The 60,948-nt window shown below is 36.2% G+C and overlaps 2 protein-coding genes across 4 annotated transcripts in view; both read left to right on the top strand.

Moving 5' to 3' along the window:
• KLHL31 (kelch like family member 31) overlaps nucleotides 1-3,111 on the top strand; it is a 19,664-nt gene extending 16,553 nt beyond the window's left edge. For both annotated transcript variants that reach the window (XM_058177079.1, XM_058177071.1), the window contains one exon: nucleotides 1-3,111. This exon is cut by the window's left edge and continues 3,694 nt beyond it. The gene's annotated coding sequence lies outside the window, so the exon portion shown is untranslated.
• Nucleotides 3,112-27,371: 24,260 nt separating this feature from the next.
• On the top strand, nucleotides 27,372-59,321 carry GCLC (glutamate-cysteine ligase catalytic subunit). Of its 2 annotated transcripts, none has more exons than XM_058177088.1 (16): nucleotides 27,372-27,982; nucleotides 35,091-35,203; nucleotides 36,188-36,370; nucleotides 39,368-39,481; nucleotides 41,536-41,594; nucleotides 41,702-41,838; nucleotides 43,418-43,492; nucleotides 45,944-46,060; nucleotides 47,575-47,713; nucleotides 48,102-48,214; nucleotides 50,197-50,289; nucleotides 51,563-51,667; nucleotides 54,181-54,262; nucleotides 54,378-54,481; nucleotides 56,451-56,571; nucleotides 57,723-59,321. In XM_058177088.1, exons 1-16 carry the CDS (start codon nucleotides 27,833-27,835, stop codon nucleotides 57,926-57,928), a joined length of 1,911 nt encoding a protein of 636 aa, XP_058033071.1. In that variant the 5' UTR covers nucleotides 27,372-27,832; the 3' UTR covers nucleotides 57,929-59,321. The 2 variants fall into 2 exon arrangements, with proteins under 2 accessions (XP_058033071.1, XP_058033076.1); XM_058177093.1 differs by lacking the exon at nucleotides 27,372-27,982 and adding an exon at nucleotides 28,011-28,122.
• The last annotated feature ends 1,627 nt before the right edge of the window (nucleotides 59,322-60,948 follow it).

Consider the following 60,948-nt stretch of genomic DNA (forward strand, 5'->3'; position numbering starts at 1 on the left):
TAATTAGAGCTGGGGCATGCCATATCTTGTGAATAATTGCAATGGCACCTGCCTAGAACTCCCAAGTGATGTACCACTGATATTCATTGATAGTAAGATTCATTATCAATCGCCACATTTAAGAAAGAAACAATTACATGAAAGAGTAATTCTCTACCCCCGGACAGGAAAGCATACTGAGCATACTAGCATTATGCAAAAGGGTAACAGGCTAGAGGCTTGCTTCATATCATATCTCTGACAAGAATATATATTTATGATCCATATCTATTGTATCTTATGTATGTGCCCTTTTTATTGTGATTTGATCAGGGGATTGTAAAACAAAAACCTTACCAACTGCTCCTGATTAATGTAGTGTATGTGTATAGGTCCCACAATCGTAGTCCCCCTTACCCACCCTGTTTTGAAGGGTAATGGTAATCTATTTTTTAAATGCATAATATGAGCATAACATTCTCTTTTTCAATATTATATGGAACACCAACGGAAAGGGTCGAGTTTCAAGATTTTGCATTACTCAGCTCTCTTGAATACATGTGCAAGATTCTCAGTATGAAAACTAGGAGTAGTAAAAGAAGAGAATAGTTTTTATACTTTAGTCTTATATTTTAATGTGGTCATTTTTACTACTTTGTTACTGTAACATTTCTCAATCCAGTTCTGTATAAGCCTGATCTGTATAGGTGTGTCTTCAAGTCAGTGTTGACTCTGGGCAACTGCCTGGACAGATACTGGCAGTTTTCTTACAAAGTTTTCTGGAGCAGAGGTCTCCAACCTTGGCAACTTTAAGACTTGTGGGACTTCAAATCCCAGGGAGCTGAAGTCCACAAGTCTTAAAGTTGCCAAGATTGGAGAGCCCTGTTCTGGAGCGTTCTGCCACTTCCTACTTCCCAGGGCTGAGAGGGAGTGACTGACCCAGGGTCACCCAGCTGGCCGTGTGCCAAAGCTGAACTAGAATTCACAGGTTTCCAATTTTTAGCCTGATGCCACTTGGTGCCTTAACCACTACCCCAAACTGGCTCTCAGATATACTGATACAGTATATTCACCAGATATCTCTTGCATAACACCAGGTTTGTGTTTGCTGGAAAGCCAGTACAAAGAAAATGAAACACTTGGAAGATGTAATATTGACAGTAACAATTTCTATATATGACAAGATGTCCGCTTCAATTCAATTAATTGCTTCACATAGGTTTCAGTTGCAGTTACAAAACATGAGGGTAACATGAGATTAATTGGAACACCATAATCTAGCCAGTTCTGACATAATGAAAACATTTTTAATATGAAGCATTAACTGACATGTAGAATTCATTGTAACAAAATGTGGCAATGAGTATTGGCTTGGAGATTTTCAAAAGGGGATTAGCCAGATTCAGGGAGCAGAGAGATTTGTTAACCACAACAGCAGTGGAAAACTTCAATATTTAGTGACACTAATTATCAGTTGTTAAAATATGGAAAACGTTTACCTTCAAGTCCTTATGTGGGCTCCAAAGGGCCTTTTGCCACTATGGATGGTATCTGATTGGCTGAACTCTTATTTTCTTAGACTGCATTGTTTTTATGAGTCCTAGATACCAAGAGTTCCTTTAAAAGTCATCGAAGCATCCTTAAGTAACTCTTGGAAAATGTTTTGATGAAGTTTCCAAATGCACCAAGAAAAGAGCAATCTAGTGCTCTCTAGTTTTACAAAGGTGCATTCAATCCCTCTCCTTATTCTCTCAAATAAGTCAAACATTCAACTTTGGGGTCTTATGAAAGGTTGAACTTGCATTTGCTTTGAAGACAAGCATAGTTTCCCGGTTGTATAGAGAACTGTACTTCAGTTCAGTTCAGCTAATTGAAAATGGAACCTTTTCTCAGATTTTCCAGCTGAACATATGGAAGTTGCATGCCCAGGTGCATAATCCCATTTTCTAGCTACTTTCAAGCTCTTATGCATTCAGGCAAACACGTGAAGAGCTTTTCTAAATCACCGGCTTTAGGAATTTTGTACTACTTCTATAGCAATCCATGTGTGATTGCAGCTTTGAGTAATCCCGTTGATTTCAACAGGAATTATACATATTGCACAATTTCTTACTTGAGAACTAGAAATCTCCAAATTTATGGTTTCCTAGCAAAATATTTCCAGGTGAAGGCACTGGAACTAATGTTAATGAAACCATTTAAAATATTGCAGATATGCAGAAACATCACACTTTTTGCTAAGGGTTATTATAATTAGAGCTGTGCAGACTTTTGCATTTAATTCCAAAGAGCTGTTACAAGTGAGTTTGCAATTGGAGCAGTTACCAGCAATTCTAAAGCAGTTGTGTTTTTCTCCCAAATCCACTGCAGAGAACAGAAGCATGACCCTGGGAAAAGATATCTGTTTCTGCAGATAGACACTACATTATTCAAAACACCTCTTCTAATATATATTACTTCTGGCACAAGTTCTCAACACTTATTACTAACTCATCTGTGCTACTACCGGAAGCCCGACTTATAGAAACTGGGCAAGTTAAGCTTTTCCAGATATGAAGAATGAGGTTGTCGCTTTAAAGCAGGGGTGTCAAACCCCTGGGCTGGATGTGTCACGCGCTAGTCATGCCCACCCCTGGTTTAGCAAAGGAGAAAAAAAGTTGTGATACGTCACGTGACAATGACATGGCGACCCAAGTTTGACACCCCTGGTTTAAAGGCAGGGAATGAAATGGGTTTCCGTCTGTTAATTTGTATATAATAGGAAGCAGCTAATCAGCATACAGAAGATAGTAGGCTTTACACCAGGAATAGATCATAGGCTGACTTTAGCTTGCATTTTTGCTTCCAGTGATATAAAAGTGTTCAGTACTGTAACTGCAATTATGTAAGTTGCTCATCCCTGCCTTAATAACTTAGAAGCTTCATACTATTGAAAGAAGGTAATAAATACTGAAAATAAACAGGAATTACAAGACAATGTAATAATATTCACATGATTATATCCCTCAAGTCTTGAATGAACACAGAAAAATGAATATCAGGTAAAGGTACATGTTATGTGATAACAGAAAGAGAAAAAAGTAATTGTTACTGGAAATTGAAAATTATGCTAATAAACTTACTGAGGATTCCCTGACTTGTACTGTATTGGATTGCAGGAAAAGGCTTATATATTTGTTAATGAGAATGTGAATGAGAAAAATACAATATTGTGTGTAATATTTTCTGGTAATCATCTATTCCACCACAGTTATGCAACCAAGTAGTTATAACTACCTGTATTAAATACTTTTCTAGTTTGTGAGGCACAAAACCTAGCTTAAAGAAGTGTGCTTATTAAAAATAAACAGAAAAAAAAACTAGAATGCAGAATGCAAAAGCTTAAAGGAACTCATTATTTTTTAAAGAATGGAGTATAAATTCAGTATAAGATTCCTGCTTTCTGCTGTATAAAGTAGAGCTGTGGGAATATTTGATACAATGATTTGATTCAGAGATTCAGATGAATCTATGAGCTGAATTGGTTTTTTTTGAATCAACCATTTAGTTCAGTGCAAACAGTCCAAACAAATCAGGAATCTTTTAATCAATTAATACTAATTTGGATGGTTTTCTATTTTTATTATATATTTTGAAAGAATATAAGAAAAAATATATAGCAGCAATATATAAAGATACTGACAGCAATTTTTGTTCAATAGCATCCTTTCATATGCAAGTAATGATAAATCACTCCTACACAGGTAGTTCTTTATTTATTTATTTATTTATTTTTCAAATTTTTATACCGCCCATCTCCGAAGACTCAGGGCAGTATACAGCAAATAAAACACAAATAATCAAAAAAATTTAAAATACAATATTAGTTAAAAATCTAATTCAGTGGCTGAATGTTAAAAGTATTAAATAAAAAAATTACGAAATAAATTAAAACCCCTTTAAAAAACCCACTAAAATCCCTCAATATTAAAATTTATCAATTAGGCCAGCCCCGCTTGATGAAAAAAGAAGGTTTTGAGCTTGCGCTTAAAGGTCTGAAGATCAGGGAGAAGCTGTAGTCCCACAGGCAGATCGTTCCACAGGGCCGGGGCCCCCACAGAGAACGCTCTTCCCCTGGGGGTTGCCAGCCGACATTGGTTGGCCGACAGCACCCTAAGGAGGCCCTCCCTGTGAGAGTGCACTGGACGCACTGGACGATGGGAGGTAGCTGGCAGCAGCAGGCGGTCCCGTAAGTATCCCGGTCCCATGCCACATTGACTTACGACCACATTGTCCCATTGACTTACGACCACAATTGAGCCCAATATTTTTGTTGCTAAGACAGTTGTTAAGTGAGTTTTGCCCCATTTTACGATTTTTCTTGCTGCAATTGTTAAATGAATCACTGCAGTTCTTAAATTAGTATCACGGTTGTTCAATGAATCTGGTTTCCCCATTGACTCAGTAGGTTGCAAATTGTGATTTCATAACAATGACCAGGCACTGCAACAGTCATAAGAGTCAGTTGCCAAACATCTGAATTTTTATCACATGATCATGGGGATGCCATAATGGTTTGTGAAAAATGGTCATAAGTCACTTTTTTCATTCCCATTGTAACTTTGAACGGTCACTAAATGAACTGTTGTAAGTTAGGAACTACCTGTATTTTACCAAGAAAAATACATGAATAGGCAAGATATTGTAAAGTGATTGATGATATAGTGTTAGATGATGAACCCTTCATATGGAATGGCACTTAACAAGCTATAGAGCAAGAATAGAGGATATTTTAGAGTGTTTACATTTATGATCTACGAGATTACCTGGCAAATTTTCGGAGAGTCTGGTTGCTGATGTTGTCATGCAGGGAAAGAAAACCAGAAGTTGTAAAAACAGAATCACAAAAGAACAAAGAATGTCAACTCAACACAGTGAGAAATAAATTGTTAGATGGCATATCTTTACTTGATGATAATAATGAATCAACACTTGATCTGAAAAAAAATGGGCCCTGCACTTATAAGTGCTAAGAAGTAGAAAGAAATTAATAAACGATGCATACGCATTTTAAGCATCAGCAAACTGAAATGTCAAGGGATTATAGTGTTTCCTATTCATGACATCAAAACAAATATTTCATAATCAGGAAGGATATAGCAAAGATATGGCTTGGGTATATTTCAATCAATGACCAAACAATATCAATTAGTCTTCCCAGACAATCCTTTAATAATAATTGTTATTTAACTTCATGCTCCAACTATTGATATAGAAAAAGAAGGAATTGATGGGCTTTTTGGTCAAATTCAACCCAAAATTGTCAGAACATGCAAATAAGATGTGCTGTTTATGGTTAGAAACTAGAATATCAAAACTGGAAATAGCAAGCAGGAAAATGTAATTGGATTGTGTGGCCTAGTTTTTCCACACAGCATGACTTACTACTTTTTGCTAATCCAATGATTTCTTCATTGCTAACAATGAATATCTTTTTAACTTAGACCACAAGGTAATGGCTTACCTGGATACTTCTTAGGAAAGAAGTCTTTCTCCATGACAAATATTAACTGAGATTATATAACCTTTTACTGTATTGTCAATACAAATTTTCCTATTCCAGAAATTAGAATGCACTAACTTGTCATTATGTAAAGGAACACTAGAGGCCAGTAATGACATTAGAGCAATCTATCATTGCACTTGTAGATTTTATTCCAGTGGTGTGGCATGGAATGTTCAGTTGCTATTAAATCAAACGAAAAAAAGTTAATCTTCTTCTGATATTAGTCTGTCACTGTGGTTATAATTAGAGCCTTTCAGAGACATACAGCGGTGAAAATTTCTGGAGAAAGCAGGAAAGCTAGACAAAAAATTTAGGAACGACACATAAAAAGTATTTTAAAAACGAATGTTAGGACTAGGTTTGTGCCAGCAGGATGAAAAGGAAAAAAAACCCCCATAGGATTTAATTGCTTTCATCAAAATGACAAAATCAGCATCAAAGCATTGTACTGTATATTCAGACTCCAGTGGGCGGGCATGCAAACCAGTAAATGTGTGTGTGTGACTTTTGTAAGACTGACCCTCCTTCCTCTTTAGATACAGATGCCACTGAAATGGTTCTGCAGGTTGCAATAGTACAGGTAGTCCTTGACTTACGGACCACAATTGAGCCCAAAATTTCTGTTGTTAAGTGAGTTTTGTCCCATTTTACGATCTTTCTTGCCACGTTAAGTGAAACACTGCTGTGGTTTAGTAACATGGTTGTTGAGTGAATTCGGTTTTCCCCATTGACTTGCTTGTCGGAAGGTCACACAAGGTTTTCTCATGACAATGACCAAGACACAACAACAGTCATAAACTTGAACCAGTTGCCCAGCATCTGAATTTTGATCACGTGACCATGGGGATGCTGTAAAGGTTGTAACTGTGAACAACTGTCATAAGTCACATTATTCAGTGCCGTTGTAACTTTGAAGGGTCACTAAATGAACTGTTGTAAGTTGAGGACTACCTGTAGTATAATGTCACTCCTTGTAATTTTTATTATATTTTGTACCTCTGTTTAGAGCTTTTTTTTAATGATGAACTATTGTTAATGGACTTTTTAAAATCTTATATTAAAATGGGGAGGAAAGTGAATAAAATGGTAGGGGGACAGCTATGCATCTGTAACAATGTTGTTCATCACAAGCAATACAATAGTACTCAGTCCTTCTCTGTACCAAAATACCTATGAAAAACAGTAAACTTCTCTTTCATAATTTCTCTGTAGCAGTTCATTTCTCTTCCACTCAAATCTTTCTCAGCTGCTTTTTTACAAATGCTAGAATTTTAAACCAATTGCATAAATTGATGTCTCCAAAGATTACTGGCTTCCAGACAAGACTATGTTAAATTACTGGAAATGAGGAAAGTTGCAATAGGCACATCTGCACAGAGATATGCTACTAATTTGTTAGTAAAGGATTAATTTGCAAACTATTACAGGGACCTTTATGCATTAAAACAAGTATTTCCATCAAAAGCTAAATACTTAAAAACTGATACAAAAATATTTATTCATAAATTAGATTCAACCAGTTTTTAATGTGTAAAATTAAAAAATGGTAACAAATAGTGTTTTACACTATATGTTACATATACACCCAGAACTATGTGTTTTGTTGAGAATGTTCCATATAGCTAGCATATTCCCTAATAGTTCTTAGGAAGATCTATTGTCGGTTGATAATGATATTGCCAGTGTCAAGCCTTCTACATCCCGATTTGTCAAAAATGTTTTGCAACCCAACAAGACACATACAGACTTCAGAGTATAATTAGAATTGCAGAAAAAACAATTGCTACCAACCTGCCTTCCACTGGGGACCTGTATATTGCACAAGTCAAAAAGGACTGTGCAAATATTTACAGACCCTCGCATCCTGGACATAAACTGTTTCAACTCCTAACCTCAAAATGACGCTATAGAGCACTGCACACCAGAACAACTAGACACAAGACAAGACACAAAACACAGTTAGAACAATTAATAAGTGGAACGACTTGCCTGCAGAAGTTGTGAATGCTCCAACACTGGAAATTTTTAAGAAAATGTTGGATAACCATCTGACTGAGATGGTGTAGGGTTCCTGCCTAGGCAGGGGGTTGGACTAGAAGGCCTCCAAGGTCCCTTCCAACTCTGTTGTTGTTATGTTATGTTAAGAACAGTTTTTTCCCGAATGTCATCACTCTGCTAAACAAATAATTCCCTCAACACTGTCAAACTGTTTACTAAATCTGCACTACTATTAATCTTCTCATCATTCCCATCACCCATCTCCTTCCACTTATGACTGTATGACTCTAACTTTGTTGCTTGTATCCTTATGATTTATATTGAATAGAATAGAATAGAATATAATTTTATTGGCCAAGTGTGATTGGACACACAAGGAATTTGTCTTGGTGCATATGCTCTCAGTGTACATAAAAGAAGGAAAAGATACGTTCATCAAGGTACAACATTTACAACACAATTGATGATCAATATATCAATATAAATCATAAGGATTGCCAGCAACAAGTTATAGTCATACAGTCATAAGTGGAAAGAGATTGGTGATGGGAACTATGAAACGATTAATAGTAGTGCAGATTCAGTAAATAGTCTGACAGTGTTGAGGGAATTATTTGTTTAGCAGAGTGATGGCCTTCGGGGAAAAACTGTTCTCGTGTCTAGTTGTTCTGGTGTGCAGTGCTCTATAGCGTCGTTTTGAGGGTAGGAGTTGAAACAGTTTATGTCCAGGATGCGAGGGATCTGCAAATATTTTCACGGCCCTCTTCTTGATTCGTGCAGTATACAGGTCCTCAATGGAAGGCAAGTTGGTAGCAATTACTTTTTCTGCAGTTCTAATTATCCTCTGAAGTCTGTGTTTTTCTTGTTGGGTTGCAGAACCGAACCAGACAGTTATAGAGGTGCAAATGACAGACTCAATAATTCCTCTGTAGAATTGGATCAGCAGCTCCTTGGGCAGTTTGAGCTTACTGAGTTGGCGCAGAAAGAACATTCTTTGTTGTCCTTTTTTAATGATGTTTTTGATGTTAGCTGTCCATTTGAGATCTTGCGATATGATAGAACCCAGAAATTTGAAGGTTTCTACTGTTGATACTGTGTTGTCAAGTATTGTGAGAGGTGGAAGTATGGAAGGGTTTTTCCTAAAGTCTACCACCATTTCTACGGTTTTGAGTGTGTTCAGTTCCAGATTGTTTTGGTTGCACCACAAGGCTAGTCGTTCGACCTCTCGTCTATATGCGGATTCGTCATTGTCTCGAATGAGACCCATCACTGTTGTGTCATCTGCGAACTTCAGTAGCTTAACAGATGGATCATTGGAGATGCAGTCATTGGTATACAGAGAGAAGAGAAGTGGGGAGAGCACACAGCCTTGGGGGGCCCCTGTGCTAATTGTACAGGTATTTGATGTGATCTTGCTTAGCTTCACCTGCTGCTTCCTGTTTGTTAGGAAGCTTGTGATCCACTATTGCTATTGATTGTTTCCTGATTGCTTATTTGTATCCTATGACTATCATTAAGTGTTGTACCTTATGATTCTTGATGAACTTATCTTTTCTTTTATGTACACTGAGAGCATATGCACCAAGACAAATTCCTTGTGCGTCCAATCACACTTGGCCAATAAAAAAATCTATTATATTCTATTCTAAAATAAAACAATTTGCTATTAAGAGTATGGCTGTACCCATCTCTTAGCAGTCTTAATGACCTTTGTATTTCTTTCAGTTGTGTATTTTAATTTTTATAGTGCAACTGTTTTTATTTGTACAATGATATAATTCACCATCCAGAGTTATTTGTTGGTTAAATTGATTGATTGATTAAATGAAATGAAATAAATAAATGAAAGGGTGAAGCTACCTTCTCAACAAAAAGTTTATTGTGCAAAAATACTGAAACATGGCAATAATTACATATTTTGAAAAGTTGAATTAAGGGGCTTTATTCCCGGTTAAACAAAACTATTAAATTGTATTAAACTATGTTTTAAGCAAGGGGATTTGAATATTTTCCTCAAATTTAATAAGGGGGTTGATCAAGTACTTTCCATATCCCCTCCAATACTCTCTTGGGGATCAGCTTGGGGAAACCTGATTTAGACCTCTGTATGTGCCCTGCCATCATGATCTTGAAATTAGCAGGAGAGAAACGTATAGGGAAAAATATTCCCTCTAAATAACCCTCGTATTATTTCTCCATAGCATCCTACAAGGTGAGGACTCACTTGCATGTACATATTTTATCTGAGTCCTTCAGTTGCCACCAATTTTTGGTAAGTAAATTAAAATGAAAATTAATAGCTTCAAAAAAGGCAGATAGAAGGATAGGAAAAGAAGAATCAGTCTCTAAGATTTAAGAAAAAAGTGCCTTTTATTCTGAGCCCAAGTGCTGTTTGCATTGATTCCCTCTAACCCGCCTGACATAGAGCCTCCAGTATACTCCACAAGACTCAAGAGCAGCCTTGGTTCAGAGAAAAAAGTACACTATGGTTCTCCTGTGTACAGCTATAACATAGCCTGTAATTTGATTCTAAATGGCATGTTCAAAAATATGCTAGGTACATTTTTAGCGAGTGAACAAATGCAAACAATTTCAAATAATAGGGCAATTATTTATGTTTTCAAAACTTTCCTAAAGGCATTTGCAATCTGAAGTACAGCACAAGCAAAAGATTAATCCTTAATTACTGTGAACAAAATTTGCTGCATACCATCTTAGGAAAATTACATATACATGTACATTTTCCATGGGGAAATATCTGAAGTGGTTCCTCTCTCAACATTGTTATCTGTCAAGATTCCTGTAGGAAGGGATCCCCATTATCACCTCCAAGCTCTAAGAAAATTTTAAAATCTCAACAATCCTGTTTGAGTTGCACAGAAATGTCAGAATTGCCAATCACAAGACAATATCTATTATTTCCGTTTTGCAATTTTTTGCTTTGTCATACTCACTTGGCACAAGATCATAATTTAATGACTCTGTATTGCACAATCAAGAGAAAAGATGCTGATCTTTCTCGTCTCAATGTCATATGAGGCAAGAAATATCATGTATCGTTCTGCACAGCATATTTTGTCTGTTCTATTTGCGTATCTTTTTTTCCTAAAGCCATCCAGTAGAGCCCAGTTTTAAAGCTCATGATCATTTTATGTGGACCTTTATATAATAGTTCTGTAAAAGAGAAGCCACTACAAAGAAGTCTCTTAATTTTGTAAATGAAATATTGAAACACCAACACCGCCCTGCCGTCAGAGGGGATGTCAGATTTTCAATGACTGTGATAGAGAACAAGGGTTATTTCCTTATTCACATGCACTATTTTCTCCTTATAAAATGTCTAATTAGCATCATTACTGGAACTATTCATTTGCACCTTTAGCTGCTTCAGAATTATATAGCCTTTTGTTTACTGATTAGATTGCCAATATTAAGGCAAAAATGCCAATAGATACTAGATGTAGAATTTGGAAAATTAAAAAACAGGTTGAAAGAAGTCACGGTGAGTAGACATTGTACAGTATTATCATTAGTGATCATGAATGAACTTTCAGGAATTGAGAAGCAGTTACTGACAGTCCTGGCGAAATGATGTACAAAGGTCACAAAAAGTAAGAAATGACAAACAAGCAAAAAGGTCACCATGAGTTAGAAATCATAAGCAATTGCTATTTTATTGCATAACTCCTAGTAAATGGCATTTGTTCTTCTATTCTTGTTGAATAATATACTAGTGTATTAGTTAACATATTCACATTTAAATATAATTATTTTGACAGATTTATCCATAACATTAATTTGTTGTGACCGTGCAACATAATGAACCACACATTTGCCATTCATATTATAATCCTGTGTGTTGAGTGAATCCAGGCTGCATAGTTCATAGTGTTGTAATAACCTCAAAAATGGGATGAGTAAACTATGTTCAGTTATGTTTCTCATGCAAATCTAGCCAGTATAGTTATGACCCATATCATAAATCCAAGTATTCTATCCATGAATTTATATACATTGATTTTAAAGAAAATGTTTAGCTATTCCGGGTATTCATTAGCCACATGAAAGTAATCAAAGTTACCTTCTACCTACATTCTTAATATCTCACCTTTGGCCTTACATTTAAATCAGTTGTTCTGTCAACTACACAAAGTCAAACTGCCCTGAAATGATTCTCATGTGGCATTGCCTAGAAAGTAATACCATTGAGAATATAAACTATTTAACCCAGTCCTATGATTTTACTCGTGGGACATGAAATATAAGATAACACTGAATTTAAAAAGAAACTTTTTTTTTATATTCATCAATAGTGAAGTTTATTGTTGTGTAAGCCAGTCATATTCATTTTAAATCAAAATATCTGCCAATTCAAATATATGTACATGTAAGCATAGGAATTATCCTAAAAGAAAAATTTAAAAAATTTAAAAAATGTCAGAAACAGACACTAATACATATTGGACATAAATTAGATTTTCTTGTGGATAAATTCTGTTCACTCTTATATACTTTTGTAAAAAATAAAGATTTTTTAAACACATAAAACATTGTAGCATAGAAATAAACTATAACTGCCAAAATGGATAGATACGAACATTAGCTATGAACAATACAAATATTTAGCATTCTATACTTCTTCAGTCTGAAACAGCTGTTTGTATTTAAGTTATATCTACAGAAAATAAACATTTAATTATTATGCTTTCCATTGGGTGTTACCACCATTTTGGACAATGACCAGATATCTTTCAGTATTTGGTATTGAATGGTGATTTTTTTTCATGATTTTCAATGGGCAGTACAGATTTCTCCCTGGCATTACATATGGTAATGCAGTTGCTTTGACCACTGAGCATGTTTGTAATTTTGACAAGGTGTGAAGGGGACTAACATAACTTCAGAGTATAGGTTTCATACAAAATGACCACCACACAGAGGGTTGCTATTTGCAAAGTAAACATGCTGTCTCCCCATAGAACAAATCTAATATTTATCTTCCGCTTCAACAATTTACTTATATTAAAAATCCATATGCCTTTCATATCATAACTAGAACTATTTATGAAAGGAGTTATAATGAAAAACAATACAAATTGAGTGAAGGATGGATGGATAGATAGGTAGGTAGGTAGGTAGAATAATGAAAACAATGTTAAGCATACTACAGGATTTATATTACTAACTTCAACTTATTTCCTGCTTCAAGAAGAAACACAACAGCTCCATCAATTTTCAGCAATAGCAGTCAGATGTTCTGGAAGCTGAGAAACTAGGTTCAGAGATTACTTTCCTCAAAATTTTATCTTCATGCATGAAAACAATTGCACCAGTTAAAGAACTCTAGCATAATATTGCTAGCTACCAATACTATGAACAGATGCAAGATCTGCCATGCTCAATTAAAGCAGATTATCAGCACTAGTCAGTAGCAGTGAGAAAGGGTACTCTTTTTGTTGGCATGTCTCATCTTCTTACTCACTGTGTCAGTGCTAACAAAAACCACTTAGTTACTGTGGAAACAATATATTATTATTGAGACTCCTGTTTTGTTTGCTGAAATACACAATGATATCTTTTAAGGCTGGGATTAAAAGCATGATGCTAAAGGCAAGGATTAATCACTGCATGATTTAGCAAGGTGGAAGATTCTTCTACTCATTAAGTCATGCATGCGATAGTAAAGAAAAACTTTTTTTTTTGAAAAAAAATTTATATTATACACAAACAAACATTTAATACATCATTCCTTCCTTCCATGTAACATCTTGGTGTTTTCTCCATGACTTCGTCTTTTTGTTGTTTCTTCTGTCTTCATTCTCACTTAATCTATTACAACATTTCTCCAAAAATACAATATTCTAATTATACCATTCTCTTACATAACTATTAATTTGTTTATCTATATCTCTTTTCTAGCCAATGGTAAAATTGATCTCATATCTTAAAATATTCTGAATCTTCTCTTTCTTTAATTATCAAAGTTAATCTATTCATTTCCGCACAGTCTAAAAAATTTTTAATTACTTCTCCTTCCAAAGGTATTTTCTCTGCTTTCCAATTTTGTGCAAAAACAATCCTTGCAGCTGTTATCACATGTATAATCAAATAGATATTTTCTTTACTATTTTTCTCTGGGAGGATACCCAATAGGAACAGCTCCGGTTTTAAATCAATATGTTGTGTCATTTCTTCTATCCATGTCTTAATTTTATTCCAATAGTTTTCAGCTTCTGGGCATGTCCACCAGATATGATAATAAGATCCTGGTAACTGGTGACATTTCCAACATTTAGCTGATTTATCTTTAAACATTTTTGCCAGTTTCTCAAGGGGCGTATGCAATCTATAAAACATTTTATATTGATTTTCTTTATATGCTGTGGACATTGTTAATTTGTAATTGTAATTTACAATTTGTAATTGTAATTTACAATTTGTAATTAATTACAAGTTAATTAATTGTAATTTGTAATTCCTGTTGCCATTTATCTAGGTCAATTGAATTTCCAAAGTTTTTTGCCCAAGCTATCATTGTTTCCTTTGACAGTAAAGAAAAACCTGACTTGAGTCATCACACTTTCCTTCTCTGTTGTTTTATACAGGATGCCAGGTGTGGTAACAGCAAGAAGCATATCACAGCATTAGAAAGCCTTGATTTTAGGCAATTACAATTGTTTCTATAAAGTGCTTTTGAGGTTTATCAGCATAAGTCTTCAAGTTATAGATCTCAAGTGAGAATCAGGAGCATCAAGACTAAGTTCATAGTTTATTTCTTTGGTAATGTTTCTTTATAAATTAAAGGTGAGATATCATGGATAGAAGTAGACTGAGATAAATTCTCACATTGCACTAACATATGATTCATCTTGCTTTAATGTTTCACAAGCCTTTGTGATTTAGACTTTAGTGTTATGGTCTACAGAGTGAAACAAGGACTACCTATAGTCCAAAACATTTAGAAAATGAAGGTTGTTCTATGGCCAAAATATTGCTCCCATTTTAAAGGTTACTGGAGTTTTGAAAATGTCAGCTATTGCTAATGATTGACTTATTTTCTACCAGGTTAATATCAGTTTATCTTTTTGTGTTGTATAATCTGTGTTCTTGAAAAAATTTTTAAAATGTTACAGGAAATTAAAAAACTGTAATTAAAAGGCAGTCCTGAGCACTGTAATCTGCTTTACAATTGAAGCCAAATGCCCATAGTTGGTGGGCTCCAAATCTACTTTCTTCTATACTCCCATTTTCCAATACATTGGCCTCTAGTTATTACTATTTTATGGGAAAGTCCCTCACCTGGCAAGGGTTTCTGAGCCTAAACTGAAGTCAGCCTGTGGTATTTTGAACTACTGTTACACACCCAGTGTCCTGGCAAGACATGTTTTTCTAAGATGATAATACTGTTACAGCAAGAACATGGCAGTTCTCTAGCAAAGTGTGCTAATTTGAATATTGTTGTGGTTAGGGAAATCTACTTGACTACAAATGTTGGAGAGAACCCACCCATCCCCACATTTAAATGTAAGTTTTTTAAAAAACAACAACACTGAATCATCTTAGTTCCCAGGACACACTAGTTAACTACAGACTTTATGATGCAGTATGTAACTTGGTTCCATAAAACTGGGTTAGGAAAATGGTAAAATTAACTAGTGAACTACTTCACTGCAGGCCTATAAAGGTATGCAGCTGGGTTTTTTAATCTTCCATTTAAATATTGTGGTTTCAAGAAGACATCATTTTCCTTGCCCGCAAGCTAATCTGACATAGTACAGAGGTTCCAAATTCCCTATAATTAAATCAATGAGGCAATAATGAGCGGGAAGTTCATGGGCTAGATATGATAAGAAGTCTGAAAACAAATCAGCACAGAAAACTAGAGCTAAAATGAATTGCTCTATAAGAATGGTGGCTAGCTTTATGAATGGAATTGGTACCTTATTTTAAAAAAATCAAAGCTGTCCAGACCTGAGACATCTTGGAAAATATAGGCACAGATTTATCTCTTATCTCCTGGGAGGTGATGCAGATAAAGCAGAGCCTCTAATTCCTGAAGCTCAGAGGTGAACAACCTGTGGCACTCCAGATACTGAATTACAACTTTCAACTGCCTTAACAACTGTGGCAAATAGCTCTGCCCCAGCCCATTTATTAACTGTAATCTACTTGTATAGACAGCCAAGAGTAAACTTTGGCCCACAACAAGAATAAGAGAAGGGTAGAAAAATCCCCAGCTGCTTCTTTTATTTTATAATAATAATAATAACAGAGTTGGAAGGGACTTTGGAGGTCTTCTAGTCCAACCCCCTGCCCAGGCAGGAAACCCTACACCATCTCAGACAGATGGTTATCCAACATTTTGTTAAAAATTTCCAGTGTTGGAGCATTCACAACTTCTGCAGGCAAGTCGTTCCACTTATTAATTGTTCTAACTGTCAGGAAATTTCTCCTTAGTTCTAAGTTGCTTCTTTCCTTGATCAGTTTCCACCCATTGCTTCTTGTTCTACCCTCAGGTGCTTTGGAGAACAGCCTGATTCCCTCTTCTTTGTGGCAATCCCTGAGATATTGGAACACTGCTATCATGTCTCCCCTAGTCCTTCTTTTTATTAAACTAGACATACCCAGTTCCTGCAACCGTTCTTCATATGTTTTAGCCTCCAGTCCCCTAATCATCTTTGTTGCTCTTCTCTGCACTCTTTCTAGAGTCTCAACATCTTTTTTACAACATGGCGACCAAAACTGAATGCAATATTCCAAGTGTGGCCTTACCAAGGCATTATAAAGTGGCACTAACCACGTGATCTTGATTCTATCTCTCTGTTTATGCAGCCCAGAACTGTGTTGGCTTTTTAAGCAGCTGCTGCACACTGCTGGCTCATATCTAAATGGTTGTCCACTAGGACTCCAAGATCCCTCTCACAGGTACTACTATTGGGCAAGGTACCACATATACGGTACCTGTGCATTTTTTTTATGTTTTAAATGTAGAACCTTACTTTTTTCACTGTTGAATTTCATTTTGTTAGATAGCACCCAATGTTCAAGTCTGTCAAGATCCTTCTGTAACTTGAGCCTATCTTCTGGAGTGTTGGCTATTTCTGCCAGTTTGGTGTCATCTGCAAATTTGATGAGTTCCCCATCTATCCCCTTGTACAAGTCATTGATGAAGATGTTGAAGAGTACTGGGCCTAAAACAGAGCTTTGGGGTACTCCACTGCATACTTTCCTCCATGTGGATGTAGTTCCCTTGAGGACTACACGTTGAGTGCGGTTGGTCAGCCAGTTACGAATCTATCTGGTGGTGGTGCTGTCTAACCCACATTTTTCTACTTTATCTAGTAGTAGGTTATGGTCTACTTTATCAAATGCTTTACTGAAGTCCAAGTAAATTATATCGACAGCATTCCTCTGGTCCACTAATTTTGTCACTTTGTCAAAGAATGCAATAAGATTAGTCTGGCATGATGTGTTTTTGACAAACCCATGTTGGCTTTTGGTTATTACTTTGTTTGCTTCTAGGTGTTCGGTGATTCGTTGCTTGATTATCTTTTCCAGAATCTTCCCCAGTATTGAGATCAGGCTGATAGGTCTGTAGTTTCCTGGATCTGTTTTTTTTTCTTTTTTTGAAGATGGGAAATACATCAGCTCTTTTCCAGTCCTCTGGCAGTTCCCCTGTGCTCCAGGATCTTTGAAAGATATAGTTCAGTGGTTCTGAGATCTCGTCTGCCTACGAGATCTCAGAACCACTGGAGGCGCTGCTAAGGTATCTGCCACACTTTCAAACTGCAACAGCACTAGTAAGCTTCTTTAAGTGTCTGTTGCATGTTTAGAAAGATAAAAGAACTGTGAAAAAAACTTCCAGTTTTAAGACTATACACAATGAAAAAAGCATGTAGACCAGTGGTGAAATCCAGCAGGGTCTGACAGGTTCTGGAGAACCAGTAGCGGAAATTTTGAATAGTTCAGAGAACTGGCAAATATCACTTCTGGCTGGTCCCAGAGTGGGGTGGGAAAGGAGATTTTGCAATATCCTTCCCCTGCCACGCCCACCAAGCCATACCATGCCCACCAAGCCACGCCCACAGAACCGGTAGTAAAAAAAAATGAATTTCACCACTGATATAGACCCTGTATGAATCTTTCAGATACAGTAAGTAAAGGGGCTCATATTTCCAGTCCTCCTCTTGTGATCACCTGCATGTTAACTAGATCAAAAAGTGTTTACTATCAGGTCAGGGTATATAGGATGTCAACATAAAATGTCTAAAAAAGTGCACCCTTATCTGGTTCAAATTAATAAAGTCTCTATTTGCTTAAGTAACCACAAAGGGTGGAGTAAACCTAAGCCATAACCCATAATTACCAACCATCTTTACTCTTATCTTAGCATAATGTGTAAGGCCAGTTACTGTAATTTATTAAAAACCACAACTGCACCACACTGTGATGCAATGTGCAGTGGCCCATATAAATATGAACACACCGAGCTTTATTCACGTAACACAATTACAGAACCTGCAATGGCTGCCTTATAAACTCAATTCAAGAATCCAACTTTAAAAAACCCTAAATACTGGTAGTTTTGGATCTAGATAGCTCTCTGACCATTTCACCTTTTCAGAGTTTAATCAGCAGATACAGTAACATTTGGGAGACTGTTGTAGATCCTACCACTGAAGGAAATGTTCTGTTCCAAGATCCTGAACTCAAGCCTTCTCACAATGGCTTTGGAACAGCTTATCCCTTGATATCTGGAACTCCCCTTTTCATACCACATTTGCAGAGAGGGATAAAAACATAGAACTTTGAAAAAGCATTTGCTATCCCAAATAGTGGCACATTAGACTAATTGTATTATTTTTTTATTTACAATCAAGGATCAGCTATATAAATAACCAAATAAAATGAGACAATTAAAAAAGAAAATTGGGTCAGGTTGTCTTTGATGTTGACTGTTATCTTGTTTTGACCACTTTTTTTTTTTTTTGAATTTATATCCCGCCCTTCTCCGAAGACTCGGGGCGGCTTACATTGTGTTAAGCAATAGTCTTCATCCATTTGTATATGATATACAAAGTCAACTTTATTGCCCCCCCAACAATCTGGGTCCTCATTTTACCTACCTTATAAAGGATGGAAGGCTGAGTCAACCTTGGACCTGGTGGGTCCAAGCAGCTGTGTTAATAACAGACTTCTTAGTCTGTTGAGCCACCAGAGTCTGTTGACCACTGCAAGAATACATTTGGCTCCCATGTACGTGACTGATTTTGTGCCATCAAGTCACAGTCAGCTCTTGGCAATCACATATATAGACGTTCTCCATAATGATTTGTTCCAAAATTGGCCTTTCAGATCTTCCAATGTGCCACTTGTAACTGGCACTAGTTGTCCTCCTCTTTTCTTTCACTCTACCAGTATTAGAACCTTCTCCAGAGAGTGAGATCTTTGTATAATATGTCCATTGGACAGTTTGAGTTTGAATTACTATGAACTACATTTCAGCCTGGGTATAAAATGTATCTATTCTCTCACCTGCACTTGGTTAAAAAAAAAAGGGAGGTGGATTATCATGTCCCTTCAAAGTGGGTTGTTTTGTCTTCCATGGAATCATAAAATAATGGAATGTTGGTATACTTGCCAAATAATAATGCATATGGATGTTGTACCTGGCTTGAAAAATCCTTTCCTTGAGTTAGAGGAAATACTTGTAAGGGCAAATGTCTTGTAGATTCCCAGAAGCCTGCATCTAGCATACTTTTGAAACTGAGTAAACTGAATACAAACTGGTATTTCACATCATCCAATGTTTGTAATGCCAGCTTTTTTACTTGAACATAGTCCAAAGTTAATAGGGAATCTGTAGGCACCTCCAATGTTTTTAATTTCTACTTTACTGCCTTTGTTCATAGTGAGAGGTAATTATCAGCTAAGATTAGTAGTAGCAACCCTGTAGAAAAAACTGAATATATAATCAGTAAGACACTAATAGTCTCCAAGCTCAGTGTTCAATTTTGGGTACCCAAGAACTAAGGTTGAGCGATCCAGAATGTGACAAATAAAAATCTTAAAAATTTAGTTTGTATTGTCTCCAGAGTGTTTTCTTCATATATTGGCCACCCTAAGCTAAATAGTGTTTTAACATCAAGAAAACTTTCGTTTCTGAGGGAGGAAAAAAAAATCCCACATCTTTTGATAGCTAATGTAGATTTTGAATCACTTGTTTCAGGATCCCATCATGAAATACTATTCCTAGATGTATAAAGCGGTATACATGTTCAATCTTGTTCTGTTCAATTATTCAGCTTTGTTGTTTTTATTTGGCAAAAACCATGATTTTAGATTTCTTGTAATTGAGTATAGCAATGTACAGTGATTCACACTTTACGCTTAAACTCAATAGGTGTAGAACTGCATCTTCATCTTCATAGAGTAATATTGGGATTTTGTGATCTACATTTTTAAGTACGTGAAAATCTGGAGAGTCCAAAAATTCAACCATAGAGTTTACATAAAAATTGAATAAAATTAATACCAAAATATATCCCAAAGTACACACCCTTTCTCAATGGGCATGATGCTGGAAAAAATCCTTGAGCAGTATATCTTACCTTGAGTGCAGCTCTCTGATTAAACAAAACCGCATATCAATAATAGTACCTAGAAGCTTAACCCATAAAAATGTCTGAGAGATGGAATCAAATGCTGCTCTCAAGTTGAAAAACATCATATAAAGAACAGTCTGCACTTTCAAAGTATGTTTCTCAATCAAATGAAGTAATGCAAAAACATGGTCCACCCTTAAGCATCCAATTCAGAAACTATTTTGATCACCGCTCATCAAGCCTTCAGATTTGATTTAATCAAATAATTGTTCAATTTTGGTGTTCTGTATATAATTTAGGTAAAGGTAAAGGTTCTCCTCACACATACGTGCTAGTCATTCCCAACTCTAGGGGGGGGGTGCTCATCTCCGTTTCTAAGCCGAAGAGCTAGCGCTGTCTGATGACAATTCTGTAGTCATGTGATCAGCATGACTAAATGCCGAAGGCGCATGGAAAGCTGTTACCTTCCCACCAAGGTGGTTTCTATTTTTGTACTTGCATTTTTACATGCTTTCAAACTGCTAGGTTGGCAGAAGCTGGGGCAAGTAACGAGACCTCAGTCCGTTATGCACTGCTAGGGATTCGAACTGCCAAACTGCCGATAATTTACTTATATAATTTACTTATACAAAATATTATACACACACATATATACATACATACATACACACACACTCACAATTTTATAATTTGCATATAATTTACTTATACTAAAATGCCTAATAACCTATCTGCCAGGTCCCCTTTGTTGCCTTCCTTATAAATTGGATCTGTTATTGCCAGTCATCAATCTTTGAGGGGATCAATATGCATAAAAGGGAAGACAAGAAAAGATGCTCACCATCATTTCAGTTTAGGAAAGATATAGTCTACCAGCAGCTTTTCCTATTTGAGAGTTTCAGAGAGATGGTGGCCAGCCATCAATTTATTTTTGTTACTAGTGGTTGCTTAGAATAGAATAGAATAGAATAGAATAGAATAGAATAGAATAGAATAGAATAGAATAGAATAGAATAGGATTTTTTTATTGGCCAAGTGTGATTGGACACACAAGGAATTTGTCTTGGTGCATAGGCTCTCAGTGTACATAAAATAAAAGATACGTTCATCAAGAATCATACGGTACAACATTTATTGATAGTCATAGGGTACAATAAGCAATCAGGAAACAATCAATATCAATATAAATTGTAAGGATATAAGCAACAAAGTTACAGTCATACAGTCATAAATGGAAGGGGATGGATGATGGGAACGATGAGAAGATTAATACTAATGCAGACTTAGTAACTAGTTTGACAGTTTTGAGAGAATTATTTGCTTAGCAGAGTGATGGCGTTCAGGAAAAAACTGTTCTTGTGTTGAGTTGTTCTGGTGTGCAGTGCTCTATAGCATTGTTTTGAGGGTATGGCATATAAGTAAGAATAAATAAATAGAAGTAGAATTTATATATGAACTCTACAGTTCGTATAGTAGCCAGAGAAAGCAATGCACAAGCTGTTTTATGATAGCACCCTTCACAAACTGTAACCTCATTTAGAGCTGTAGTATTATTCTAGTCATGTGAATACCAGACATGTCAGAGAATTGCTAACCTAAATACAAGGGAGCTTATCAGCATTAACAGTTCCCAGCGACTACTATTCTAAAATCCAAATCACAGAAAGATCCTCACCGGGAAGGGAAAGCATTGCTGGCAGCTAACAAAAGCCTGTTATATAATGAATTTAGCAGACAAACAAAGGCGCAAACAGTGCAAATCCCAACCTTCAATATGTCCCCCGTATATCAGATGACAGTGAAAACATGTGTTGGGCCCATTTCCTTTTGTTCTTAGATTACTTGTAGCTCACAAGCTCTTGCACTATTCTAGACCACTGAAAGATTAAATTGGCCAAACGCCATGCCCAGAGAACCTGACTCTTCAAAATTAATCATTTCCTGAAACAGAGAACCCCCATCTTAGCTGCGAGTACAGAAAAAAAAGAAAAAATATTATCATTTTCTAAGAGCCTAAAAAATAGACACAGAATATGATGGCCAGAAAAATGATGTTAGTTACTTCTGAATTCAATTTCTCATTGATAGGATATGACAAAAATTATAACCAAAAATAGCTGGGTTTTCATAGACACAAAGACTGGATTTATACTTGATGTTAAACCATTAAAGGATCTGTTTGTCTTTGGTTTAGAATGTTGCATGAAACTAGGCATGTGGTTTAATAGATTAAATAAACTACAACTTGACAAAATATGTGAATTCAGTCAATTTAGTTGTACTGCATATGCTTTTGATACAGGTTTCATCCTAGTAATTCCTGGGTAAAATACACATTATAAGAATACTCTGTGCAGCTATTAAAACTATACCATTCTGATGGGTATGTGGTGGTGGGATATTTTGAGTTAAAAACACACAATAGTTGCCAATGGGAAATGATACTTCCAGATAGGCCAGTCGTCATACCATCAATTTCCCCTATTACTGGAGTTTTATGAAGAATCCAGATTATTGTATCTTTTCTTTTGTTTTTGATTGGTGATCTGAGAACCCTTTATTAAGTATATCCAATTCCCCTCCATAAAATTCATGAAAAAAACAGAATAATCATATAATCAATCAATCTCTTTAAGTAACTTCATCAAACTATACACATTCATATTTATAAACTGCTCATTTATAGGTCCCAATGTTGATCAATCGCTTAAAAGATTAAAAGAACCAGTTCTTCTAAAACCACCTTGTCATATTGTCTCGAGATAAATATATATGTCCCCCTCCCCAAACAATCATACTATGACCTTCTAGTTTGATTTGCCACCTTGCACATTATGAAGAAACAGTGTTATGGTGGTACAGTATGAATTCCACATTTGCAGATGGAATGAAGTATTTGGCACCTTCAACCTCTTATTTTTCCCGTAACAACATCCAAGAGGTGGATTGGGTTGAGACCTGAGAGAGTGACTGGCCCAAAGCCGCCTCCCCCCCCCCCCCCCGCTGCTTTCATGGCTAAGTTGAGACTTAAACTCAGAGTTTCCTGCTTTCTAGCTTTATACCTTAACCACTAGACCAAAATGGCTTAAATATACCAGCAAATGTGAAGAAGAAAACGTGTTAATGGCTTCACTTAAATATGTTGATCTGACCACAATTTCCTCAAACCAAAATATTCATGAATATTCAAGACCTACTTTAATGCAATGAACTTTAATGCAACTAAGGTGACTTTAAGCATTCTGCAGATTCAGTGACTGTTCTGTTGCTTCTGAGCAGTGGTGATATTCAAATTTTTTTCCTACCGTTTCTATGGGTATGGTTTGGTGGGCATGGCAGGGGAAGGATACTGCAAAATCTCTATTTGCCGGTTCTCTGAACTACTCAAAATTTCCGCTACCGGTTCTCCAGAACCTGTCAGAACCTGCTGGATTTCACCCACTTCTGAGTTGGTACCAGTATGCTGACTCGTAAACCACTTAGAGAGGCTTGTAAAGCACTGCAAAGTGGTATATAAGTCTAAGTGCTATTGCTATTGCTATTTCTTGCTTCAAATCAGATCCCTTTTGGTCAAGGTATTCATCCATATCAATAATAATCAATAAAAATAATAAATAAATAAAATAAATTGTTTCCATATTTCTAAAGATTGGAACAATTCTACCTTGTCTTTGACAATTTGATTTATACACATTGGCATACCTCTGTGTGGAACCTAAATAATAAAATGCTGCATTAATAAAAAATAATAATTGAAGAGTAGATACTGAAATTCTAGCACATCCAACTGCAGTTTAAAACAGATAAAAATACCAAAAACCCAAATGCAATTTGAATTACTGCCAAACAATTTGATTTCCAGCCTTGCCCGAGACCATTCGCTGCTCATCATTTAGGATTCCTGTCAACTTTCTGAAAAGACTCATAAAAATTCTTCCCGCCCAAACCTGACAGAACTCCCTTTATTTTCCCTGATTGGCTCTCAGGGGTCAGGTGACTCCCTCCAATGGCTTATTTTTGTAAGGAACAGCTGCTCCCCTGCTTACAGATGGCTTCTTGGGCTTTGTTCTTTTATTCTTTTTAGAAGCTGATTGTTTCATCTCTTGGTCAGTGATTATAATAAAAATTGTCTAATTTCAGTGGTATGTTACCCTGGTACTTCCCAAGTCTACTAATTATGTGTTCTTATTAGGAGGAAATAATTTTTATATATAATTTTTTTAGAACTTTAGGCTGTTCTACATTAATTCGCTTAATTCAATAAATACAATTCCCCAGTTCTTTGAATATATCTTCCTTTTTTTTACTTCAGTAAAGTGAAACATCTGTATGTGTAACCTGCAGGATAATTAGATAGAGGGGAGAGAAGACTGCAGTGGTGAAATCCGGCTTGCCCGAACCGTTTTTTACCGTCTGCACATGCACAGAAGCGGTGTGCACGTGTGTAGCGCATGGTGCTCCCATGCTCCCACACACTCCTGTTCGCGAACCAGTAGCGAAGGTAAGTGGATTTCACTGCTGGAAGACTGTATCTCTTTATAGAAGCTCAGCAAAGTTTTTCCTGCATTTTAATAATTAGGTTTTTTTGCTAAAAATCATGCTGCCATATTTCAGTTGCATGGTGGGAGTCAAGGGACTGTTTTTTGTTACATAACCAAAATACATGATAAATTGATTTATGGAAACTCATTTGCTGAGAAACAATCTAAGCCAGTCTGGTTCCTGCAACACAGAAAAAATACAGAATAAAGAGTTGGAAAGGACTTCGGAGGCCTTCTAGTCCAACCTCCTGCTTAAGCAGGAGACCCCGTACTATTCCAGACAAATGGCTGTCGTTTCTAAGTGCACCATTCAAATCCAGAGAACCACACTGCCAGAGAACCAGCTTTGGCAACAAAATCAGCAGATCATTGGCAGGAACAAGAAAAATTCCTACTACCATTCAGCAGCCATCTTTGGGAAGAGTCCTACTAAAGATTATCCTCCAAACTTTAGGGTCGACTATGCAAAAATCTGTTTAAATACAAGTTTACTTTGTCTAAAGACATGACAGGAAACTAAATTACTGGACAAGAAACCATCCCAAGTACGCTGGCTCTTTTGTTCAGGGCAAAAGAACAGCATACTTTAACATATCCATAGGTTGTTAAAACAGAAGTAAATTATATAATTAACTATTTACTTTAATGGTATCTTAAAAATATGCTGTGAGAAGCAAATTGTCTCAGTTTTTAAAACGGTAACTTTGACTCCTAAGTATATACAAATATCTTTCACAATCTGTTTTATATTAGAATTTAAGTTAGGGTTTTTTGGGGGGGGATGCAATTGAGGTAGAGTCATTTTGGAATATTGTGATGGCATGCATGTCTTGACATTTGTTAGCAAGTAACAGATCAAAGCACTTCTTCACTCTACAGCTGAGGAGTCATATTTCTTCAGTCAAGATCAAATGGATTTTTTTTGTCCCAGTAAAAAGCCTAATCATGAACTATTTTATATATTTAGGAATAAGTTACCCCACTTTAAATACCAACATTGGATTGCCACTTGTACTGCAATTCACTACTAGTGATGGGAAAACATCCTCCAAGCTTTAGGAACACAGGAAAAGCTGTATGTCCCACATAGCTCCCTCCAAAAACTCACAGTACCCCCACATCACTGGTTGTTCATTATCTAATAGTATGGCTGATCTCCAGTTTAATCAGGAGAATATGAACTCTGGCGGAGGACAGCAGCCTTTATAGTTTTAATTTTGTTCTCAGAATATAGAATATCCTCAGGTAATGTTGACGGATCTTTGTGTATTATGTGTTTTGTAACACCCTTTTCCCAGCAATTTGTTGTTGACTTGGACACTATTTATTTTGAATACTCTTAAGGAAATTATTTGAAAAAGATTGTCACAATTTAAATAGTTCCTTCACACACACACACAAAGAGGAAGGGAGAGGTTGTATTTGAATACAGGTAATTGGAACTTCCAAGTTACCTAACCTTGTTATCATCATTCAAATGATCATTCATTTCATCATTCAGATCATTCAAATGATCTAGGAATCAGATTTTGTTTACAATTATACAAAGGGTCATGAAGGAAAAGGGAGGCCAGCACTACCTTTCCCACATTTTGCTTTTTTATTTGAGAAAAAAAGGGAAATCCTCTCCAAATAGTCTTGTCAAGGGACTTTTTACTTTTAAGGGAGGTGAAAACAAAAAGAATATAAATGAAAACTTTTAGATGTGGGACCTTTATTGCAGATGGCTGTAAAATATAGCCTCAACTTTTTTAGGGGTGGGGGAGGAGGTGAATCTTTAGCCTTAAATAGACTGAAGTCTGTTTGAAACTAAAATTACCCCTTTGGATAAATTGGCTGAAGTTAATTTCCTCCCTACCATGACTCCAGTTAAGCATGCCCTGAGAACTATAAACATACTAGTTTGTAAATCAACTTGAACATCCATATACATCTATGTGCACGTACACACACACACACACACACACTTGCATCATTATTGTTTGTTGCACATCACCCAGAAATTATTTAGACTGGGTTTGGCAGTTCTGTCTGCCTATCAAGGACCTGAGATGGGCAGATATGGATTTTTTATTATGGCTTGTTGCAGTCACCCAGATGTTTAGACTGGGTTTGGCATCTCTGTCACCTATCGGGCCCTTCCCAAGGACCTAAGATAGGCAGATATGGATATTTGATGGTGTTACAAGCATCACCGAGTAAAGCTGCCTTTTGCAATTGACTGATGGTGAATTTGTCAATATCGGTGTTCAAGTGATGCTCCAGTTGTTTCGGGATTGCTCCCAAGCCGCCTAGGACTAGTGGCACTACCTTTGTTTCTTTCCCCACAGTCGTTCTGTTTCTATTTGCAGATCTTCCCGCTGATGCTATTCTCTCCATGGTCCACATTCAGAAAGAACAATGGTATTTATGACCACCGCCACCACCCCCGTCTTCTTTCAAATCGGCCGACGGAGTGTGCTTGGGGGGGTGGGTGGCGTTTGACAAAACCCACAAGAGCGGCCGGCAAAAACCTGAGAACAGGTAACCTCAACGCCGATTAGAAAGAACCCAAACGGAGAGGGTGGGAGGGAGGGAGGGAGGGGGAGAGGCGCTGGAGCCAGAAAGTGCTGAGTCACCGCATGACGCGACGTCTGTCCCTATCACCTCTTCCTTCCCCTCGGCGCGCGCGAACCAGAAACCGACCGCGCGCGAGAGAGCGCCTATTCTCCGCCCTTGCTCCTCGGTCACGTGTCACGCGATTCCTCTCCCGGGACGGTCAGAACCATAGCGGAGAGGCGGCTGCCGGCGCCCTCAGCCTTCTCGGGTTTCCCTTAAAAGTACCCGAGCGCGCGAAGCCAAGGCGGGGAGGGTCTCCTCATCCCTCGTCTGGTGCCGGCCGCTGGCAAAGCGGAGGCTCGGGAAGGCGGCGGGAGCGCCTTTTTCCCCACCCCGCTTCCTTTGCTCAGCCACCTCCTCCACCACCCCCTACGCCTAGCCGCGAGTGGATTCTCCTTGCGTGTTTCCCGCCGCCTGAAGTAGTTTTTTTTTTTCCTTGTTTTTTTTTTGGTCGGGGCTCCTGGCCCGCTCTGCTCTTCGGAGTTGTCACGGCAGCGGCCGCCGCTTGTCTTTTCCGCGCTCCTCCTCTCGCGCGCTCCCCGCGCCTCCTCTTCCCCGGCAGAGCCATGGGGCTCCTGTCGCAAGGCTCGCCGCTCAGCTGGGAGAAGACGCAGCGGCACGCGGAGCACGTGCGCAAACACGGCATCCAGCAGTTCCTGCACATCTACCGGGCCGTCGGGGAGAGGCACAAGGACGTGCTCAAGTGGGGTGACGAGGTGAGCGCCCCCGCCCACCCTCACGGAGAAGGGAAAGGGGACCCTTCGGGAGAGCCGGCCTGGCTGATGGAGGGATCCTTCGGCTGCCTTGGGAAAGTCTCCCGATTGAGATAGGCCGCCATTCCCCCCTGTCTTTTCAGGTAGAAGGTCGGTGCTGGAAGAAGGGGAGGCTAATGGCTCAGCGCCTTGCGAAATGGAGGGGACGGGGGAGGCTAGGGGAAGAAAAGAAAAAGGGGGAAAAAAGAGGCGACCCGTTTAGTTAAATCGGAGTTTCCTTAAACGGAGCTTAGATATGAGCCTTAGAAAACAGTCCGGCAGCCGTCGAGTCCCTTCCTTGTCGCTGACCTACCTGAGGCTGCTTTCACCACCCAGCATCTCCCCCTTTCTGTACCATTAAACTGGAATATATTTACAGACTGTACTATCCGAAGCTGGTGGGAAAGTAAATGTTATCCTCGGTTCTGTTTTCGATTGCTTTTGCCCCGGACTTGGTTTGATCTTCAGCATTCTCTAGGAAAATTCCTTGCATAGAAAAAAAGCAATATTAGCTTATGGATTCCTGTCTTTTATGATTATTTAAAGTTATAAATTGCTCGTTTACTTTTTCTTGCCAATATAGGACTGCCTTAAAGCACAGACTTTGCGTTTTATGTTAATAGTGTAGTAGCAACTGTAACTGGAAATTTTACTTTGGATACCAGAAGGGTCAGATTACAGATGTGCATGTATGAATGAATTTCTTCATTTGTAGGCAGTTTTATATTCATATTTCACTGCGCTCCATCCTATTGACAATTACTGTCCTGTTAGTATGCTGTGTATTATTATAATAAGGAAAGCCAGACAGTTGATTCTCTGAGGCCTCTATAATCTAGGTTCTGCGTTTGATAGAAATGTGCCTTATAATGAAAATCCAGTAGTATTTTAAAAGATTATTGAAGTATTGGTCTCACTTTTTTAATTTAAAGCATTTATATACTGCTCAAGAGCTGGGGATGTTCTCAGAGCAGTTGGCATTAGAATAGAATAGAATAGAATAGAATAGAATAGAATAGAATAGAATAGAATTTTTATTGGCCAAGTGTGATTGGACACACAAGGAATTTGTCTTGGTGCATATGCTCTCAGTGTACATAAAATTACTGTACTTACTTGAGGCATCAAACACTAAAGTTGAGCTTGGTCAGGGGAAGGATACTATTTGAAAACAGTGGTATTCAGAATTCTCTTAATCAGTTAATTTTCTGAAATTTGAATGTATTCATCAATTTTGTTTTATTTATGAAATGTATAAGCCATTTGTTCCTAGACACTGTAGCCCAGTAGTCACCAACCAGTGGTTCATGGACCACTGGTGGTCCACAAGAAAATTTTGGTGGTCCGCAGAAAAATTATTTTCATTTTTTATATTGTATTAAATACTATTTATCTTTTAAAAAATTCATATTAGTGGTCCTCGGGATTTAAAATTATGAATTTAGTGGTCCCTGAGGTCCAAAAGGTTGGTGACCCCTGCTCTAGCCTGTGATATAACATAGTTAATCCAAAGCAAGATATCAACAACCTGCAAAGCATATTATTTCTTCATGTTTCATTTGTTTTAAGAAATTTTCAACTGCTTTTTCTCTATATGTTTGTAGTCTGCCAAAAAAAAAATTAGTAGGAAATTTATTTAACAATTTTGATATGATTTGCAAAAAACATATAAATAACTACATTTCCCATTGAAATGACTGAGGTAAATGAAGCTAGAAAAAAACATTTAGTATGAAGTGAATTGGTCATTAATTTTATTGCTTGACAATATAATTGAAGCTCAACTAAATTCTCTGTAAAGTTTTTACCTAAAATTTAGAGCTGTGCGTAGATTAAGCAAAATAACAGCATGAACTAATTGCTGACATCTTTTTGTATATAATTAGTTTTCTGTGCCCAAAGAATTTATTTCATTGATGAGGCTTTCTAAGAATGAAAACTTTGTGCTTGAATTACGTTTATGTAATATTCATAATATATGAAAATAACAATTTGGCCCATCAAATACTCTTAAAGAGGTACTGACTTGAAGAGAAACCTTCAGCTCTAATATCAATATACTTTGATAGTGACTTTTGAATACAATCTTGAGCAAAGCCTACTTGAATCTTTTATCCAAATTGATACCAAAGAGGAGTTTTGAAACTCTCTTTCTTGAGATCTTTTCTTCTTTCATCCTCAAAGATTCTTAACTGTCAATTTACAAACTCCAAAATTGAAATATATGTTGTGTGCTAATACTGAAGAAAGCTTATTTTTTACAGCTCAACAGTCTGAAAATATTCCAAGATTGTATTACTTACAGAAATAAATCTTAGAATCGTTTCAAAGGATTTAGATTATGTATGCTTTAAAAAATAATCCATACAATTTTGTATGTTAGAGCTATGATAATTGCTCTATGCATTGTCAAAAAAGATTTCATAAGACAACTCCAGACTTGTGATGCCCAGGGGCATGGTACATCACAAACACTGAAGTTGAATGCCTGTAAAAAGTTTTTACATTTAAAAAAAAAAGCAGTAAATATCTTTGTAATAAAGATAAATCAGGTAATTAAACTACAGATCTCACATTTATAAATATTGATGGATTCAATTTTAGGTAGGTTGAATTCATAGATATATTCAGAAAAAGCAGGAAAAAACGTATTACATTACTGATTCCCGTACCTCATTAGTATAAACTTACTTGCTAGTAGTTCTTTTAAATATTATCATCTGTAGATATCAGGAACAGAATCTGTGACCATCTATTTGCAAAGCATATGCTGTACCAGCCAGCTATAACCTTTCATCAAGATTGATTTGTGCATTTGCTGTAGGTATAGAATTGTAACTCTTGTACGCTTATTTTCAATTCCGGGAAATCAAGTTGCCAATAAAAAATCTTGAAAAGTTATATATAAAATGCATAGACATTAGTTTTAGAAAATAGCAAATTTTCACCAGGAGTAAGAAATCGTGACCGTATTTTATTGTTTCTGTTAGTTTTCCTGCCTAGAAAAAAACAAACTATGAAACTTCCATTTGTGATTTGCTAAGCAATATATCTGTCTTGTTTCTCTTGTAACAAGCCTGGATTATTAAGGAATAAAATATCAAGGAAAAAAAAATCCCTAGTTTATGACTTTTGTATATTAAGAGAGCCAGGAATCCAGATATAGTATTAAGTTAGTAAGTGTTACCAAATCAGATCTGAAAAACTGGTTGACCATTAAATGGTTTATTTATTACTTTGTTCATGTCTAGTGATTATCCAGATTTTTACAGATCATGTCTAGTAGTTGTAATTAAATGCCAAGGGAGAGTTCCTGGTTTGTTAGCTGCTCTGCTGGCAGGAGGAGCAATTTTGAAGGGTTATGTTTGAACAGATTCCTTATATACATCCTAACTTGCCTAAGAGACAGATCTTTCAAATTGTTAAAACCTGTATTTTAGCCTGAAGACAGAAATTGTTGTTAAAGTTCTTATACTTTTATACATATCCAAGTAAATGACACAGGTATTTTTCTATAATGCTCTTCTATAATAAAATGGGTTTACTGGTAGAATAATAATCTGAGTGGTATCATTAGATTCAGTCTGTAGTTTAAAAAATTCTTTATTATGCTTGAAAGTTTTGCTTTTGTTAATCTTTAGTTTGCTGTACTGTACTGTGGGAAAATATAACAATGCCATTTCTTGGTATTAAGATTACAGATTTCTCTTCCGCTGTATAAACTTTTACTAGATTAGATGCATCATGTTTGCTTTTTAAAACAAGATAAATTTGTGTTAGAAATCTGAAATTCAAGCTTAATGTGAAACCTAAGTGGGGAGAAAAAGGAGTTTTAGAAGAGCTGGTAGTAAGTACTCTCTCTGATCTACAAATTGATACTATATGCGATAAACACACCAAGGATCCCTGATAAACACTCTGCATAATCAAACTTTCAACAAGCTGAAAAGACAAACTAACTGCTTCACCACAATCAAGTTTTGTTATCATTATCTGCTAATATGAAGAAAATGTAAGAGCTTTATTTAACTAGAATTTGTGTTCTATTTGTCTTTTGAAATTGCGCTATCGGCTTGCCTCATACGTAGCTTCACTATTATGATGACAAAACATTGTTTATTGACACTAGAAAATTGATTGTACATCATCTTTGCAGAAATGAACAAATGCTGCCTATGGAATTGTTTGCTGAAATATTTGTATTTTAAAAAGTCAACAGTTAATCTAAAGTTACCCTGTTTCCCCCAAAATAAGATATTCCCTGATAATAAGCCCAATCGGGCTTTTGAGCACATGGCAATAAGACCAAACGCTTATTTCAGGGTTCAAAAAAATATAAGACAGGGTCTTATTTTCGAGGAAACATGGTATATCGTATTGTTCTTCTTTCTATAAATCATCCTGCCTAATCAAAACCCCTAAGTCAAAAATTCTATTTTTATTTTTATGCAAAAGGTCAATGAAGCTTCCAGTCACCAATAAACATATATTTTCTTTAATCAAAGAATTTTTTTTATATTTCATATTTACTAATTTATCCATTTCAGCAAAATTTGTCAACTTCACCAACCATTCTTCTGCTATAGTGAATAGTGTTGAATCTTTCCATCTTTCTGCATATAGTGATCTCACTGCTATGATCATATATTGAAATAAACTTCCATGGCTTTTTTTCTGTTTATTCATGTTTATTCATGTTTGTTTATAATCTTAAAAGGAAAAGTTTTGGCTTTATCCTCTGTATATATCTGGATCCAATTTTTTTTTTAGCTTTTTACAAGTCTATGATAAAACATCCATTCATATTATTCATATTTCCAGCATAGATTTAAGCTCCTCTATACATTCCAGATAATTTTTCTGGCATCTTGTGCCAACAAAACATCACTTTATTTAAAAAAACCTCTTTTATATCATAACACAGTTCTACCCTTTTAATCACGTTTTTCCATTATTTCATCTGTATACATCTGTATTATAAACAAACTTCTTAGCCCATTCTTTAACTTCTTCCTATGTTTCAAATTTCAGCAAAAGTTTGTACATTTATAAATTATATATTCATGATCAGTACACAAATGTATTTCAAATTCTGACAAGCAATGATCAAGCAATGATTTGCTGGAAATGCTTTAATTTAGATGCCTGCGCTGATCAGGGAATTGGATTTTATGTCTTTCAAAATCAATGGTTCTGTATTTTAGTGTTTTATCCAATAATAAACTAATGTTCAGTTTCTAAGATCTTTCATTTTTATGCTACTTTGCAGATTTTCAGATATTATGAATTCTATTTTGTTTGTGTCTGCACTGATGAAAGTCAGAAGTTACTTGTTTTTTGTGGTTCGTTTCCTTATCGACTGCATCCCCAATTGGCTTCTCCCTTCCTCCCCTCCCAGTTTTTTTCCTTATTCAAATTCAAAATATACATTATGTGTTCTAATGAAACTTAGTGAATGTATTATTATTTTCAAATAATAATTAAACAGGCTATGTCCTAAAAAAATAAAAATCCCAGTTTCAGGTGATCTGGGAATAACGTTCTAGGTAAAGCAAGCAGTATTTGCAGATTACTGGCAATAAAGATCATTAACATGTAAATAATAATAATAATAATAATAATAATAATAATAATAATAATAATAATAATAATAATAATAATAATAATAATGTTTTAATTTGTATACCGCCCTTCTCCCGAAGGACTCAGGGTGGTGAACAGGCAGATAAAATACAAACAGAAACATATACCATAATTAAAACATTGTTAATATTCATAATGATGTGTTTTTCCTCCATTCTGTTTGCTGAACAGAAACAAAAGGAAACACGAGGATTTATAAATAGCTTTAATAGCAGCCCATACATTGAAATTATAACAATATTTAGGAGACTAGAAGCAACCATCTTTTTCACTTACTGGTAATTTCCTTTTGTAAATCTCTGTTTTGTGCTACCAAAATTGATACAGCTAGACCTTAAAAGTTAAAGAAACAAGCTGAAAAGTTAATGTACATTAGTTTTTATAGAAAAGCTTAAGATTTTTAACTGAAGAATTCACCAACTACAGTAATGCTGCTAATTGCTACTCCTTTCTTCCCTGCTTTTTTGGAAAAAGTGCTTTTAGAAGCAGTGGCTTTCTACTGAGTGAGCAAAGCAAGGGAATGTCTCTCTTGCTATAATCAAAGATAAGTTTTTTGGTTTATTCAAAATGCCTGGGATTACTCATTTTCTCAACATTTTGCTAAAATGCAATCAAAATATTTCCGTTAGATTTTCCAGAAGTGATGTATACAATTCTGTTTTGAACTTGGGCATGGTAACTGGATGTGGCTGCTAGGATAGACTTGAATAGCAGCTAAATTCTGTTCAGTTCAAATTTGGTACAGAATAAATGTCCTGTTATTCTGCACAAGGACCACATTGTAAATAAATTGCGTGTTGGAAAAGTTGATAAGAATATAGCTTTGTCATTCCCATGAAGTCAGCAAAAAAACCAGTCTGAGTCAGCAAGTTTGATATAAAATTGTACCGAAAGGTAATATTTCCTAAGACATTTTATATTGTTAAACATAATATACATACATTTTAATAGCCTTATTTAAACTCTTGATTCAAAATAAATAGGATAGATTTTCATTTGGATGTTTGTAATGCTGGATGCTATTGTTTTCTATCATTCTCTTTAGTTGCCTTCTATATTGTGAGTAACTGCAGTCTTAAAAGTGAAAATTTGCGACAACAAAACCTTGAGATAAATTTAAGTAGAATGGATTGAAAGAAGCTTAGGCAGGCTTTCATCCTTGATCAAAACCATGCTGAGGAAATCACTGTGCAACTGCTGAGTAAATATTATGCTTTACTGATACATTGTGGGCAAAAAGGACTTGTAAAATTTGCAGTTTGATTTGCAAAAATAAAAAAGTATGTATATTTAAATATCCCCATTTAGAAAACATTACCATGAAGTCTGCTTTTAAAAATTGTAATTGTTCAGGTCACCAATTTGTGAACTTAGTGTTTTTCTGTTTTGTGAGCTAAAAATTATATTTTGAACTTCTGTTGCCTTTTAGGTGGAATATATGTTGGTAGCCTTTGACCATAAAAATAAGAGAGCACGGTTGTTATTAACTGGAGAAGAAGTACTTCATACTTTACAAGAAAAAGGTGAAAGAATAAATCCAAAGTAAGTATCATCAGCTCATAGAAATACATGGTGAAATTTAGTCAGGTTATTAATCGGCATGTATTTCAATCTCTCTGTCTATTACAAGTCATTTTTGGCTCCTGCTTGGACAGGTCCATGGTGTTTTTACAGCAATGTTTTTGGAAGTAGTTTGCCTTTGCTATGAGTGACTGGCCCCAAAGTTATCTAGCTGACTAATACAGGCCAAAATTTGCAGTCTTTTAGTTGTAACTGGTTTCTTTAACCACTTCACCAAATTGGCTCCCATTTTCTAAACAATGGGAAATACATTTTCATAAATAATACTTGTTTGCATGTACCCTAAAAGATCAGTGCTTTCAATTTGCAGCAACACAGTGGCAAATGTTTCTAATTTAATTAATTGATATTTAATTATTAAAATGTTTAATTTTGTATTTGAGGAATGGCCAAAATACAATTCATATTTTATGCCAGCTATGTTTTTAAATATCTTAATTTGTTTTGTTGACCGAAAGATTAATTATGTACGGTATAGTGCTGATGTACTTATACTATTGCATATTTTCTCCCAAAAAAGTTGGAATCCCTATTAATCATAAAATGCATTCTAAGCCAGAGTTCCCCAACGTTTCTGGCTTTGCGGACTGGCGGGGGGAGAGGGAATGTTTCAGCACGTGCACAGCTGCATTTGTGTGAGTGGTGTGCATGCTCTCCTGCTCATGCAAATGGAGTTTGTGCGCACACGCTCGCCCGCTACTCACACAAGTGTGGGTGGGTGCTTGCCAGCCATTTCCACAGCCTGGTTGCAGTCTTCTCATGGCCTACTGGTTGGGGATCCCTGTTCTAACTAAATTAAAGTACTAGATTACACCATCCCCATCCTGAGTCAAGGTTTTTACCTTTGTTTGCATGGTTCAGAGTTTAAAAGCTAAATTATAGTTGCATGTTATGTAAGTATACTTGGTTGTAGAAGATACTTTCAGTTTTCATTTGATTTTTAAGCCATCCAACATTATGGAGACCAGAGTATGGAAGCTACATGATCGAAGGGACTCCTGGGCAGCCATATGGAGGAACAATGTCTGAATTTAACACTGTACAGGATAACATGAGGAAGCGGCGCCAGGAAGCTGCTTCAGTATTAAAAAAAGATGAAGTTGTTTGCACTGTCACATCATTTCCAAGGTTAGATTCTGTTTTTCTAATAGTTTGAAAATATAGTGGTTTCAGATGGCCGTGACTCAGAAGAAAGTTGTAACATTAAAGCTATTTTAAAAAGAGGAAGATTACCATAAAGTATTTCCCATTTAGAGCCATTCCTACTTAGTTATAGCTGCAGCAGTGCCTAAACGTTTGTGAACCTGTTTGAACTTTCAATATTTCTGCATAAATATAACCTAAAACGTGACCTGTTCTCCACACAAGTCCTGAAATTCGATAAAGAGAATCCATTAAGTAAATGAATCAAAGTATTATACTTGTTTGTTTATTCCTGAGTAAAATGATCCAAGCAAATCAAAAGATTATTGGAAGAATATTCTGTGGATGGATCTAACTAAAATATAATTTTTTCGTTTTAACGAAAACTGTTGTTTGACAAAAGGCAAAAACTGCATTCCAGTGTAAGAATCTTATCTCATGTGAGCAACATGCTGGTGACAAAATAAATAGTCCTCAATTTATAACTGTAATTGACCCTGGAATTTCTCTGTTAAAAGCCAGACACCAGCAAGGTGGATGTGGGGTACTGGTATAGGCTGGTATTATTAAAGATGAGCTAGTTAGACCTTTTCGGTTTGAAGATGGACTCAAAATCATCTCCCAAACTTACTGCCAGTTTTTACAAGACACTTTCTTCAAGCAGTAGTACAAGAAAAAATCTGCATCTTTCAAGACCATGATTTTTATGCAGGACAATGTTCCATTGCATGCTTCGAAGTACTCCACTGTGTGGCATGCCAGTAAAGGTCTTAAAGAAGAAAGGATAATGTCATGACCCCCTTCCTCACCTGACCTAAACCCTATTGAGAACTTGTGGGCCGTTCTTAAACAGGAAATTTACGGTAATGGAAAACAGTTCACTTCTCTGAACAGGCTGTGTTCTGAACAGGCTCTGGGAGGTTGTGGTTGCTACTGCACAAAAAGCTGATCGTCAACAGATCAAGAAAGTGACAGACTCTGTGAATGGAATATTTATAACTGTTAGTAAAAAGAAGGGTGGTTATATTGGTCAGTGATTTTTTTTTGAAATGTGAGAAATGTTTATTTGTAAATTTTGAGTTGTTTATTTATTATTTTCACTTTAACAAATTAAAATGAATGAGATGGGGAAATTTTCAGTTTTCATTTAGTTGCATAATAATTCTGCACACTAATAGTTGCCCAATAATTGTGCACACATAGATATTCTCCTAAGAAAGCCAAAACCTCACTTTTACTTTCTTAAATATTCAGGTTTGAGATTTATTAGCATTTTGGATTGACTGAGAGCACTGTAGTTGTTCAGTAATAAAATTAATCTCAAAAACACAACTTGACTAATAATAGTGCACACAGGGTATATGTGCCAGCATTCCATGTTAAGAGTGTCCAGCTAGATATGTTTAGGAAACTCAGAGATAGGAAGTTGACTTTTTTCTGCTACCTCTTCCTAGCAGCTAGTAATCAAATCATGCCATCTGTGATTGTAGAGATAGCAAGTAACATCAAGACTAAAAGTCATTCATACTACAATCCTCCATGAGTTTGGTCAGCCTCCTTTTAAATTCATTAAAATTGGTGGTGATCATCATGTGTGATGGTTTCAAATTTCTTTACAAAAAAGTATACTTCAGTGGAGTATTATGTAAATTTTAACTTTAGCAATTTTTTAGATTTGATCTGGAGTTGTTTTGATTGAATCAGATGCCAAATGATTTGATGATTTCAATCAATTTGGAAAATGGAATAAACTTGATTCGGTGTTTTGAATATGTCAAATAACTTAATTTTTTCAAATTTTATTAGAGTTGATCCATATATTCTAACGTTTAGTTTAATGAGTGAGGTTTAATACATTAATACATTTAATACACTAGAACAGTGGTTTTCAACCTCACAAACCCCTGGGGGTCTGCGATGTCATGGGGTCTGTGAAGGTTTGAAGAAATGTTATAATTTAAATCTTGAGTTAACCCTTAACCACAGACATACTTTTTCGGCTGCGCTATTGCAGACATGAGGTCATAATGACCACTCTAGCTTCTGGCCATAGTTCAGATAATTGTTCTACAATATTGTGGCTAGTGGTTCTGGATCTATTGCTTCCAAAAGGTGCAGAAGACCATTTGAATTTGTTCTTGCCATATAAATTATTGCACAACGTAGATTGTACCTGGTCATCAATTTCATCTGTAGCTTCATCATTACTGATGTCAGAATCGGCAGCAACGGGTTCCTCATCGTCCATTACAAAATTTTTGTTGCAATCCGCTTCCACTTCTCTCAGATCACTCTTTGTTTCTTCATACCATGATAGAACAATTTCTTTGAAGTTTGGATCACCAAATCTACTTGGTAGAAAATGCGGCCGCAACATAAAAAAAAATATACGTTAACAAAGATCTGCAGTCAAAATGACCGCAACTCAAATTCAAATGTCACTACAGAAAACACCAAATAACTCAAGCAAGTGTGATGCTGCATACACTCTTATTGGCGGGAAAACAAAAGTTATTCGGAACAGTCCCATTTCTAAAAATAGGGATGTTCTGAACATTTTGGAAAACTATTGCGATCACTATGACCATGGATCTGTATTTATGTGTTAAGTCTTGGGGGTCCGTGGCCATAGTCTGGCCACAAAAAGTCTTTAGAGGGGGTCTGTGGTAAAGAGAAAATTGAGAACCATTGCGCTAGAAAGCTGCTTTCTACTTAGAAACATATTTGCTAAATTTCTTCCCTGTTTTGGGTCAGGTTTTTTTTGGCAGAAACAAGATTAATCTATTTTAATTGGATAGATAAAATGTGCATTTACTGAGTGCCTGTAGCCCTTTTAATTACTGTCTATAGAAGAGTTGTGCCAAACACATAAGTACTATTCTTAATAAACTTTGGTTTTACTTTTGTTCTGGAATATTTCTAATATAACTTTACTAAATGAATCTTTGTCAACTAGAGATCTTGATTTGATTGAATTTGTAGATTAGGTTGTCCAGGATTTACGATACCAGAGTATCATCCAACACCTATTGAGATGGGAGCCTCAAAGTCTCTTTTCTTCCCAGATGAGGCTATAAACAAACATCCCAGGTTTAGGTAAGTGTGTTTTGAATAGGAATACAGATGTATTCAAAATGTAGATGATGTAAAATATACTAATTCATAATAATAATCCAAATTTAAATTTGGTATGAGGTTCACCACTCACGTTGAATGTAGTTACTCTTTCTATAGATACTATTTTAGTTTTGTCAATGCTTTTAATAGGCTGCCAAAACTCCCATCCTTTATCTTATTAATTCCACAGGCAATTCTATTTAAGAAGAGATTCAGAGGTAGCTTGTCTACTCAAAGTTTAAACCATTGCAGCCAGTGTGGATTTGATTTAAGTCAACTTGATTTAAATCATAATTTTTAAAGAGCAACTGTCATCTCTGTCCCACAACAGCTCCTCCTCTGACCTGCTGTTGACTCGCCGAAGTCCCAATATTATTATTATTATTATTATTATTATTATTATTATTATTATTATTATTATTATTATTATTATTATTATTATTATTATTATTAATATAAATAATTTATATTTATATAAATTTATATACCGCCCTTCTCCCGAAGAATATTGCAGAATATACAGCCTTATGCTACATAACTAAGCTCCATTTCATGCTGAATAAACTAAATTATGAATGTATCTTAAGTAGAAAACTATCTTTAGATAGATTTTTACTCCAAAAGATTTTATTAAAATAAATTTGATAAAAATAAAAAAATTCCAATTTTTTGATTTTTTTTAAAGAAAATCATTGATTTTTATAGAATAGAATAGAATTTTTATTGGCCAAGTGTGATTGGACACAAGGAATTTGTCTTGATGCATATGCTCTCAGTGTATATAAAAGAAAAGATACCTACCTTCATCAAGGTACAACACTTACAACACTTAATAATAGTCATAGTCATTTATCCACCCTGATTGCAGCACCTCTGCAGTCACGTGATCAAAATTTTGGTACTTGACAGTGTAATCAACCAATTTTGTTGTATACATGATGTACAATGACAATAAAGGCTATACTACAGCACTGCAATTCCTTCCTTACCATAGGCTAGAAGGCCTCAGCCACCGTAGCCTCCCTATCTCCACCCCCACTCATGGGAGGCCTGCCTCACTATGTCTAGTCGAGTTACTTTCACTGCAGCTGCTGACAGATTTGTCCAGCCAATGTAAGGCATATGTAGAAAGATGACAGAGACAATGTTCCTCAAGTCTGGAGAGGTAACTGCTTTATCAAGGCTGACCAGGAACAGGAATTTCATTGGCTGACTTCTTATTCCTGGCCAATTTTGAGAAAGATTGCTTTTATATTGCAGAGAAGGATTCTGTCCATAAAGTTAGCAAAGACAATCTTTCTCAAAGCTGGCCTGGAATAGCTCTACAAAGAGTCCAATGTATTCTGCTTACTCTCTTGTAATTCCTTTCTCTCTAATCTCTACTCCGCGAGGCAAGGGGAAGCTGATCAGGCATAGGACAAATTGTGTACAGAAATTGTTTGTTTTTTATCTTTTGTCCCCTTTAGAACAAAAAAATCCATTGAAAAAGTGACGTGACCATTTTTCACACTTACGACCGTTGCAGCATCCCCTTGATCATATGATCAAAATTCAGATCCTTAGCAACACTCATATTTATGACAGTTTCAGTGTCCTGGGGTCATGTGATCATCTTTTGCAACCTTCTTAAAAGCAAAGCCAATAGGAAGCCAGATTTACTTAACTATTACTAACTTAGTAACTTCAGTGGTTCACTTAATAACTGTGGCAAGAAAAGTCATAAAATGGGGCAAAATATGTTCCACTTAGCCACATAAATTCTGGACTAAGTTGTGATCGTAAGTTGAGTACTACATATAATTGTTACCTTGCAATATAGACAAATAAGGAAGCTATCTTCTGACATTATTTCTCATAACTCTCTGTATCAAGATAGTGTTGATGCTTCATATAATTCACTGAATGCAAATAATTTTTAATCAGTGTAGTAGATTAGGAAACCCATAGATCAAATATTAATCTAAAAAGTTATAAAACTATTGAAAAACGTTTGTTTTGAGACAACATCTCAGAAATTTTTGATTTTTTTTTAGTACTTTAACGAGAAATATTCGACATAGAAGAGGCGAAAAAGTAGTTATAAATGTACCAAGTAAGTGAAAAAAGCAATTCATTGTTAATTTTTTTTAAAAATTTTTTTTAAAAAAATTAACCTTTTGAGAACCAGGAGGTTAACCTTTTGTCAAATGTCTTATTCAGTATTTAAGGACAAGAATACCCCATCACCGTTTATAGAAACATTTCCTAGTGATGATGGTGAAGCAGCAAGAGCAGCTAAGCCCGATCATGTATATATGGATGCCATGGGATTTGGCATGGGCAATTGTTGCCTTCAGGTAAACTCATTGAAATAAGTACACAGTTAAGTATTTTTACTGCTGTCTTTTGGCTTTGTGTTGTTTTCATAACAGCCAGATTTTATATATTACAAGCATGTATTTTTCCCTGCTGTTCATTGTTCCCTGCTTTTCCTCCTTTCCAGAAATAATAATTCAAGCTCTATGCCAAGCTGTGGTAATTGTTAATGTTTTGTAAGCAACTGATAGACCAGTAGCAGACAGCAAATAATACAAGATTAGTAATTTTCTACAAGTTTATCATCTAATAGACACACAAAGAGGAAAAGTGAGGGGTAACTAAAACAGTCATAACAAAGGAAATGGAAAAATAACAGCGTAGTGAAGAAGGTTAGAAAAATTGCATTGAATAATGTGAGTGACTGAATTCTTAAAACATCTGAAGGCAGTGAGTTGCAAAAATAAGGTACCGCAAAGCAAATAAAGAAAATAATTAAATAATTAAATGTAATAGTATTTAAAGATATTGGAATGAAAGAAAAGTAGAGGGTTGTACAATGTAAAGCAAAATAAAAGGTCCTGAGGAGCACTGATGTATTTAAAGTGCACATTAAAATTGCAAAATAAATTTTCAAGTGAAAGATTGATACAAAAATGACACATCCTGTTATTTATGGTGAGGAAGAATAAGGTACCTGATGTGAAGAATAAATGTCAGTATCATTAGATGAGTTAAAGGAAAAAGAAATGACATATAAGACAGTTAAGTCTTGCAAAATATGTGAAAATGTTCAATGTATGGCTAAAAAAAGGCAACATTTTGCTCTTTACATTTGAATATAAGTAGTCCTCTGCCTGCAAGCGTTTGTTTAGTCACCATTCAAAGTTACAACAGCACTGAAAAAAGTGCCTTATGACCAGTTCTTGCCCTTATGTCTGTTGCAGCATCCCCATGGTTAGGTGATCAAAATTTGGGTGCTTAGCAACTGTCATGTATTTACAATGGTTGCAGCACTCTAGAGTGATGTGATTGCCACTTGTGACCTTCTCAGCTAGCAAAATGAATGGTAGAAGCCACATTTGTTTAACAACTGAATGATTCACTTAACAACTGCAGTGGTTTGCTTAACAACCATGGTAAAAAGGTCATTAAATTGGACATGACTCACTTAACAACCATTTTGCTTAGCAATGGAAATTCTGGTTCCAGTTTTCACAAGTCGAGGACTACGTGTATTCAAATTGTCATAAATCAATTTGTGATTTGGAACTGAACTCTTGAGTGAGTCTGCATAGGTACTTTAGTTTCAGAGGAAGAAGGAAAAGCAGTGGTGGAATTTCTGTGCTTATTTTTCTTTCCAAAATGAAATATGTTATGGAACTGTGTTGAAAAGCAAAGAGCGCATATGGGTAATGTTTGTAACACCTACTAGCAATGAGATTCTGGAAGGAAGAAAAAGGAGACTTAATTCCCACTGTATGATCCGAGGTCTGCAGGGAAGAAACAATCTTGCAGTTAGAAATTCAATGGACTCATTTTTTATAATTTCTGGAAAATGCAATAACATTGACATTCACTTTTAACATAAATCATGATAGATTTTTATTTATTATACAGGTAACATTCCAGGCCTGCAGCATTTTTGAAGCAAGATATCTTTATGATCAGCTAGCCACAATCTGTCCCATTGTGGTGAGTGAAATCATTTTATTGTTGAATACATTCAGAGAGACACTTTATTATATTTATATAAAAACTCTTTTAAAACTGTTTTAAAAAAGATTAAAAAGCATGTTCATTGAGGCAACCTTCAAAACAATCAATATTAGATTTTTAAATTAGTGGTGATAGTTTATTATTATTATTATTATCATCATCATCAATAATAATAATAATAATAATAATAATAATAATAATAATAATAATAATAATAATAATAATAATAATAATTTGATTTTTATACCGCCCTTCTCCCGAAGGACTCAGGGCGGTGTACAGGCAAAATAAAACAAACAATACAAAATACAATTTAAAATGCAATTTAAAAAACTTATTTAAATTAGCCTGAAAATTAAAATTTGCCATGCACTAAAAACCCCATTTAAAATTAATAAAATTTAACATTAAAATTCAATTCAAGCCAGCCCCGCGCGGATGAAAAGGTGTGTCTTCAGTTCGCGACGGAATGTCCGAAGGTCAGGTATTTGGCGTAAACCCGGGGGAAGCTTGTTCCAGAGTGTGGGAGCCCCCACAGAGAAGGCCCTTCCCCTGGGGGCCGCCAGCCGACATTGTTTGGCGGACGGCACCCTGAGAAGTCCCTCTCTGTGAGAGCGTACGGGTCGGTGGGAGGCATGTGGTAACAGCAGGCGGTCCCGTAAGTACCCAGGCCCTAAGCCATGGAGCGCTTTAAAGGTCGTAACCAACACCTTAAAGTGCACTCGAAAGGCCACAGGTAGCCAGTGCAGTCTGCGCAGGAGCGGTGTTATGTGGGAGCTACGCGTAGCTCCCTCTATCACCCGCGCAGCTGCATTCTGGACTAACTGAAGCCCCCGAGTGCACTTCAAGGGGAGCCCCATGTAGAGAGCATTACAATAATCCAAGCGAGAGGTAACGAGCGCATGAGTGACTGTGCACAAGGCATCCCGATCAAGGAAGGGGCGCAACTGCCGAACCAGGCGGACCTGGTGGAAGGCCCTCCTGGAGACGGCCGTCAAATGATCTTCAAACGACAGCCGATCATCCAGGAGGACACCTAAGTTGCGCACCCTGTCCTTTGGGGCCAGTAACTCGCCTCCAACAGCCAGCCGCGGTTGCAGCTGACTGAATCGGGATGCCGGCATCCACAGCCACTCCGTCTTGGAGGGATTAAGCTTGAGCCTGTTTCTCCCCATCCAGACCCCATCCAGATGTTCAGTAAGTGAAGCTAAAATTTCCCATCCTTGATTAATTATATGGAAAGAATAAAATAGATCAGAGGAATTTGCAAGCTGTTGCTTAGGGACTGGAGAAGAAAATACAGCAAGAGGTAGTGCAATATTTGTTGCCATGCCTGTGTAGCACATTTTACCTTGACATAATCTTATATCCTCAACGTACTGTCAGCATAAGAATAACAGAATTTGGAGTGGACTTTGGAGGTCTTCTAACCCAACTGCCTGCCCAAGCAGGAGATCCTATACTATTTCAGATAAATGGCTGTCCAGTTTCTTCTTAAAAGCCTCCAGTGATGAAGCATCCACGACTTCTGGAGGCAAGCCATTCCATTGATTAATTGTTAATTGTTCTCACTATCAAGAAATTTCTCCTCAGTTCTAGGTTGGATCTATTCTTTATAAGTTTCCATCCATTGCTTCTTATCCTATCCTCAGATGCTTTGGAGAATAGATTGACCTATGTGGCAGCCACTTAGATACACTGCAATCATGTCACCTCTAGTCCTTCTCTTTGTTAGTCTAGACTATACAAGACATACCCAGTTCCTGCAACCATTCATCATGTTTTAGCCTCCAGCTCCCTAATTACTTTTGCTGCTCTTCTCTGCAGTCTTCCTAGAGTCTTAACACTTTTTTTATCATGGTGACCAAAAATGGAGGCAGTATGCCAAGTGCAGTCTTACTAAAGGAGTATAAAATGATACTAACACTTTGTGTGACCTTGATACTATCCCTCTGTTGATGCAGGGTAGAACTACATTGGCTTTTTTTGACACTGCTGGCTCATATTCAGTTTGTTGTCCATTAGGATTCTTAAATCCCTTTCCCAGTTATTGCTGTTGAGCCAGGTACCACCTGTTTTGTACCTGTGCATTTGGTTTTTCTTGTCTAAGTGTACATCTTACTTTTCATAGTTCTTACAGATTCATAATTGTCACTTCTCAAACTTGAGGTATGCACTATATTTGGACTGGAGGGAGACATATAGTAGAGTATATATCCAGTTAGAAAAAGAAACTAGAGTAGAAGATGCTGACTGGAGTGCAAATGGGGTCTGCTTGGCTAGTAAAACAATTTGTAGTATTGTAAATAAAGGCGATTTGATGAAGACGAGCAGAGCATCTTGTATTTCAGGATCATACTTGCTTAGCTTTATATGGTATTGCATTGATAATCCGTTACAATACGTTCTCTCCGATTATTCTTTTAGATGGCTTTAAGTGCTGCAGCTCCTTTTTACAGAGGCTATGTGACAGATATTGATTGCCGTTGGGGAGTTATATCTGCATCAGTAGATGACAGGACAAGAGAGGAGAGGGGTCTAGAGGTATGTGAGACCTCTCAAATGTAGATCAGTTGTTTCTCTAGTATATATTCTTGCAAACCCGTTTATTAAAAATGCTTTAATCATTCTCTTAGTATGATCTTCATATAAAATGTCCTGAGTTTTTACATTCTTCTGGCATTTCTTTTAATTTCCCAGCGGCAGAATCACGGATACAATTTTTTTGGTCAAATTTTTTTTGAATAAGCGTACAAAAAATGTGAATGTGATTAATCTTGTCCTGGATTGAGCAAGAAAAATGAAAAATAGAAATATATAACAACTGAAATTATCTAAGGAATAGCGTTCTCTTTGCAGCAGGGGGTTGTATTTTGCTTTTCTTAAAGAGGAGGTCATTTAGCAGCTGTGAGCAAAGCAGTTAAGAGTTTGCAAGAGTGGTTAACCTAGGTCAGGGGTGTTAAACTGGTAGCCCATGGGCCGGATGCGTCACACACAGGCCACACCCACCCCAGTTCCATGAAGGGAAAAACCATCACGATACATCACGTGATGGCAACGTGACGCAGTGAGTTTGACACCCATGGGCTAGGTATTCATACTCTCACAAAAATATCTCTTCCTAAACTTATCTTTCATTCCTTGAAAACTTTCTATAATTTTAAGCATTTTGCTTATTAAGCGTTTTTTGTTGTTGTTGTTATTTAAATCTATTTGAATGTAGAAAGTGAAGACATTTTTATATCTACCTTTCTTGACACTGCTAAAGGAAATGGTTTCCCAGTGCCTATTTTTGAAATACGGTTTGGCCTTTCCCACCCCAATTGACAGTCCTGGTAATTCTGTAATGAATACCAAAGTCAAACCTTTTTTGCCTTCTAAGAGGGATGGGGTTAATCAGACTAGGCCATCAAAAATTGAGAAATTGGAATACAGAGATATGAAAACTGTTTCAGCTTTATGTATTCTGATAATTTTTTTTAAATTAGATTTTGATGTGCTCTTTGGTGTACAACAATTCTCATCAGATTTCTAATTGGGTTCTGAGTATGAAATAAAAAGTAGTTATGTATATAAATATTCATATTTACCATGTATAATTATTGCCAATAGCAGGAGATAAAGTTAGTAAAATTCACCCAGATTTTGTTAAATTTTAGTATTTGCCTCTGATGTTTCATTATTCTAACTATATCTCTAACTTTTCTAGCATGGCGATTGAGGAACCCTTATTGATCCATATCTCACTTGTTAGATTGTTTAAGATTTTCCTTCATTAAAGAGGTTTATTATCTCCCTCTCTTTACTTTTTTCTTTAGTAGATTTTACTTTTCTTTTCGTATAATGGACTTGTATCATTTAGTCATTTCATAATGTTTGTTAATTATTGTTAAACACTCCTGCCCCTCTTTATATGAATAGTCCATATTACTAAATAGTTAAATTATTGAAAAATATGTATGCAGTTTTGGTTACAATGCTACATTGATTCAGTGTTATAGTATCTCTTGCAGATAATGACAATAGGTACTAGACATTTTTCTTCTTAAATTACATAGCCATTGAAGAACAACCGTTTCAGAATCAATAAATCCAGATACGATTCCATAGACAGTTATCTCTCAGAATGCGGTGAAAAATACAATGACATTGATTTGACAATAGATAAAGAAATCTATGAGCATCTAGTAAAAGAGGGTGAGTATTTAAATCAGTGTGACAACAAGGCTCCAAGCCTTTGTCTTGTTTTTTTTCTCCCTTAATCAGACACAATCCTTAAAAAGGACTACTTGTGATTAATTTAAACAAGCTGTTCTTGAAGTATAACACAAAGCAGCATTAGATGTGCTAGTTAATTTTCTGCCGTGATCCCTCATCTTGAAAGCAGTTTTTTTCTTGATTGAAAGAATGAATCAACTATCACATTTCTTATCAAACTCAAAATATTTCATTCATGTGTTTGTGGTGACTGCTTCATCTCTCCTCAGCTCTATTGAGTTACTGCAAGCAAATAAATGTGCACAGTATATTTAATAAACTTGCTTGCTTTTTTAACAATGGCTATCTCAATTTCTTGGTTTTTTAGGCATTGATCATCTTTTGGCACAACACATTGCTCACTTATTTATTCGTGACCCTTTGACACTGTTTGAAGAAAAAATTCATCTGGATGATGCAAATGAATCTGATCATTTTGAGGTTATATTGCTATACTAGTTTATATTAAAAAGTTGTATGTAGTTTGTTTAATATACCATTTATTTTCTAATAAAAAGGATCAAAACAACAGCAGCCCTTAGTTATGCCAAATAATTATTTGCTGCAGACATGTTTTTTCAGTATTTCTTAAATGACAACTTGCAAGTATGTAGTTCATTGCATATTTGAATACAGATAAAAATTCTGTGTTTAAATTATTCATATCAGTAATGTGACAAAAACTTTCAATACTTACTCAATTTTCAGAACATAGGTCAGTGTATAATTTAGGAAGTGTGATATGAGTTGACTCCATATGAAAATGTTGGAAACAAAAGGATGCAAACTGTATACTTGTTGGAAACATTGGTCTGCCCAGGTCTACCAAATTCTAATTAAGTATCAGTTGTGGAAAATCAAAAAAAATGAGTACAAAAGTACAGAATCTTCCTGTTATTTCTGCTCATCCTATGATTGAACAGGGTTGGCATGGTCCAATTTCTATCAGTAGAGATAGCATGCATTTATATCTCACCTAATAAAAGCAAACAAAATCTGAGAATATATAGAATAGAATAGAATAGAATAGAATAGAATAGAATAGAATAGAATAGAATAGAATAGAATAGAATAGAATAGAATAGAATAGAATAGAATAGAATAAAGCAAGTCAGTGACACTTCTCCTAGCATCTGCTTTTCTACCTCAGCTAATTTCTGTGGAGATTTTCAGTCATTCAGGTCATGGTTGTTCCAAAGGTGCTTTTTCAAAAGGCAAATGAATTTAGTTTTTCCTTGAAGGTATTTTGCTTCTCATCCAAGAAGCTTCAGTCAAAATCGAAGAAGCTTCTTGGATGAGAAGCAAAACATCTTTAAGGAAAATAGAATAGAATAGAATTTTTATTGGCCAAGTGTGATTGGACACACAAGGAATTTGTCTTGGTGCATATGCTCTCAGTGTACATAAAAGAAAAGATACGTTCATCAAGGTACAACATTTACAACACAATTGATGGTCAATATATCAATATAAATATATTTACATAAAGCTAGCCCTTACTTACTGACTACTTGTTGAGCAACTGTTCAAAGTTGCAACAGTACTGAAATGATACTTAAGATCATTCCTAGCTGTTGCAACACCCTTGCAGTCTCATGATCATAATTCAGATGCTTGGCAGCAAGCTTACAGTGGTTATGGCATCCTGCAGTTACATAATCACAGTTTGTAACCTTCCCTGTCGGCTTCCCCCAAGCAAAGATAATGGGGAACCCAGGAGGAAGGTTATGAGTTGCTCCAGTAAATCCTCCCTGCGCTTGTACGCGCCCCACATCCTCCATCCCTGAACTTCCTGAGCTTGCACCGCACTGCAACATCTTCCTCCCAAAATCTGTGTATGGCCTACATTGTGCCTCTTTGCTGGGACTCCCTCCACTTCCCACTTAACAACCCAGGCATCTTGGGTTGCAACAAAAACTGGGTCTGCTTGCGATCCTAGTCGCAATTGCAGTCATATCTCAAGGACCGGGGCCGGTTTAGCTCAGGCTGGTAATGCCTGTTATTAAGAACACAAAGCCTGCAATTACTGCAGGTTCAAGCCCGGCCCGAGGTTGACTCAGCCTTCCATCCTTTATAAGGTAGGTAAAATGAGGACCCAGATTGTTGGGGGGGGCAATAAGTTGACTTTGTAAAAATATACAAATAGAATGAGACTATTGCCTTATACACTGTAAGCCACCCTGAGTCTTCGGAGAAGGGCGGGGTATAAATGTAAAAAAAAAAAAAAAAAAAGGACTACAATCTGTATAGTATTCTAAATATTTTCAGTACAAAATCTCTTTCATGCTTTGTTTAGTGCAATTGATGCAGTTTTGCAGCTTATTGTTTTATCATGAGTTCTCAAAAGTATTAAAATCTTACTTGCTATGATGAGCGCATAAAGTTAAGTTATAGCCTAATAACACCTATTTTGTTTCCTGTAGAATATTCAGTCAACAAATTGGCAGACAATGAGATTTAAGCCACCTCCTCCAAATTCAGATATTGGATGGAGAGTTGAGTTCAGACCAATGGAGGTAAGGACTAAACATGCTCAGTGGTTTAAGTTATGAATGAAAACTGTAGTACATATTTCAGTACATTTGCGTCTTTTTGCTTATGCTTTCTATTTTGACATTTCCATGATATACATTTAAGTATCTTGATAAGTTATGCAGTTTACCACCGCTACAAACAGTGATTGCCTGCCATAGATTCTAAGCCTGGGATAGTCTTAATTTCAACTGAAATTATAATCAAATCAGAAAGAATCTCAAATTTCATATTCCTTAATCATGTTTTCTCTGTATAATGCTGCATTAGTTCTGAAATACCTATTTTAAAATATTGATGTACAAATATTTAAAATATTGATGTACAAATATTGATGTACAAAGAGGGAGTCGGGCTATTCTCCAAAGCACCTGAGGGTAGAACAAGAAGCAATGGGTGGAAACTGATCAAGGAAAGAAGCAACTTAGAACTAAGGAGAAATTTCCTGACAGTTAGAACAATTAATAAGTGGAACGACTTGCCTGCAGAAGTTGTGAATGCTCCAACACTGGAAATTTTTAAGAAAATGTTGGATAACCATTTGACTGAGATGGTGTAGGGTTTCCTGCCTCGGCAGGGGGTTGGACTAGAAGGCCTCCAAGGTCCCTTCCAACTCTGTTGTTATATTATTATATTATATTATATTATATTATATTATATTATATTATATTATATTATATTATATTATATTATATTATATTATATTATATTATATTATATTATATTATATTATATTATATTATATTATATTATATTATATTAAATGTTATTTTGGCTGTATCAGAAGTTAGTATTGGTGATAATTTGCAATTTTGGAATTCCCAAAAGAGAACATGTAACAGCAGAATTCTATACAACAGTGATTCTGAACCTTTTCTTCACCATGGACATTTAAAAACCTTTTTTGACCACCGACCATGGCTACAGACCCCCAAGACTTAACTCAAGATTTAAATTCTAACATTTCTTCAAGCCTTCCCTGTGATGACATCACAGCCCTTCAAAGGTCCAGGGACCACAGGTTGAGAACCACTACCATACAAGAATATCTAACCATACCATTAGTTGGTTTCTGGAATTCTGTTTTGGGAAAACTTGCACAAAAACGTATAAGCTTGATAATATTTAACAAAAGATTCTAAGTCTGATATCTCACAATCTTTATCAGAATCTATGATGTAATCTTTCTGTACTATATTTGGGATATGTACAATAAACATATGTCAACAATTCTAAAAAATACTTTTCAATTTCTAGGTCCAGTTAACAGACTTCGAAAACTCAGCATATGTTGTATTTGTTGTACTATTAACTCGAGTCATTCTCTCATACAAATTGGATTTTCTCATTCCTTTGTCAAAGGTAAGACAGTTTGTATAATATTTATTTTTCTTCTGTGCTGTCAAATCATTAATCTTAAAGCATTTTACAACACAACAAAAGCATCTACATGAATGAAGGCAAATATACATGTCCTGGGATAATGTTGCAGGATCCAATTTGGAATGGTCACTGAGACCAGAGTTTTAGTCTTCCGAGCTTTTGGACTTGGCAACACAAGGAAACAACAGCCAACAACTTGCCTTACACACTGTAAGCCACCCTGAGTCTTCAGAGAAGGGCGGGATATAAATGTAAATAAAATAAATAAATAAATAAATTTAAAAAACAGCCAGCTATCAACACCCCAATTAACAATAAAAAGTCCCACACCACCAGGCACCATATAAATACTGAGCATATAATACCAAAAGCACACATTCTGGTGAGAGAGAAGTTCTGGTTGAGGATGAACTCCAGCACGAATCGAAAACTTGGAAGACTTAACCTCTAGTCCCAGTGACCAACCCAGATTGGATCCTGCAAATGCATCCATAACAGTTAAGAAATTCCTTGGTAAATATCAATAAATTAAAGCAACCAAAGTTATAATAATGCAAAGCTGACTTTTAATAGCAATAATGAAAAAAAATCACAAAAATACCAAATAAAATAACACAAATAATTAAATATAAATTCTGCTATTTAAAAAATGTTGAAGATAGTAGCAACTAACTGTTCAATTCAAATGTTCTTTGAAAAAAAAATTATGTTCTAGCACCTTGATGGCGAACCTATGGCACACATGCCACAGGTGGCACATGTAGCCATATCAGTGGGCACGCCAGCTCAGCTCCGGTGCGCATGCCAGCCAGCTGATATTTGGGCTTTCTGTGCCCACCAGAAGTAGGGAAACAAGCTGTTTTCTGCCGCCGGAGGGCTTGTTGGGGGTGAGGAAGGCCCGTTTTTTTTTTCCCCCCTCATCTGGCTCCAGATCATCTCTATGTATCTAGGGAGGGCGAAAACAGCCTTCCCCAGGCCCTCTAGAGGCCCAAAACGGCCTGTTCCCCAACTTCCGGTTAGACAGGAAGTGACTTTTTTGCTGTCCCCAGCCTCCAGAAACTCCTAGAGAGGCTCTGGAGGACAGCAAAAAAGTCACTTTCTGTCCAACTGGAAGTTGGGAAATGGGCCGTTTTGAGCCCCCAGAGGGCCTCCGAGGGGCTGGGGAAGGCTGTTTTTGCCCTCCCCAAATGCATAGAGAGGATCTGGAGGCAGGTGAGAAAGAAAAACGGGCCTACCAGGCCGTCATATGCCAGAAGCGGGGGGTGGGTTGCGCGCGCATGTGCAGGGTGGGGCACATAGAATTATGGATGTGGGCACACGCACACAAACTTTCTCTCCCCACCCCACCCCATCGTGACACGCAATAGCAAAAAGAGTAGCCATCACTGTTCTGGTATGTTAGAAGATATAGGAGAGAATACTCCACAAGGCCAGAACTGCAATTGTTAAGCACTGCCTCCTGCTAAATTGCAATCTTTAGTAGCAAGAAATAGTTCTTATTCGCTCAATTGTTTATACAGGTAGTCCTTGCTTTATTAGTAGCAAGAAATTTATTATTAGTGATTGGGATCCAAATTTCTGTCACAAAGTGATGATGTTAAAAACCTTGGTTCTGTATGATTAATTTAAAATTCATAAAATTCACTCTAAATGGGATTTTCTTAATTATTGTGCATTTAATTTAGCGAGGGATAGCTGAAAGTTGACTAAATTGTTTCAAGACTTAGGCACATGGAAAAATCATAGTTAGCATGTTAGCATAAGATAGCATGTTTGAAGATAGATAAGATAGCAGTCATTCCATAAGACAATATCGGGTTAGAACTCCAGATGTAATCATAGAATTTTGATTAAAGCTAATTTTTGTTTTCTATACCGTATTTTTCAGACTATAAGATGCACCTTTTCCCCCCCAAAAAGTGGGTAAAAATCTGGGTATGTCTTATACTCCGAATGTAGCCCCGCCCAGCTTCTCAAACACGGAGGTTTCAGAGGCTGAAAAAAGCATCAGAAACAAAGCTTCAGAAAAGAAGCCCCCAAACAGAGCTTCTGAAAAAAAGCCCCCAAATAGAGCTTCAGAGGTTGTTGTTGTTTTTTTTCCTGAAACTGTTTCGGCAGCTTTCAGAGGCCTAACAAAAAGCTTTTTCTGAAACAAAGTTTCAGAGGCAGAAAAAATAGGAAAGGCACAGACCTCACAACCAAGGAACCTGTTGCTAAAATTCACATCTGGGAACAGCTGATTGGGAGGTATTCTGGGAGGCTGATTCACCTGCCAATCAGCTTTTTTCTTATTTTCCTTCCCAGAAACTAAGGTGCGTCTTATACTCCAGAAAATACGGTAGTTATATTTGGTAGCTATACAAATCTATGCAAACCAATGCTATGCCCTAAAGTGCAATTTCTAAAATCTTCTGACTAGAAAGTTAACTAGACTTACTTCCATTTTATCAAGAAACCCAGTGTAACATTTTCTCCTATTCCCCCTTTCTTAGGTGGATGAAAACATGAAAGTAGCTCAGAAACGAGATGCTGTCCGACAGGGCATGTTTTATTTTAGAAAAGACATTTCTAAAGGTATGCTGTTTATTTTCTGGTTGATTTTATTACATTTGAATATAACATAAATGTAAAACAAATTGGCTTCTTTGGATGCTTATGTTCTTCACTCAATCTGATTTCTTTTTAAAAGGTGGCAATGCAGTTGTGGATGGATGTGGTGCAACTCAAAATGGTACAGAAACAGATGTAGAAGAATATACGTTAATGAGCATAGATACAATAATTAATGGAAAGGTAAGATCAGCTATTCATGCAGTTTGCCATATTTTATAGATTTGATGAAGAGTTAGATTAAGAATCATGGTTGTGATCTAAAGTGAGTAAGAAATTCTAATTTTAGTCTTTCCTTAGCTGAGGATAGCAATCATAAGAAAATGACTTATCTTGATTTGGCCTTTAAGAGAATTTGAACTCATTGTTATTTTAATTTCAGAAATGAACTGAAGCGGGAAGGAATAATTTTAAATGACTATCCTGGAACCTAGAGAGTAAACAGCTGTATATACTTACACATTCTTTCAAGCCTATGTAGTCTAGATATAAAAAAGGAACTGATTGAGAAAAAAGAACTAGGGGGGAAAAACTACACAAAAAAACAAGAAACAAAATTTGTGAACCCTTTTGAATTTTTGACTATTACAAATAGTTTGTAAACTTTTCCAGCCTGGTAATCATCCACAACTATTTTCAGAGGATCTCAAAAATCTCCTTTGTTCCAGCCATGCCACACTTCCACGTACCTGTGGTGTGAAGATCGGATTTTGGTAGTGAATACCCAAAGTTTTATTCTTGAAATAAGGGCTGGACTTCCCACATTCACACCTGATTGAAATGCCTAGTTCTAATTTTCTCTTTAAATGAAGTGATAATTCTAGCGGTGTCATACTTTTCCCTCACAAATATGTAGTTTTTGGCTCATTTTCCTCAGTAATAAATGAACAAGTATAAAGTTTCTGTTTAACTGGGGGTTTTATCTAGTTTTAGGACTTGTGTCCTAAAGTGCTGTACCAAGAGCATTTGTGCCTATATTTAGACATTAAAATTGAAACAGCTGAATTGGAATTCCAACTCTTCCAGCTCTTTCTTGGAAGATGGACCTAATCTCTCCTCCAATCATAAATTACTGGGCTGACCCCAACAGACAATTCTGCATTTCCTATTAAATTAGTGGCCAAATTCTATACCAGCAAAAGAGGTTACAAATAAATGAATCTGAGCATAACTTAGGCATGCACAGTTTCTGCTTTAAAAAGGACTTTTATGCTAGATATTTTGTATTCTAGCTCTCTTTGGTTTACTATTGTGTATAAATTTAAAAGCTACCTAATTATTCTGGTGACTTATTACCTACTTGAAAAAGGTATGGGTTTACAGAACATATTCATAGTTTTTGTTTGCAGAGGTGATGATTGGCAGTGATTATTTGAGCTGCAGCTTAGATATTGTTATGTAAATGTTCCCTCTTCTACCTGCCAATTTAATACTATTCTATTTTATACAATGAGAATAAGTGAAAAGCAGTCTCTTTTGAGAGACTAGGTGTTGCTTTGCTTCTTTTCTGATGCTCAGTAGCCAACCAGAAAATTATCCAGCAGCTGACCTAAATTTCCCTGGACCCTGCTATTCAGTAATAAGGACACTGAGTATATGTCTCTAATTATGTCATAGTTTTGTCATTTTAGCCATTGTCTATCCACTGCAAGATGAAGGCCTCTTCCGCATGTTTCCAACCCATACGGTCTTGAGCTTCCAAAGGCAGCCTGATTTAACCCAGTGATTCTTGCACCCTCTGCCTTTGGGCAGGTTTTCCAGCTGCCATGGGTAGTTGCCCTAAGGCCTTTGGGGAATGAGGGCCGTTTTTGAGGTTGTATTGGCATATGGAAGGAATAGATCATAATTTGCCAAGCTGATCCAGTGGGGGTTGGCGGATGTGATCGGTGTTAGTCTGCGGTATCCATCCTCATGATCTCCCCTATGACATGGGAGACATGTCATAATATTAAGCATTATATGGAAAAGTCTTTATTTAAAATATACATTCAATGAAAAACAATCTATTTTATAGGCCTACCAATGTTAATGTTTTCATATCCATTAGAGGGCACTCTTGTGCCATATCAAAAGACAAGGGTGTGTTCTAATATTGAAGTGGAAAAACAAATATTGTAGCATTTTTATTTCAACATTGGTTTAATTTTTGTAGGAAGGAGTATTTCCAGGATTAATTCCAATTTTAAACTCTTACCTTGAAAATATGGAAGTGGATGTGGATACAAGATGCAGCATCCTAAACTATCTGAAACTAATAAAAAAAAGAGCATCAGGTATGAATAGACATTTGATGTTATAGGTAGTTCTCGATTGCAGCCTTTTCGTTTATGAACGTTCAAAGTGACAACGGCACTGAAAAAAGTGACTTATGACCATTTTACAACCTTTGCAGCATCCCCATGGTCATGTGATCAAAATTCAGATACTTGGTAACTGGTTCATATTATGACTGCTGCAGTGTCCTAGGGTCATGTGATCACTTTTTACGAACTTCTGACAAGCAAAATCAGCGGGAAGCCAGATTCATTTAACAACTGTGTTAGTAATTTTAACAACTGCAGTGTTTCACTTAACAGCTGTGCCAAGAAAGGTAAATGGGGTAAAATTCTCTTAACAACTGTTTTGCTTAGCAACAGAAATTTTGGTCTCAATTATGGTCTTAAATCAAGGCTTACCTGTATATGGGTTGTCAAGTAGGGAAAAAAATGGTGTTTATTTTTTTTTATTATTTATTTAATTAAATTTCTATACCACCCTTCTCCTGAAGGACTCAGGATGGTTTACAGCCAACGTAAAACAATAATTCATAAATGAGATTAAAAAACACTATAAAAATCTAATTCAATTTTGGCAAACATTAAAACAAATTAAAACAATAATAAAACCCTAACTAAAAACCATTAACACGTTAGGCGAGTGTTCTAGAGATATAATATCTAAAGCCCCAAGTCTGGAGTTTACATATTTCTGGTTTAATTTATTCCATCTCTTGTGTAACAACTCCTATTTACAAATAAATACTTGATTTTCCCCTAAAAGCCTAATGATAACTTTGTTGTCTTCATTAACATTTTGTCCATTATTTTATTATTTTGTCCTTTATTTTATTTATTTTTTCAATGATTTTATTTACAAAAATAATGTCCTTTACAAAAGTGTAGATAATACTCAGAAATTGTTATTGTTTCTTTCATTGACAGATCTGTGGTGAAAAACGTATTCAAGTCATTGAGTTTACAATATAGTATAGTAAACTAATGCTTTACTCTTAGCACCATTGAATACTCTTTGTATGCAACATGGAAATTTAAGGTGACATTTTAATGAAGGCTAATACTTAAGAGAAAGTAAATGGAAAGTTATATATTCATATGGGGAGATACTGAAGTGAATTTTAATGCATATCAAATGATTTCTCCACTAGGCGAATTAATGACAGCTGCTAGATGGATGCGAGAATTTGTTGCAAACCATCCAGAATACAAGCATGATAGTGTGATCTCAGAAGAGATGAATTACAGCCTGATGTGGAAATGCAACCAAATTGCACAAGAGCAAGTTGAATGTCCTGAGCTGCTTGGAGTGGGCTTAAATAAACTAAAGTACAGTGGAATTAAAGCCACTTCTTAATGAAAAGTTTTAATTTGATATATAATCTGTAAAATATCTAAAGGAACACTAGTCACACTACTGCAGTTTCATAATGTGAAGATCAAATGGTTTTATTACACTATACAATGGCCAATCTCAGCTTTCTCTTAAAACTTCCTACAGTAGGTACATTCTTCTATTTAAGGTTTATACTATGTACATGTAAATAATATATATTTTTGATTTAATACTGGTGTATTTTAGTATCATACTAAAAGTCATTGTGAAACCAACTTATACCTTTTTACATACTTATGGTAATCTGGAAAAATGTACTGTTTATCAAACAGCTTTGTAAATGTAACATATTGATTCTTGTATATTATCTGCATTCCAGAGCTGAATGTTTACTCTGACCATTGTTGTCTGGAATGCAGTGAATAACCTACTGTATTTTTTTTAAAATCAGAATCTGATTCATACTTTCCTGTTCTGCGGTACAAAAATGATGCAATCTTAATCTTGCTGAAATTAGTATTAGAAAACTTAACTGACATCTATAAAACTACATTTGTAGTCATAGCTAACTAAATTCACATGTTTGGATTTAAGTAGATCTTGGTCCCAGTCCTAGTAGGATTAATAAAAATACTTCCTCTTAAATAACTTGGGTGTAAATTAATATGTTCTTGTTGCTGGGAGCTCCTATCACTTCCAGTCAGTAATATTTTGCATTATGTGTGCTTAATTTAGGATTTCAAACTCTGGGAAAATGATATGACCATGTAATCTGAGATGCAAATTTATTCTGAATTGAAACCCACATCCTTTTGGGTCAAAGTGCCCTTTAAAAAAATTGTTTTAGCTCCAATGTGTTTTTTTATCAGATGCTATTGACATGATATAGGAATTGACAAAGCACTCAGACTTTCCCCTTTTTGATATGTGAGGTAGCTGGTCCAATATGTGAAGAGGTCAAGTTATTTTTACTTATTATAAAACAAACATTGCTAAATCTGAAGCCTCAATGCAGCAGTTTGAATTATTAAAAAAACCCAAATGTGGCAAAACGACCAGCAGAATGTGTACAAGCCTTTAACACTTCTTGTGTGATATACATGTACTCTTCAAATTTTCCTCTGCTATATAACTATGGAAAGAGAAATCATGAAAATGTATGAATGTTTATGAATCAGGAATCTGAAGTATATAGGAACTGCAGAAAAATACAGCCAGTTTCTACTGTTGTACATAAAAAAAACATTAACCCAAAGGTTTTTAACACTACATGTAGCTTGTGGAATTGAAATCTGTGGTTAAACTATGCTATGTATAAGAAAGTATTTTTTTATTTGATCGTCCTAAACAGCTCATAACTCAATTTCCCAGGCTCTGCTTCTTATAAGAGACAGCAATAAAATTCTTCCCCTCATGTTTTCTTTATAGTACACATCATTTTCATGTATCCCCATACTAGATATTCTTAATGAGAGTTTAAGTTTAGCATTTGAAGGGGGGGTCTTAGATCTGCCAGTGCCCCAATACAGCCATTTTTTCTGCAGTAGAAGCCAAGAACTATTTCTGCTCCCAGGTTGTAATTCTAACAAACTTTGTACATCCAGAGTAAAATGAAGATTCTGCCAACAAAAAACTCCAAACAATTCAAGTTTCAACTTGAAGTACTACTCACTTTATTAATGTCAGGTAAAAGTCACATACAATTATTCTGTCTGACATTCCAAGGAAGTGTTTGTTTTAAACATCATACAATACATGGAACTGAATGGAAGAAGTTGCACCCTATAAATGGTGAAACATGATTTGATGGAAGTATTAGTGTAATATTGCCAGAATAGAGATTTTCTTCACTCCTCTCATGGTACATATTTTAAGATGCTTCAGTCATATGACTGGAAGGTTGTAATAAATTTTCTGGATTCTGATAATTCTGCCATACTTTTTTCCATGCAGATATTCCTAATACTTTTTTTCATTATAAAAACTGGGCTATTCCAGACTAAGAAATCTGTGTGAGAGCATTTTTCCCAATACAGACCTTTGAGGGGTAGTAGTGATAACAAGTATGGGTGCATTCGGGTACAACCAGCTATATGTCTGAATCTCAGAAGTCACACTGAGTGTCAACTCTACAGGGTAAACCAGATAAAGCCGCCGCCTCTGCAGGAAAGCTGAACTGTATTCAGATACAGAATCTAGAAAGTCTGATGGTGTGTTATCTTTGCTCCTCCGTATGCCCCCATTGAGTCAGGAAAGAGTCAGCCTGAGCCTCTCCTGATGCAAATAGTTCTCAACTTATGACCAATCACTTAGCATCCATTCAAAGTTAAGGCAGACCCCAAAAGCTATGATATTGTCCCAAAGTCACAGCCATTACCTGTCCTATCTCCTTTCTAAGGTTTAAGAAATGCTTGTTTCTTTAAGAGTTTCTGGATATTTCATTCAAGGCCATCTCTGCTCTGGTGTGAAAGAAACACTGGTCTAAGATATAATGTGTTTTGCTTGATTTGTAGTTTAACCAAGAGCCCATCTATATGAAGCCGTTGGGTGAGATCATCAGTGGCTTTGGGGTGAGATACCAGCTGTACGCTGATGACACCCAGCTGTACTTCTCCACCCCAGGCCACCCCAATGAAGCTGTTGAAGTGCTGTCCCAGTGCGTGGAAGCCGTACAGGTCTGGATGGGGAGAAACAGGCTCAGGCTTAATCCCTCCAAGACGGAGTGGCTGTTGATGCCGGCACCCCGATTCAGTCAGCTGCAGCCGCGGCTGACTGTTGGAGGCGAGTTATTGGCCCCAAAGGATAGGGTGCGCAACTTAGGTGTCCTCCTGGATGAACGGCTGTCGTTTGAAGATCATTTGACGGCCATCTCCAGGGGGGCCTTCCACCAGGTTCGCCTGGTTCGGCAGTTGCGCCCCTTCCTTGATCGGGATGCCTTGTGCATGGTCACTCATGCGCTCGTTACCTCTCGCTTGGATTATTGTAATGCTCTCTACATGGAGCTCCCCTTGAAGTGCACTCGGAGGCTTCAGTTAGTCCAG

This window comes from Ahaetulla prasina, chromosome 1, assembly GCF_028640845.1.
Source record: "Ahaetulla prasina isolate Xishuangbanna chromosome 1, ASM2864084v1, whole genome shotgun sequence".
NCBI classification, from domain to species: domain Eukaryota; kingdom Metazoa; phylum Chordata; class Lepidosauria; order Squamata; family Colubridae; genus Ahaetulla; species Ahaetulla prasina.

Coding starts and splice junctions, on each gene's coding strand:
- GCLC (XM_058177088.1), top strand. CDS start 27,833: ATGGGGCTCCTGTCGCAAGGCTCGCCGCTCAGCTGGGAGAAGACGCAG. Junction 48,215..50,196: donor ATGAATCTGATCATTTTGAG/GTTATATTGCTA, acceptor TGTTTCCTGTAG/AATATTCAGTCAACAAATTG. Junction 54,482..56,450: donor ATACAATAATTAATGGAAAG/GTAAGATCAGCT, acceptor TAATTTTTGTAG/GAAGGAGTATTTCCAGGATT.